At 33.0% G+C, this 72,089-nt stretch overlaps 2 protein-coding genes across 3 annotated transcripts; both read right to left on the bottom strand.

Moving 5' to 3' along the window:
- Positions 1-13,670: 13,670 nt before the first annotated feature.
- Positions 13,671-34,715, bottom strand: LOC127735761 (uncharacterized). 2 transcript variants are annotated; one of them, XM_052246058.1, is made up of 3 exons: positions 34,205-34,715; positions 30,916-32,058; positions 13,671-13,820 (listed from the first exon to the last, which is right to left on the bottom strand). In XM_052246058.1, the coding sequence occupies exon 2, from the start codon at positions 31,696-31,698 to the stop codon at positions 31,021-31,023; it is 678 nt and encodes a 225-aa protein (XP_052102018.1). In that variant the 5' UTR covers positions 31,699-32,058; positions 34,205-34,715; the 3' UTR covers positions 13,671-13,820; positions 30,916-31,020. The 2 variants fall into 2 exon arrangements, with proteins under 2 accessions (XP_052102018.1, XP_052102019.1); XM_052246059.1 differs by lacking the exons at positions 30,916-32,058; positions 34,205-34,715 and adding an exon at positions 17,774-18,693.
- Positions 34,716-53,170: 18,455 nt separating this feature from the next.
- Positions 53,171-65,800, bottom strand: LOC127733717 (uncharacterized). The gene is made up of 2 exons (XM_052243032.1): positions 65,286-65,800; positions 53,171-53,477 (listed from the first exon to the last, which is right to left on the bottom strand). Exons 1-2 carry the CDS (start codon positions 65,798-65,800, stop codon positions 53,171-53,173), a joined length of 822 nt encoding a protein of 273 aa, XP_052098992.1.
- Between the last annotated feature and the right edge of the window lie 6,289 nt (positions 65,801-72,089).

Genomic DNA, 72,089 nt, shown 5'->3' on the forward strand with positions numbered 1-72,089 from the left:
GTTACTGCGGACTCTTACATTGTTTGAGCTTATTCTTGTACGAAATGTGCATGAAATATTTACCAATGCACGAAAAGCAAAGGCTAGAAATAGCATTGCAATAGGTCTTCTACAGAACCTCTTCCGAAGGAGGTGGTATGATAAGAGCCATTACATGGCCCTCATAATTCCAAAGATTTAATAATCAAACAAGATTTTCAAAATTTTATTAATCTTATTGAAAGACGAAGTGTTATATATAGATGGAGACATCCGTGAATTAATGCAATGTTAACGTATTATCATTCGAAATATGCACGCACTATTTGAAATCTAAGCAAAGGGACTAACATTCAGACAGAAAAGATAATCATTATATATAGGTCCATCTTTAATTCCGCTAACGGACTTTCTTATCGTGAGGTTGAAATAAATCTGAGAAAATATAATCGTTCGGTTATGCCGGTATAAATGTCAATTTAGATATTTTCCAAATCTAAATTTAATGTACGTTTTACGAAACGAAAGTAGATCATGTGTTTATATATATGATACGTAATGTTAATTTTACGGGTGTTTGGATTGAACATTCGTAATCCGTGGCTGCTATTTTCCCTGTGTAAACATGAACAGTTTGATACACATGTTGATAGATGAAATTAACCAGGAAACTATACATCAATTAATACATTTTTGAGTTAGAACATATAAGAATTCGAATATCCCCTTAAAAATCCTTCTCTGCATATCAAAAATACTAGAACACACCCGCGAAATCGCAGGCATTTAGAGTGTGGTTGAAAGTATGTAAACTGTAGTAGGATGAATTTTTGTAAAAGATTTTATGACTGGAGAATTTCAGGAAAAGTATCAAAAGTCATAGGTACTGCGACAGGACAATATTTTCTAGCCCGCTCCCTTTTTTCCAAAGTCCGTTATTTTTGTGTTTTCTGTTAATATCAATTATTTTCGCGTTTTCTGTATGCTATGAACATACATAATTGTTTATCATAAATAAAGTGTATTTGCTTTACTATCAATTCCAACTTTATCATCCACGGCGGTCACTGATATATTACATAGAGAGTCTCTGTATTTTATAGTAGTATGATCATAGTATACATGCAGATAAACGCGAAAATGATCATAGTATACATGCAGATAAACGCGAAAATGATCATAGTATACATGCAGATAAACGCGAAAATGATCATAGTATACATGCAGATAAACGCGAAAATAATTGTCCTGTCCCCGAGTACTTATGAAAATTATGTCTATGACTTAAACGTCCGTCCGATGACGGAAACAATATCCGGACGCCTTTATTTTCGTTTTTCTCCCAAAATAACCCAAACTGAATAATCATTAGAATAGATGACAAATGCGACTATGCATGGTACCTATAGGACACAGAGGCATGATGATTAATTTGTTGTGGAAGGAAGAGAAGCGACACACCCGCGAAATTGCTGGTATTTAGAGCTTGGTTGAAAGTATGTAAACTGTTGTAGGATGATGAATTTTTGTAAAAGATTTTATGTCTGGAGAATTTCAGAAAAGGTATCAAACTGAGTCATATAGGCACTTGGAGACAGGACAATTATTTTAAGCCCTCTCCCTTTTTTCCAAAGTCCGTTATTTTTTTGCTCTCTGTTAAATTCCATGATTTTCGCGTTTCTGTATACTATGAACATACATATATAATAAATAAAGTGTATTTGCTATTAACTATCAATTCCAAGTTTCTTCTCCACGGCGATCACTGATATATTATATAGAGAGTCTCTATATATTATAGGATTATAATCATAGTATACATGCTGAATAACGCGAAAACAATTGTCCTGTCCCCGAGTAAGAAAATTATGTTTAAAGAGGGGAGTAAAGGGGGGAGTGTATCTGCACTGAAGAACGCGAAATAAAATTGCCATTTCACGATGAGCGAACAATTAAAAATTTCTTGCACGTTGATCTTTTTATCGATTTCAAGAAACACGGTGAATAACGAACCTTTTTCACGGCTGCACGTGAAATAAAAAGTGGCAAAACACGTTGCATGAAAATAACCCTTTACCCCCTCTTTTAAGGTTTAAAATCGGAAGTCTTGGGTATGACTTAAAAGTCGGTCTGATGACGGAAACAATATCCGGACGCCTTTTTCTTCGTTTTTCTCCCAAAATAACCCAAACTGAATAATCATAAGAATGGATGACAAATGCGACTATGCATGATACCTATAGGACACAGAGGCATGATGATTAATTTATTGGGGAAGGAAGAGAAGCGACACACAAAATGAGGTCTTCTCGTTTAATAGTATAGATTTCCCGAAGAACATTTGGCGTTTGTTTGTATCCCACCCAGACTATCAAAAACCAACATGCAGACAAATTAAAGCAAAGCACAACTGTGACCTTACATCATGTAATGATTATGAATTATTCAGACTTATCAGTGAACTAGTACACATTTTTGTTTAGAGGCCAGCTGAAGCACGCCTCCGAGTGCGTGATTTTCTCGCTGTATTGAAGACAACAATCTGCTCTACACAATGACAAAAACAATTGTTCTTTAATGCAATCGGAAACACAGATCCTATTGAATCTTGCAGTCGATATTAGGTTAAACACTTTTTTTTTGCTAAGTTTAAGCAAAATGGATGCGCCACAAGTCAATCATACTTATTTAGTCATATGACAGTCGGTAATAGGTTGTGTAGAAGCAATGGTTGATGAACAGCATGGAATTATAGAAAATATCAAGGAGAACTGGTAATGGTATAATAAGTATAACGGTTTTTGAAGAAAAAGCTTACAGGGATAGTAGACAGAAAACAATCAACTTCTATAAAGATACTCGTGAATTAAATGCTATAGCGGTCCCCTTTTTAATAAAGATAAGGAAGTGTGGTATGACTGCCACATGTTAACATGTAGCTGATGGTCGGCCAATTTCATTACGGCAAATTGGCTTTTGGGTGTAAGAGGGTGGAGCTGTTAGGATACAACTTTAACAGAATTACCATGCTAATCAAAAAAGGTGAAAGAAAGGAATAAAAGATACTTCTCAAATAGAAGAAATCAATGTGTGAAGTGAGTGTTAGCTATTGAAAAAAAACCTAACTGAGTCACATTCGAAAGAATTCATATTTTGATTCAATGTTACAATTTGTATTCAGATTTCATACTCAGTATAACATTAGCATTTTGGAATGTGACGATAAAATTGATTTGTTTGAAGTGAGTCAGATGATTTTTAAAAGATTCATGCATTTGGCATGCCATTAACAAGAAAGAAATACTCTATGTTATTTACTTAAGAAAATGTTTAAAGTGTAGAGTTTTTTTTCTCATTTCATTAAATGTAACTCATTTACTCAGCGAACTTCTTAATTCAATTACATGAAAAGAGTTTACGACAAAATCATTACTATTTGAGATTTAATAAACAATATGTTTCATACATTATAAAGAAAAGGAAATAATTTATTTCAAACAACTTTAATCAATTCTAACGGTTGAAATCAAATTCTGCATATATTTTTGACAAAGTTTGAAAATTTAACAGTAAACCGAATTTATAAAGAAATTAGACTTTGATAAAATAATTTTGAAAAAAATAAATGAAATTCTGCATATTTGTTTTTAAATAGTAAATACCGTTTGAAAATGTAGATCGTAAACGGAATTTAAATAAAGAAATCACGCTTAATTAAAATAATTAAAAACAAAATTTGCATATTTTTTTTTGACAAAGTTAGTTAGCTTTCGTTTGAAAATGTTAACAGTAAACGGAATCTAATTAAAGAAGTCAGAATTCAATAAAAAATAATAAGTGAGACTTCTTCACAAAGAAATCTAAAAACAAAAATTTCTCATATCAGAATAAAAGAAACGGAAGTTTTTTTCAGGTGAAATATTGATATAATATCATAAAATTATCCAGCGAGGAACATTTTGAGAGAAAGCTATTTGAACTATTGTTTGGATTACATAATAATAGGCTCATAATATAAAGGTCCTCGAATATTTAAGCTATTATAAACACTTGTTTAATCATCAACGGGCACTTTTCAATCAGAAATTACGATATTATGTGGACAACAGAGACGGAGTTGATTCAGACATCTAGGATTGGAAAATAATGCAATTTTAGACATGAAACCCGTCAAAAAAACTTCGCCTCACTATAGAAAGCACGCTACCCTGGGCGAAAATGTTATCGCACCCCTAATTACCTCAAATCCGTAATCCGCGTCTAGAAATAATGAATTGCTTCTTAGAATAGAAACGCAGACGACACAGTTCAAAGGTTCAATTTTGTTTTTCCTTTAAACGTTTATAAAATGTATGATTTTGGTAGAGCATATCACTTAAATGAGCAATATTTATCACTGATATTTTGAAGTAAGTTCTTGCGGACTAAGTACTATGTCTTCAGCAAAACAGTTGTTGGCATGATTGGATTCAAGGATGAAAACAAAAAGATATATAGTTTACATTGAAGAAACGCGTATGCATGCTAACATCCTCGTAAAAGTTCTCTGAAATCTAATCATAATAGCAGTTTGATAATACATGTTGTATGTTAATGGTTTTATTGTCTAATAACAGTTTTCAACTGATTTGATTGTTTTCTGTCACATTCGAAATAATTATATTAGAACAATATCTTTATTCGTCGTTAAAACGAAGACAATGTATTATGACAGGTGGCATCTGTGATTCTATCTGCTCCTCCCATTACATGACACCCCCGCTGAGAAGAATTTCGTCCTCTTGTCAACAGTTATTCAATGGCAATTAATTGTCATATTAAAGAGCGACAGAAGAAAACCACGACTGAGGATGAAGACGCATATGTCGCCCCATTTCTTTCCCACAAGAGAGTTAATTAAATTGTTTTCTTCCCCACAATTACTTTTTCAAGGATTATTAACTACCGTGATAATTGTCAATTAAATACATCTAAAAAACAACAAACGATTGTCGTTACGAGTTACAGCATCACTGTTGTATAAATTGTCCCATTATTTACGCTAAATTGATTTAAATGTGGTTGCAAGTATAACAACTTACTTTATGATGTGGCATTTGAATCTTAATATTACTAGTTCTCTTGTTGTTATATTAATAGAATATATTTTATTTTAGAATTTGTCTTAAGTTTTGATGGAAAGTCTATTTCTTGTGGCATGGTTTTATATCCCCTAACTACTATTTAAATATATTTTTGTAATTTTTCACCATTTACCTTAATAATATTTGCAGAATGTATACATGCATAACATAGATGTCTACTATATTACGTCATGACTACATTATGTTGATAATCATCACTTTATGCAGTGGTCATAACACTATATGCAGTGGTCACAACATTATATGCAGTCGTGACAACATTATATGCAGTTGTCGGGACATTATATGCAGTGGTCACATCATTATATGCAGTCGTGACAACATTATATGCAGTTGTCGGAACATTATATGCAGTGGTTACCATATTATATGCAGTGGTCAGAACATTATATTCAGTCGTTACAATATTATAAACAGTTGTCGGAACATTATATGCAGTAGTCACAACATTATACTTGTTTAGTTGATGAAAGTGATGAATGTAGTTCGAATTCGGTTAACCTCGTAAATTTTATCGGAAATTATCGAATCCGGTCATTATTGGTAATGTAACGCAAACAAAATGAAACAGTTATTGAAGTAATGTGATTTAGGCAATTCAATTGAAAACTTAATCAGAGAAACAATAACAACTGCTATTGTCTAAATTGGACAGACACAATTTTATCAATTTAGAGGTAGTCCATTCCGAAGAAATGATTAAACTACGAGTTGCATGAATTAATTATAGTTCTATTCGTCATAAGAAATACGCATGACATAATGTAAGTAAAAATAATGGAATACTAGTAATAATAATGAAACATCAAATGACATTTGTATACTATATGCCTCGAGTTCATTTTTTATTGAACAACAATAGTTAGGTGCCATTTTATAGTCGGTATTCAGTTTAAATTGCATAAATTCATTTTGAATAAAATAGTCAGCTGTCTATAAGACCTAAACCCCATATCCCGCTTATATATGTCACGAGACAGCCATTATTTGAATTCGATTTTCAGAATTATGCCTTTTACATCATTTAATATCTAACATACATGAAAAATGCAGTTTAAATCATTTCATTGTAGGTGTTTATCATAACTTTACATCAATTATATCCAACTTTTGCAAGTTTTTTTAGCACGTAGAGCAGTTTGTCTTCTAATTATGGACAGCAGCCTTCACCAAAGAAATATATAATATATAGATATACGAAAGCACCGATCGTATTTTACATCTTCAGATAAACATCGTTTTAGGTTATAGTTGATTCTCATATCAAAATATAAACTTTTATTTGTAAAGTTTACCCTTTTCCCGACCCAGTTTAATATGTCTATTCATAGTTATCATCTCTTTATCATCTCTTCGCCAAACGGATACAGGGTTTACTCCGTTTGTCCGTCTCTCACGGTTAAGTTTTGCGTTTGGGTCTAGATCGAAACAAACTGCGAGTTAAAGAGGAATTATTTACTATTACTGTTCACATCTTGGATAATAACGAATGTCCATGAAAAAAATGGATCACCTCAACCAACATTTTACACATATACAATTCTGTTTAAGTTTTGCATTATCATACAGAATCTAAGCAACTACAAGTCATATAGGAATGATATCTTTTCAGTGCACATATCTTTTATAATAACAAAGGACCCTGAAAAAAAGTTGGTAAACTCGATTTATATTTTACGCATGAATGATTGTGATTAAATTTTGTGTTAAGGTCCAGATGAAAGCAACTACAAGTGATAGAGGAATACTATTTGTTACTGCGCACTTCTTCGATATTAATGAAGGTCCGCACACAAAAATTGATCACCTCAACATACAGGCGCTAGGCTAGCTTTTAATTATATATACTCTACAACAAAAGAAACTCGTCACTCGTTATTATGTCTCTTAAATGAGAACTATTGTTTTACTGTGAATTATTCTCGTTTCTGTTATTGGTGTTCTTATCCTTCTCATATTCTCATATACAAGCTTGTCGAAACTTCTTGGATTTTTATATATTGCATAGTGCGAATTATATTTATAACAAAGATTTTCTTTTATAGAATAGTTAATTTGCATGAAAAATGCTGTACTTTTCCTTTTTAAAATAATATTGCAAATTTTATATGTTTTAGTTAAATTTTATTTCCAATGACTTCGCTGACCAACATAAATTAATTTGTTTCCAAAATACAATAATACATAGTTTACTTTTTTATATTTTTGGTTCATCTTGCGAAATACTCGGTTATGATATATCTAAATTGCAGTCCCGATTAATCTGAAGATGTTTATTTTGGTTTAAATGTTCAGAAATGCACAATTATATATGTTTTTAAATACTAATACATTAATCTATGATGATACTGATCATTGGAATAAGATTAAAAGACATTAAAATCCCCCTGGCGTGGAATAAATTCGGAGTAAATTGGTCCTACTTCTTAATTTTCTTATTTTCAGTTCAGAGTTTTATATATTGTATAGACAGCTGTCTATTGTTGCCGACTGTATGACTCCAATGTTGTACGTTTATCTTTGTCGTTGGGTTGTGTCATTGACGTGTATCCACATCTCTTTTTTTATATGAATATGAAAGGAACGAGACACGGTAAGTAGATTAAGTGGACGTGTTTCATGTACGCATGATATTACTGTCCGTAGAATCATAGACCTGTTGTCATTTATCCATGTTGGGGTGTTTTTTTTTTTAGTTCATTCTTTGCGACGGGATGATTTATCCTTTGTTGTTCTTTTACATGAGTCATTATGATATGTATAAAAAGTTAAAAAAAATAGTACATTCGGACAACATTATACGAAAACATAACCACCACTTCAGAGAAAATTTAAAAAAATCTAAATGGGAACGAATGATCAAATCATTATAGACAACGAAAAGACTGAGGAGACTTCGAGTAATAGTTTTGTTGTACAGTCATAACATCACATTGGACGTCGATTATATATAGAGGGTTAATATATCAAACCTTGATTTGAGGAACGAATGTCGATTATATATAGAGGGTTAATATATTAAACCTTGATTTGAGGAACGGACGTCGTTTATATATAGAGGGTTAATATATTAAACCTTGATTTGAGGATCGGACGTCGATAAGTAGGTTCCCGGTGGACGTCGATCTGAGTCTTACATATATATGAAAAATGGCACTGAATATCGACTACAGCGGCATATAGCTATTGGTTGTTCAATAAGAAATGAACTCGAGGCATAAAGTATACAAATGCTTCATTATTATTATTCATTATTTTTACTTACATTATGCCATGCGTATTTCTTGTGCCGAATAGAACTATAATCAATGCATGCAACTCTTAGTTTCATCATTTCCTTGGAATTAACTACCCCTAAAAGGATAAAATAATGTGTGTCCAATTTACAAACAATAGCAGTTGTTATTGTTTCTCTGATAAAGTTAAATCGAATTGCTTAAATTACATGACTTCAAAAACTGTTTCATTTTGTTTGCAGGACACTATCAATTATGACCGGATTCGGCAAGTTCCGATTAAATTTACGAAGTTAACCGAATTGGTACCACCACCATCACTTTCATCAATCATCGTCATCACTATCACTGATCATCACCTTCACCAAAAAAACACGTATAATGTTGTGACTACTGCATATAATGTTCCGACAACTGAATATAATGTTGTCACGACTGCACACAATGTTGTGACCACTGCATAGTATGTTGTGACCACTGCATAGTATGTTGTGACCACTGCATATAATGTTCCGACAACTGAATATAATGTTGTCACGACTGCACACAATGTTGTGACCACTGCATACTATGTTGTAACCACTGCATATAATGTTCCGACAACTGCATATAATGTTGTCACGACTACACACAATGTTATGACCACTGCATAGTATGTTGTGACCACTGCATATAATGTTCCGACAACTAATATAATGTTGTCACGACTGCACACAATGTTGTAACCACTGCATAGTTTGTTGTAACCACTGCATATAATGTTCCGACAACTGCATATAATGTTGTCACGACTGCACACAATGTTGTGACCACTGCATAGTATGTTGTAACCACTGCATAATAACGTTCCGACAACTAATATAATGTTGTCACGACTGCATATAATATTGTGACCACTGTATATAATGTTCTGACAACTGCAAATAATGTTATCACGACATCATATGATGGTGTGACCACTCTATATAATGTTGTTACCGCTGCATATAATGCTGTCACGACTGCATATAGTGCTGTGACCACTGCATATAATGATGCTCATCAACATAAGGCAGTTATGGCGTTCCATATATTCTACATCCAGTCAATGACATTATAATGTAATTTAATAAATTTTTACGTTAACATTCGTATATAAAATACCAAAGGACTAGCAGTGTTATAGAAATATTGTCAGCTGAACATGTCCCAACCGGAAGTGAAACATATGCTGATGTTTGTGTGGAATGCATAAATACACAGCCACGTCCGCCGGTCGGAATGCAGGTGTTGAATCTGATGTCTCGAGTGGGGGAGAGCTCCACGTAATCTGCACGTTTATGATCCCTTGCGACAACTGTTTAAGGTTCCGTAATTTGCATGTCACAGGGCTTTATTTATCCCACCCATAATCATCATCAATATATTTACATACTGATGTTTCTTTTTTAAAAGTTGTTTGCAAGAGTTTTTAGGTTTTTTCGACTAATATATAGGGTAATAATAAAGCATTATGCAGAGTTAATCACTTACAACTTTACACAAAAAAGGGTGACAGCAAAAATCTCTAGCTGGATATGTTCTAAGTTGAAATTTATTTGGAAAAGTGATCATAATCCATTGTATGGAGATCCATGAGAATTTCCGAAGGTAATATACTTCTCACTGGACATGTTCTAAGTTACATGCCCCCTTTTGAATTTAATCTGGTTTGATCATTAACAATTATCATCGAGAACTTGAGAATCACCCGTAGGTCATATGTATGGTTTTCAATTCATTTAATGAATTGAATACTTATTCAATGTGTAAATAATGATGTTTGTTAAACTTAAGTTGATAATGCAGTTCTGCATGAAAAGTTATTTGTAGAGAATAATACAAAGTGATGCTTGCGCCAGTGCCAATTTCTCTCTATGATTCCAATATACTATCTTTTATTATCTAGACATCAGCGAGTCTGATTACAATTACAGGTATAGCTCAAGAGTTAAGGAATTAATCATAATAGATTTAGGTGTTTAAAATTGATGAATTCTTAAACTTATTTTGTGTTTATATTTCTAAAGTTAATCTAATTTTAAATTAAAAATACATTTCGCTTTAGACATCTTCTTTTAGAAAATTACTTGCACATTTACATACATATTTAAATATGTTTGTAATCTTAACTCATTTAAATTTGTATTTTCAGGTGTGCTTATCTGATCTATGCCAGATAAATAAACTGTAAAGCAAATATCTTGGATAAAATATATACTAGTATAAATGCTTTTTAGAAGAAAATGCTAAGAATAATATACATTCTTTTGATCGAATAACGGTTTTTGAATGCATCTGTTTCACTCTCCCTATTTTGAGAATTGATAACGTATAAGTTGGAACCATGGGGACAAACTAATACGCTTGCTTGCTTAACGTTCAGTGACAAGTATTTTATGCATATTCAGGCCGAAAACAACTTATCTATTAATACAATTGGTAGCTTCAGAAGACCTCAGAGGGTCGTTGCAAGGCTTCTTTAACGCTTAAGGGCATACGATACAGTTTTGATCCCGTAATGAAATTTTGATGAAAATTTGCATATAGGCTATTTTTTACCTGATTAAATCAAATATGCAATAAAAAATATACCACCATGTGCTACTTTTTGAGTAAATTGAGGTTGAAATTTCAGATATTTCCTCAAAATTCGGATTTGTGGACGTATTTTTCCTTTCGACAGAAATACATAACTTTTTTGTTTTAAAAGATAAACACAAGCTGTTTTTTGTTAAATCATTTGTAATTTCTGTTTTATATAAATGTTTTATAAATTTGTACATTTATTTTTACAAATAACTCATATTTATTAAATGTTCATGAATGTAGAAAAAAACGTCATTTTTTTGCTGTATATTTATCAAATTTAAAATAATTGCACTATTGACTTTTTCATGAAAATTGGTACACATAATCTTCATACGAAATCAAACAAAATGTCATTTTAAAAAAGAAGGGTCCATGAACTTGTTTTCAAGTTAAATCAGTTTGAATGATAAAAATCAGTCGAAAACTGCATCTTTTCCCGATAAGTCACAGTTTGACGTCGCGAAAATAACAATTTACGTTAGCAACGTCATTACTTCCCCTGTAACTGTATCGTATGCCCTTAACGTATACCGAGCGCCTTACACTCCCCTACACCATTTAATTTAACATCCCTTTTCCGACCGGACGTAGCTGCGTATTTATAACATCGCACACAGCCAAACGGACGCCCCACCATATTAGCAAGGGTTTCACTGCCGGAAAGGGGAAGTCCAAAGATAAACACATTTATCTTTAAACCACTTTTATATACACATCCAACCGTAAGTTCAAACTAATATGACTCCATAACTATATTGTAGGTATAGAGCACTAAACAAATCCTAAAACTCGAAGTTGTCAAAAGCCAACGACATTAGTAGACAGAACAAGGTAATTATATAACACTCCTTAGCAACAGAAATAGATAGCTATCAAGACAATGTGAGTGAACAATATATCAAAGTATGTGTGCGAGTGTGTTTGGGAATTCTCTTACTGAATATGCTGACATTGCAAGTCCACTGCAAATGCGTCATTATGAACAAAAGTAAATGCTTATTCTTGAAGTTCTGCCGTTTCTTTTTACTGATTCCGTATTTATTCTTTCCTAAAAAGTTACCTAAGCAATCTTTATCTAACCACATAGCTGAGACAGTTACCAATAGAGCATAGTGTTACCCCGAGAAAAACTTGTAAACAGACAAATACGAAGCCGAGGTTGACAATGTTTTCTTTTCGAGGGAAAACAAAGTTAGTTCTCTCGTTTAAACTTTTTTTTACATTTGTCATTTCTGGGCCTTTTATAGCTGACTATGCGGTATGGGTTTTAGTCATTGTTGAAGGCCGTACGGTGACCTATAATTGTTAATTTCTGTGTCATTTGGTCTCGTGTGGAGAGTTGTCTTATTGGCAATCATATTACCACATCTTCTTATTGCTATATTATCTATCATCCTCTAATCTATTCGTTATTACATTTAATCTTTTAAATTATTTTCTTGAGTAGAAATACCAATACGGAACACATTTTACATTATTGCTATAATTAAACTTTTCGGTCGCTGACCTTCTTCGGTTTCCTTATTATCCTTCTTACCTATATGATAGACACGTCATTTTTCACTATCATTAATATGTTAGTTTGGCCAGTTTGTTATTGCTTAATGCAAGAAGAAAAACATTAAAATGTGTAACCCGCTGAGCTCATAGAAGAGCAGATTTTACCATCTTATTAACCAATAAAAAACTAGCATTACAAACTTCAATAGTTATTAATAATCACTGGACAAGCGGATCCTGCTTCTTTTTTTGAAATCGGAAGTCGTGGCGAATTCAGGGAGAGGTCGTACAGGGGGTACGACCCATTATGATTTGAAAAATATATCATTTTTAACATTAATCAAATCTTCCAAAATATTGTTAGTTTTCGAGATTCACGACCTCCCCATTCAAGAATCCTGGGTCAGCTCCTTGGAAGTACGATATCTAACTACTAGTAGGTAGCAATTAAAGATAGATGGATGAATTGCTGTTTTACGTCTAGTGGCAAATTAAATGCATATACTCAGGACGATACATAGCGTGATATGAATATGAATCCTGCTTTGTACTAGACCGACTGAGCCGGATTTCAAACGTGCTAGTTCACAAGGTAACAGTCCGCAGGAAGACATGTCACCATTGTGAATTGTGACTTGGATGGAGAGTTGTCTCATTGGCACTCATACCACATCTTCTTATTTCTATCTACTGACCAGTCTTTGCTCTTACTCATTAATGCCGCGTGCTTAGCAGAAAAGAAGCAAACACCAATTTTACAGTACTTGGTTTGTCCCGCTCGCCGTTTCTTTACAAAACTGATCATTCCGAGCATAAGCTTGTTTTTAATTAAGAAATTTCTGCTCATAAACCACTTACTTAACTGAAGTATGAGTGACGGGAATTACCCTTTCTGAATTCGATAATTTGAACAAATGTGTGAAATGATGCTGTAACTCTCATTTCTACACACGGTTACCATTAACAAATTGATTTAATTAAGGTTTGATTTTAATCTTGTTTGTTTGTTTCTCTTGCTTTTTTGTTTTTGGTGTGTTTTTTATTTTGTGTTTTTTTAGTGTTTTATTCTTCTGTGAAATAAAAAATGGACTAAAGATTCATATTTTGACGTAGATAAAAGCATCAGATTTAGATAGTACATCAAGGTCATCATGTTCCTAGATTAACTGGATCAAGCTTATAAAACTATACTAAAACGAGATCTGCGAAGTATGCTTTATTTATATCTAGATATCTAGAGATAACATATATCAGATGCCATATGAAATTGGTCCAAAGTAAAGTAGAGCACTTCAAATCTTCGTTACCAACAGTTAAAATCCTATCATGCAAGCTGCAGCGTGAAGAGCAACTGAAAAAGAAAATAAAACATAATTTGGTGTATAAAAACAATATAAGACCTTGAATAGTATATATTTTCAACCATTTACTTATTTCTAAGAAGAATCAATAAGCAGTACACCCGTTTACCAGTTTTCTTGTGCCTACAATTTGTCTCTTAACAACAACAATAATGATATTTGTAATAACAAAATGTATTATGCTTAATATATCCGACATGTACCTATATCAAAATTCGAGTCTTAAGCAATATAAAAAGTGTTGGTAATTTTGGAGCTTTGCGTGTTTGGACAATGTCTTTTTCTGTATTTTTTATTGTGTTTTATTGTGTTGTATGTCACTAATTAAATCCATTTATATTTTTAATTCTGAAATCCCAACTGGCCAGTCAAAATGTAATGGATGGTATTGGATTCAATTACAATGATGATTTATTGTCAAATGTTGTTCATTTTTATCAAGATTTTTTTTTTCAACATTCCGTTTCTGTACTTTACTTAGAGATGTACTCTGTGTGGGTTTTCACAGAATGCTCATCAGTCAATAAATGTCAGATTGCATAAATTGCTTTGATAGTTTCCTCTGCAGCGAAACAAAACATGCAACAGGGAAAATCAGACATTGGAAGAGTGACAAAGAAAAAGAAATTTCAGGAATTTTCGTTTAACTTAATTAAAGAATGATTAACTGGAGTGCAGTAATCGTTTGATGATAGGAGAGAGAGATAATAAGTGCTTCTAAACAACAATAACTATTAGATGTATGTAACACACAGTTATTGTATTACTCATAGAACAATTATTTTATGTTAAAACTTGAAATATCATTTCCCCACATTTTGTTCATTGGATTATGAAAAAAGGTCTGCATAAGTGTACATAATGATACTGTGCTTCTCATTTTTGTTTTCCTGAATGCCAGTATAATCCATGCAAGTGTAAAATTTGACATGATATCTTACTTCACACTATAAATCGGCCGTTCTATCCGAATCTATTTTTATCTAAACTATCATGAAAAAATGAAGATTGTAGTTATACAGTTTTTTTTCTCTTAAAAACCTCTAATTAGATTTCGTATGTCCAGGTAAACCAGTAAATGAACTTTGATTTTCAAAACCGTTTTACAGAAGATATGGCTTTATTTTATTGTACAATAAATATCATAAGAATCGTTGAAAATTATATAAATGCAAAGTACCGAATATCCTATTTTCTGCATATTTAAACTAAAATATCAGTTGCGAATCACAATATGAAGTCTTTTGTCGAGTCAGCAGAGCGAACTAGCTAAAAGAGGCGTCATATTGTGCTGAGCACCTTAAATATTATGTTATCAATATGATAAAAATCTGATAATCGATTATCTGATCGAATTTTGTGAGTTTTTCACTGTAGAAACAGTATACATTTGTTTGTTTAACAAGCAAACCGGAAGAAGACTTGATAAAATAGTGTTTTAACTTCAAACATGACGTCGGTGATGAGTACGGGTCAACACTATTTACAGGCCGGGTCATATATATTTGTATATTTGGAGTCACAAAGTTGTAATAAGCAATTTTTTAAGAGCTCAGTGGACAGAGTTATACAGGCACAGGGAAGACCCTGATATTCTATATGCTTACTTTTGAATTCTCGTGACCCCTTCATTCATAGGATTTTAGAAAACAAATTATATCACTGAAAAACTAAGCTAATCCGACCATCCTTGTCCAGCCATGTTTGCCTAAACCTTAAATTGTCATCTTCGGTTTTTATAAATCGAAATATGCGTAATGACAGCTAAATGATATTTTTATTTTAGACGGTTTAGCTATTTGTTCAATTCAATTAATAAATCAGTGGATAATCTGGACAAAGTTTGTTTCCATTGTTTCAAAGGTTTCAGAAAAGATTATGTTTGAAAGTGTTTACGACGGACGACGAAAACCAAGTGGTGAATGGTTTGAGCGAGCTAAAGGAATGATAGATAACATCATACAATATATAATAATTCATGGCCGATGGTTAACCCTTTTCAAACATAAAAACCTAAGAGTTGACGCCAAAAATATCCAAACAAACACTGCTTTTATCAGATAGACATGTACATGAAAGATTTCCACCAATAGTTACATACCATTTCTTATTATATAATCTCAAGTTTAATCATTATTAAACAGCAAGGCGTCAGGGAAAAAAATGAACTCAAATAAAAGCAATCATTTTATGATTTTAAGATGAGCACTTAATGTCCTAAATGTGTTTATATCATATTTTAATGCAAACAGCTGCAAAGATGCTATTCAGCAATTAAGTGGTTAATTTACTTTTAATAAATCTTCTAAAATCGTAATGAAGAAATTTCTGCAAAAATTTATCGTCAACAAATTGATAGCGATTAAAACCCTTTCTGTTATCTTCGAAACATCAGTATAGAATTTTTCTCCATAAATCAATACAGGTTGCAACCCTTCGCTTCAAATTATAATTGAAAATGTTGATGTAATTAAATTGGCTTCTTATTTTACCTTTACTGAAAAGCAAAATCAAATTATAAATCAGTAGATGCCATGACGTGTTCATTAGTTCAAAATTAATTGGTTACAAGCGTAAAACAGATATTATTTAGAATATTTAAGCCAAAATAAACATGCAAAATATGCATCCTATGGTAAACTTTTCCAGTTTTTATGGAAATGTATTCAACAATTGTAAGTGTATATTCTTAAAGTGAACATGACAAAAGGTACAATTAGATAAGAAGATACTAAAGGGCATAAGTCGTACCATATATCATAAGCCGAAGAAGGCCAGACCATGGCGAAACGAGAAAAGACGAAACGACAAACAACAGTCCACAAAACGATACACAGAAAACAAAATATTCAAATATCATAGATGATAACATGGGTTTATGACTAGGGTGACTGATTTTTCTAATTGACTTGTGTCCTAAATAAGATTTTCTGATAAAAGGTTAACAAGCTATCATCGCACGAAGTAACGCTCGGGAAATATAAGGTTCCAATGACTGGCACAATGCCAAATCAAATAAATAAAAACCTCAGCATGAAAGGTATTTTCAGAGTCAAAACAGTAAAGTCAGTGTATCGTTTGATCCAGATAGAGGATAACTAACAATACAAAGTAAAAATGTATATTGACTTTTATATGATGGATGCAAGGATTATTGTACTCCTAAAATTATATTGACCTCGAACTTTAACCTTGATAAATATGATATTCTTGGCTTAACAACTCCTTAATAATTCCGTTTCATTAAAAATTCGTCAATTGTAAATCACATTACGCAGATGCAATGTTTTATTGTAATCCTCGCTTTGATTGGCGGACAACCATATCGTAGCGTTACTAAAGGGATTTTTTCAGTCCCACTTAAACGCAACACCCATGACTCCAGGCGCTCTTCATGGCAGCATTCCAACAATAAGTAGAAATAATTTTTTTTATAAATTTCACTCGTCCCCTTCTTTAATTCGATCCGCGCTTCTTACTATATATATGTGCTTTAGTCAAATACATGTAATCTAAAATAAACAATGGCATTCAATTCTTTAATGAAAATGATTTGCAAGCAATTGTGGGAAAAATCTTGCCGTCTTTAATAAAACAACCGTTTAATGTTACATGTACTTTCAAAGTACAGTGGGGATTGAGATTTTAAAACGTGACCCGGATATGCCTCCATATGTAAAACGAGAAGAATCAAACTGTATTTTCAAAACACATTTAATTGTATTGAAAAGTACATTCTTTCGATTGAAATTGAATTCGGGTTCAAATGCTCGAAGTACATAGTGTTTCTTATGATGAATATATTCATTATAATAAAAAAAAAGTTTTCGCGAAAAAAATTTACTACAACTATTTTTCTTTTATATTTACTTTTTTTTTTACTAATGACAAGTCCGAAATCGTTTTAAAAATTGAGGTATAAAATAGAATAAACTATACTTACTTTGTTTTTTTTTCCAAGAACAGAAGTTGCGGTTAATAGAACAGAGATCCAAACATTGCTAAAGCTTTAAAATAATGTTCAAAGTCACAGTTTCTAAACTATATGTATACAGAGTCATGCAAGTCATTATTAAAGTAGATATTCCAACAATGTGGAATATTTACTCTCCTCTGCTCCTTGGAAATTTGCCGAAAGTGTTACTTTAGTGTTTTTTCCACGGTATTTATCTAAGTCAAATTTTGCTGTCCACATACCATGTCCCCGATCTTCAAAATGGTGCCACTCTCCCTCAGCTACAACGGCTACTGCTTTTGCATTCGGAACTTTGACCTGCCAGTTTATATTTGTCAACTTACTGTTGGTGTGTAGGACTCTTGGCTCTTCAATAAAGCATCCATCCTTCCATTGAGCGTACTGCTTTGGGAACGGATAGACAGGCTGGAGGGCTCTGGTACAATTAATCAAATAGTTGTAGACGTTCGGAAGGGATTTGCTGGGATCGGCGGCTGGTAAACAGTACAATTGAAGCTTGTAATAATCGGACTCCGGCATGTGAACGAGAAAATGCACCACATTTTCTCTCGTTTGCGCAAACACAAACTTAGACAAGTCCTTGTCATTACGACAATTGATAAGTTGGGTGGTAAATTTGACGTGAGTTTTGGCTTTTATTTTAATTTCCAAGTGATTATCCCGAGCAGTAATTTCCGGTTCCGGGTGTGACAAGGTTTCAAGTCCAAGCTCGGAAAATTTCTCCTGTGGACCAAGGTATCCTTCCGGAAGTTCCGGCTTTTTATCCATTTTTGTATCAAGCAATTGAGCTGCTAGCTGTATACACCCTTTTGTTCGTCTGCCTGCACCGAGTGAGAAATCAGCAATGCAGGCCTATATAGGTGTCGCCACAGTCAGAGTGGTAACCAATAGTTATTTGTGTTAGTTATGATTTTATCGTATATTTCGGCTGGAATTTTCCTAGCAATGGAGAAGCTAAATTTAGATGATAGATAGAGCTATGTCGGTAACAATCACCATCATCAAATCAAAATAATAGTAGAACGTTAACACGAATATAGAAGATTGATTCTACTGATAGAACAACCCTCTTCAAAGGAAAGTTATAATTGTCGATGGCTTGTTTTCTTACTTCTTTTTTAATTGCATTTTAGTGTAGGAAGAAGTGCACGTCTTGGTTTAGTAAATACCGAGGAAAATGTTTTTATTATTTGTGTTGCATAAGACTGCAAATAAAATAGTAAATTATTTACATTAAAGTATTCAATGTTTTAGCGAAAATATGTAAAAAAGATTTAACCGGATCAATCAATTTGTTTAAGTAACAGTTCATAAGAAGATCTCCAGATGTAGCTTAGACTGACTTGCTGTACTGCCGTATACTTTCCCCCTAAATGCAACGGGGATATTTTGATATATACATTGTGAATATGCCTTTATAGAGCAGAGCATCTGATTCATACCCAATAGTGCGAGATCTCGTGTCAAATAAGTTCTCTTTCTTTTTTAGGTGTTCCGGGGTCTATTTAATTGCCCGAATTACATTTTCTCTCGGTCATTTTTTCTCGTGTTTGGGGAACATAGTCATTCATTAGCCATTCCCATCCTTTCATCTCAGCGTTTAGGGTTCTGCATTGTTAATTATCGGTCGTTACATATATAATCGTTTCTATATATTTGTCTTCGTTTTTATTGGATATATATTTACCATTTTTACATTCCATTTGTTCTTGGTTTTTCGAAGAATGTTTTCCCAAAATTTGACATATGTTTATGCGGTTTGAAATGGATTTTTGGGTCATATATTTTCTTGTGATTCGTACATAATATCTTCTATTTGTTCTTCTTCCAATTTAAACATATCTTTTCTGACATTTGCATCTGTGGATTTTTCCGAGTTGGTGCTGTATATTGACGTATCGTATCTATTATTTATTTCTTTATGGAGTTAGTAGTTTTTATTTTCATAACCATTTTTGTCATCAATTTTATTAATATTTTAGTATGGATTTCCCTTATTTTTGTCACGCTTGCGATATTTATGTCGCGAAAGCGAGACATAGCGATCATAGATTCCGTCGTCGGCGTCGGCGGCGTCAATACTTATATATATATGTTCAGTCTGTGGTTAAAGTTTTTTTATACATCAATTACTTTGTCAAACCTTCATGGAATTTTATGAAATTTCGACAGAAGCTTGTTTATGACCAAAAGACAGTATACAGAGCAAATTTTGAAAATATTTATTTTCATTTTTCAGTATTTTCTAATAAATGGACTTAGTTTTTTTTTACAGTCAACATTCATATTTAGAATGAGGTTAAATTTTTTCAGTCAACAATAACTTTGTCAAACCTTCATGGAATTTTATGAAATTTGGAAAGAAGCTTGTTAATGACCAAAATACAGTATCCAGAGCAAAATTTTGAAAATATTTATTTTCATTTTTTCAGTGTTTTACTGATAAATGGACTTAGTTTTTTTTTTACAATTATCAAGTAGATACAATCTGGGGTTAAAGTTTTTCAATTAATTTGTCAAACCTTCATAGAATTTTATGAGACTTTGCCAGAAGCTTTTTTATGATTCAGAGATGATGTCTGAAGCAAACTTTTGAAAATATTATTTTTTTTCATTTTTGTATTTTTCTGTAAGATACACTTTTACACTGACAGCATCAATCGCAGACGAGACACAGGGTTCCGCTAACCCTTACGAATTTTTACATAGAAGAAGACAAAACTTGTCCATCTTTTAGGTAAAAAGATAAATATTAAATTTTCTCAGTAGGTAACGAGATAGAAGTTAAGACAGATAATATATATACAGGCGAAAGAACAGAAATTCCATAGCTTCAGTATACCGCGAATTTTGTAAAATAGCGGAAATGTAACCATGAAATTGAATAGTACTTTTATTGTTTATCTGATATGTACAAATGTAAAGTATTTGATCGGTACAGCAATGTTTTGACATTATAGCCAGTAATCGTTCCAGTAAATAAATTGTATATGAAATCATACATGTATATAATAATATGATATTTACGAGTCTGTCGTCACTGAAAATTGAAAATATTACAATGAGTAAAAAAAAACAACTTATGCATGTATCCTACATTTGCATAAATCTTATTCAAAAGAAAGTACATTTGCCCTAAATCGCATTTAAAATGAAATATAAAATTGTGAGAGATATGTGTTTTGAATGAAGTTATATAATTTCAACGTGCATTTAAAATGAAGCTTCCATCACGATATAAGAACAAAGGAATTACAAGAAAATCCATTACTAAAGAATGTTTAAATTGCATTTTATGAAGAAATTGCAAGTCTTTTAAAGATTGTTGTAAAGTAGCAAACTGAAATAGCTAAGGAGGTAAAGATGCTAAAAAATTTTTAGTTGGGGATCAACATTTTACATGAAATAGCAAAAACAAGAAATTACAGGTCTAAATCCTATCATTTTTCAGAGTAGGAGTTATAGATAATCGCGTCATTGTAGAATGTGAGTGCAGGGGTTTTATGAGATTGTCGACATTCTACCATCACAACTTATAATGACGTCATCAATTAGGTAGTATATGGTAGGACAATAAGTATGTGTGTACTTTGAATATGTCATACAAGTTTACGTGTACTGATATTACAAAACGGAATAGCTGAATTCATAAAAATCTATTTAAATGCTTATGTACACACAAGCTCATCATACTACACAAGAGATATTTTGATTGTCTGTGGGTTGGTTTACGTCCAGTGGCAAATATTTCATTCATATTCAGGACCTAAACAAATTAACAATGAATGTCATTGGTAGGTTCAGTAAAGTGGATCGACAGGGATGAATGGCTAGAATTTCGACTGCCACTGAAAAATGAGGGTATTTGGATAGGGACAGACATTTTACCTTGCATCAGGCCACTTGCGGGCCCTTTAAAGAGTTGTCGAAATGGCTCTTTGGCGTACTCTCTCTCAAAAAAAGTCCGGACCCAATGTTCACATCGGACGTGGCTGTGTATTTATACAACCAACAAAGCAAAAAAGACGACCCACCTTAGCAATGGTTTTACTGACAGGAGGCGAGAATTCAAAGGGATGGCTATATTTTTATACCCAGTCAACCCTGAGGATTTCAAAAGAAACAGAAGATACTGCTCTGTTTTATTTTTTTTTACCTGTGAAAACCCATGAAAAGGAAATCCATGTTTGAGGACAGAGAGCACTTAAGCGGAAATGATTTCACGATCACAAGTTTGTAACGACAAGAAAAAGTTATCATGCGAACACACCAGTCCTTATACCTTAGATTTTCAAAAATTTCAAGTCGATTGTCAAACGACATAAAAAAAAATTTAAATTCCGCGAAACCCTGTGTGTAGCCTGAGATTTTTTTGCTGTCAGTATAGTTGACTATCCATTTTATCGGTTAGATACAGAAAAATATATTTTAAAAATCTCATTTTCCCTTTAGATTCGATTTCTTTATAGCTTCAGTTCAATTTTCATAACATTCCAAAAACGGTTAGACAAAGTGATTGATGCCTAAAAATAATAATTCCAGACGGTATGCAAATGTTAACTGCAAAACATTAAGTTCATCTATCAGTAATATACTGAAAAATTAAGAAAACAAACATATTTTCAAAATTTTGCTTCAGACATTATCTCTTAATAAACTGAAAGTCGTCCTGGACATGTATGAAATATTTGCCACTGGACGTTAAGCAACCATCAATCAATTAATCATAAGATAAGCTTCTGTCAAAGTTTTATAAAATATAAGAAGGTTTGATAAAGGTTTGGTATCTACAGTATAATTACAAGTTATATCAACCTATTCGTTTATTGTGTTTTAAATATAAAATATTATCCTACGCACTGTTGTAAATTTGACAAATGTCATGGATAGCACGTACAGTCATGGCTGTTGCTTTCTATTGGGAATTAAAACATCACTTAAAAAACGAGTTTAAGTCCACCAATCAAAGTGCTGAAAAATTATTTATGAAACATCTATGTAATGTAATTATTTCACAGTATGTGACAATCTTCATATAATTTGAATAATACAATTTCTGACTCAACTTTATTCTATAACAAGAAATGATTGTAACAGAATGCTGTTACGAAGTCTACCAAACAAAGTTCCCATAACTATAAACCCCTAAGGACTTCTTCCTATTATCCATTCATTTTTTTTTAATCCTTTTGTGTAAATTAGGGAAAAAAATGTTCAAGGTCAAAGGTCAAGGTCATAAGTGACCATTGACCTTTTGACCTATAAGTAGGCCATATGCTCTGATGGTCATTTCTGAAGACCCCATGTGTCTATCACTAACTGTTCTCAAGTAATAATCATTTGAAAATATGAAAAAATCAAATCTAATAGTATTCTATAGTAAACACCTGCCTCTTTGGCCCTCAAAGTACCCCTTTATAGACACCAATGCACAAACAAAACCCTGATTGCACCACTAGACATGTTAGTCTAGCATATTGTGAAATCCTCTCAGTAAATCTGACTAGCGGTTTTGGAGAACTGCTGCGAACAAGTTCAAATTCGAAGCGGCGGAAGAAGAAGGAGGAGAAGAAGTGGGAAGAATAATAATAATAAAAAGAAGATTCGAGCAAAACCAATAAGTCTCCAAACTTTGGGAGACTTAATTAAAACAATAGATCGATTTGCAACAGCATCATACTAGTCAGAGTAATAAAGCTAAATAACAATGCAAGACGATTAATGTATAAGAACAATGACAACACAACAAAAAACAAAAACAACACCAACAGCAAAAACATCTAATAACACAAAAACATGAATGATAAATAAGTCCTTTCCACAACCAGAAGTTCGCAAGGTTTTTTCTATCATATATATAACACCAGAGTTACAGTAATAACTAGGAATTTCAAATAATACAGTCATCTTTATCAAACAATATTTTAAGCATAATAACTGTTATCTCTAACGGGGGCAAAGCATCCGTAGTTTTTCAGGTGACGTTAGATATTTTATAGTTCAAAAAGAAATGTTTGAGGCTAGTTGAACCGATCTCATGCGACAAAGATAAATATTTAATTTCTGCGATTTTTAAGGTTTCTGTTGCTAGTTTTCAATCATTTTACGACCACTACAAGAGTGATAAGGAATGCATGAAAAAAAAAAAACATCAAAGATACCAGACGTATAATTTGGTACGCCTTACACGCGTTTCGTCTACATAAGACTTACAGTGGCGCTCGGATCAAAACAGTTGCAAGGCCAAACTAAATTCAAACTTGAAAAGCATTAAAAACAGAAAATTTCCGAAAACATTGTGCCATATACAACTAAGGCCATCTATATTCGTATCTTGCGGAAGAAAAACCTTAGTGTTTCGAATTTAATATTTAATAAACAGTAAATTTACAGCAAATGAACAGATCAATGATATTTCATGTCACCACACAAGTGCTGACTTAGATGAATTACAATACTATTTAAACGGAGGGAAAACATTAAGATGTTTTAACGAACTTAACGTAATAAGATGCACACATTTTTCATGGTAAAAGGTAGACAACTCTAATGTATTTTTTCAATTGACCATTACCAGCTCATCTGTACGTATATATCATAATCATATAAGTATGATACGTAAATATAATATTTAAGTCGCCTATTAGAGAGAAACACCCAATAGACATTGCAGAATGTACAACATACAATATGCAATAACAATTGACACTATACATACAAGAATTCTTTAAAAGGAAGTCTCTTTATAGAATTTCAAGTTTAGATTTTGTTTGGGAATTCCAATTTTGCTCTATTGTAGTATAGTGAATCGGACTTTATCAAAATACCACTTAACTTATGATTTCTTTTGCAATGTTCTAAAAAAATATATTTAAGGTTTTATTATAATTTGATTTTACAAATTGTGACAGTGTGTCTGATTTCAATATTGTTTATTATCTTTGAAACCCTAACTTTCTTTTTCTTTTTTTTTAAACGTTCAGTTAAGGATCATAAAACAACATAAAAAGACTTTTTTATATTACTTTTGTGTTTGTGTTTGTTTTTCTTTTTTCCAGACCATCTAAAATCCTTCTAACATGAGGACTATGCTGTATAGGTTTTGCTCATTGTTGAAGGCAGTACGGTGACCTATATATTTCTATTTCATTTGGTCTCTGGTGGAGAGTTGTCTTATTGACAATCATACCACACATTCTTATTTTTATACAAAAAAAAGAAAATCATTACTTTGCCATAAGAAAGAGCAGCACGACAACGGTATATCGCTTCTGCAGATGGAATAAGAACAGGTCAAGTGCAGCTTTTAAATTATTCAAAACACCACGAAAATTTTTTAAAGATACAACGGGAGAATTGAATTATAAGTAGAGGACATACCACACAAAAGAACCATATAAACAAACCAACTTCACTAAACAATACACAGAAACGTTTGATTGAACCATGGACAAACATAGGTGAACTCGAGTACTTCAGAAGTGTAAGCAGTTCCTACTGAAGCCAGCCATATAGTTTTAGAAGTGTAAGCAGTTCCTACTGAAGCCAGCCATATAGTTTCAGAAGTGTAAGAAAATCCTACTGAAGCCAGCCATATAGTTTTAGAAGTGTAAGCAGTTCCTACTGAAGCCAGCCATATAGTTTCAGAAGTGTAAGAAAATCCTACTGAAGCCAGCCATATAGTTTTAGAAGTGTAAGCAGTTCCTACTGAAGCCAGCCATATAGTTTCAGAAGTGTAAACAGTTCCTACTGAAGCCAGCCATATAGTTTCAGAAGTGTAAGAAGTTCCTACTGAAGCCAGCCATATAGTTTTAGAAGTGTCAGCAGTTCCTACTGAAGCCAGCCATATAGTTTCAGAAGTGTAAGCAGTTCCTACTGAAGCCAGCCATATAGTTTCAGAAGTGTGAGAAGCTCCTACTGAAGCCAGACATATAGTTTCAGAAGTGTAAGCAGTTCCTACTGAAGCCAGCCATATAGTTTCAGAAGTGTAAGCAGTTCCTACTGAAGCCAGCCATATAGTTTCAGAAGTGTAAGCAGTTCCTACTGAAGCCAGCCATATAGTTTCAGAAGTGTAAGCAGTTCCTACTGAAGCCAGCCATATAGTTTCAGAAGTGTAAGCAGTTCCTACTGAAGCCAGACATATAGTTTCAGAATTGTAAGCAGTTCCTACTGAAACCAGACATACAGTTTCAGAAGTGTAAGCAGTTCCTACTGAAGCCAGACATATAGTTTCAGAAGTGTAAGCAGTTCCTACTGAAGCTAGCCATACAGTTTCAGAAGTGTAAGCAGTTCCTACTGAAGCCAGACATATAGTTTCAGAAGTGTAAGTAGTTCCTACTGAAGCCAGACATATAGTTTCAGAATTGTAAGCAGTTCCTACTGAAGCCAGCCATATAGTTTCAGAAGTGTAAGCAGTTCCTACCGAAGCAAGCCATATAGTTTATTTGGAAATTAAGCCAATAGTAGTTTACCGATGTTGAAATCTCATAAATCGACCAAGAAAACAAACAAACAAACAAACAAACAAACAAACAAACAAACAAACAAACAAACAAACAAACAAACAAATAAACAAACAAAAAACTGAGGGAAAACCATTAGAGCTATTTTCCTAATTTTTGCTTGTAGTTTAAAGGTTTGGTTGGCTTGTTTGCTTTGCTTGTATAAATGTTTGCTCAAGCATTGTAGTTAAGATTGACATCTGCAATCAATAGATAGGCGGGGCTTAAGCTTGTATACATTATACTCTGCATTATACTTAACAGCCAATAACATTTAAGTATAAGTATTAGTATAATGTATACAAATTGAAGCCCCACCTATCTATTGATTGCATATGTCAATCTTAATTACAATGTTTGAGCAAACATTTATACAAACCAAAGCAAGCAAGCTAACCAAACCTTTAAACTACAAGCATTAGGAAAATAGTTCTAAATGGTGTTTTTGTTGTATACAAAGTATATTTGACATTTTTATACAAACAAAGCAAGCAAGCCAACCAAACCTTTAAACTACAAGCATTAGGAAAATAGCTCTAACTCCAAAGGAACGACAAAATATATGACATGTAAACAAATACTGGGTTTAACTTTTCCATGTACAGTCAGTGTCGTCTCAAAATTTTGAAATCAGTATGGATATTAATTGCGAGATGGGAAAATCTGAATGTTATGTATGTGACGTAGTTTTTTTTCAAATAGTCACCAGTTTAAAGATTGCATATATCGTATTTATTTATCTCGCAAAATTATTGATTCAAAAGCCACTACAAAAGTACGTAATGACACCATTTTCCTACAGTGAATCTGTGTCGGTTATATATTTTAAGCATATCACATTTTTTTCGCTTTTTATGTTGTAAGTAACAGGGACTCCTTTATAACCTGGAAACTCTGTCAAGTTAACTTTATTGGTGTTTGGTTTCAATATTTGTTGTCATCCGCAGCTAAGTAATAAATAGCGTGTAATATGGGATGCTTAAACGAAAAGTCGATTCTTGAATCTTGGTAGGATAAAACGGTATACTATATAGTTGCCAAGCTATTGTTTTAAGTTGCAATTGGACCCATAAAAGCAAATTCTATAAATACAAGTATAAATAAGAATGAAATTTTCCCAAAATATGAATGTTGTACGCTGATGTCAGTTCAAATATTATAAGTTTCGTTACCAATCGAAGATATCAGATTTATAATTTAGTATGCCAATCTCGCGTATAGACTACAAAAGACTCATCAGTGGCGCTTGTATAAAAAATTACAGTATCAATAATATTTCATACCAGCCCAAGAACCATATATACCTACTGGTTATAGGCGATTATTGGTGTAAAAACACCAGTCGAAATCGTAGTTATAAATTCATACACATGTTTTATTTTTAAATTAGTATGCAATATTTTCAATTGATTTAAACAAACAAAAGAGGCAGACGTAACCAGAGGGACAATCAAAAGTCGAAGAAAATAAGACACTACCAGGGCAAAAAAGAAAAACCACGAAAGAAAAAAAAAATAATAAACACTTATACACTTTTGTTTCACATTATTCTGCTAATACCCCATAAAAATATTCTTAAAATTTCTAAGCCGATTTATATAAACCCACGATTGGTGAACTTATTTTACAACAAATATGTGGTTCGCTTGATATCAATTAATCCAATTACAATCTCAAATTTTCTCTCTTTCCTTTGATATCCCTATTTTGAAATTACGTAACATGAAAAGTGCATAATTATATATACCAAAAATAGATTGACACACAACTTTAATGAAAAAAACAAGTGTCTTGAAAACAAACAGAAAAATACACAATAAATCTCGTTTCCTAACTTTGTGTTTGGTTTTTATTTTTTTTTATTTTTTTGAGAAAAAAACACAGTAGAACATGAAAATGTAAAAATTGATAAGTACATTCGTTTTCCTGCCAAATCAGTATCATAATGTAGAACAAGATTTGCAATTGTTATTGCATCGAAAGATATAATTATGACCGACAGATATATTAATTATGAGTACTTGTGCTACAGTCTATACGCACGCTCTGAAGAGGAAATTTTACACATTGTGAAGTATACATTGTTAGTCGATTAAACATTGATACATTCACGTAAGAACGCGGCATCGAAAAGGATCGCATGTTCTGAAGAAAGTGCTTTGTAAGTGGGAGTTCCACATACCAAAAACAACAATCTTATTACTTGTATATCGGAATTTCTTTTCAAATGATGTCACTATCGTGAGAAATAGTTCTCTGTCAAACCGCCGACACAAAAAACTGCAAAGATAATTTAATTAATTCATTTTACATGACTGCAAACATTAGTTAAACATGTTAAATCAGTTGTTTTTATCAACTGATTTAAATTAGAAACTCATTATAGAGTATGACCCTCTTCCATATGAAGCACAAGGGCATATATGATATTGTTGTTGGGAAGAGGGTGGACCACTCGTGTCCAAAAGTACATTTAAAATGTTCAAAAAGTCCGATAAGGTGGTAAAATCATTAAGATAACGACAAAAGATAAAAACTAAACACCTAGTAGGGTTGACCATGGGCATTTTATTGAAAGTATATTGCAGTTGCTTTATTTTCAATAGGCGACAATAGTACAGACTTCGGGAAGTTTGTTTTTGAACGAAACTATGTTAGAAATAAAGGACAAGATATTCGGCCATATTCATTTAAAGCTAAAACCAAAGGGTCCCCGTTGCTTTTCTTTATACAACAAACTTTTAGGTATCTGTGGACCTGGTTGTCTGTCCATTCTACATTTGAAATTACATGTCTCGTCGCAGTTCAGAAAAGACGCCTTAGATCCTTTAGGGCAAAGAAAAATGTATCATCTTTTCGCCTTTGGTATATCCCTCTTATGGGTGTAATTTGTGCTTTTAAAGTTAATTATCATGTGTTCACAACGGTCAATCAGGATTAGACCCTCCCTTAATTCTGAATATCATGTTATCGTCACTCCTATGGCTGAGCCCATTAACTTAATGGTGTATTGAACCCTGTCGAGCACGTGCAGTCATGTATGTTGCGTTTTATTGGGACATACAATTTCATTTGAAAACACCACGTGATTGTTGTCGTCTGCCAATCAAGATAATGGAATCTATGTTATTCAATTATGAATATATAAATAAATACGATGATATAATCTTGACACCATCAGGAATTGATTGACCGATACGATGTGTCGGTGTCTCAACTCACTAACGACATGTTTTCGCGGTCTCAGATTATAAGATACCAGATTAGTGGTTTGAAATTAAACCGATTATGTCCTATCTCCGATTGTGAATTCGCATGCCATGGTAAGCTGATTCATGCAAAAAACGCTTACCCTGTCGATGCCACCGGTCTCGCTCCTTTTGGAGTTCCTTCAGTGTTTCGTTTTTTTACTTTGATTGGTCTTTTCCTAATCGATTTACACAATTTGAACGTTGGTAAACTACTGTTGCCTTAATTTACGACTCGTAACTATATATAAATGCAAAAATCTAAAACTGGGCTGTTTTGGCAGTTTTGCATTAAACGTAAGAAGTGTAAACCCTAAAGGAAATATATAAGACTTAATTGAAAATAAATAGAAATACTGATAGCTGGTCCAGCTAGTCGACTCTTTCTTGTACTTGCTCCTGAAGCCAAATGATCATAGCCGCTCAAAGAGAAAAGAATGAAAAATCTAGCACAATCCCTTATTTTACTTTCAGGTATTCTGATGATGTCCTGTAACTAAAAGAATCCTTTCTTTACATGCCAACTTGAAATTAAGGAGACCAGAAGGTTTGATTCATATCTATAACATTTTCTTGTAATTGATGCATATAGTTTAAACCTGAACATATTATCACACAGACTAATCCATCATGGTTATGAGAAAGGACGACTAAAAAGTGGCGTAGGAGTAGACTAAAAAAGTTTGGAGGGCGGCAAACTTTTCACTCTAAAATTGATGTCGCATTTGTTAGAATTCTGTATTATATTACTTTAGCTTACAGTTATCATATAGATACCTGAAATTATCTCTAAGTATTCTATATCCAAAGGTGTTAAGAGATATGCACAGAACCTCCTTTTTCCCTGGGTAGCTGCCGGATAACTCCCCGGTATCCTATTTAAGATACCTGGGTTTATGTTAATTGAGCATACTTTACTGATTTCCTGTAATAGTCAGCTTGTTTGTTATCGTCTGCCAGTTACATTTTCAATTTTCAAATGAGATAAAGACATTCCAATGAAATAAGCTAATTCATATGCCAAAACCATGAAAGATACAAGTGGTTTGCGAAGTTTTTCTATTTCCAGCGTCTTACATATGCAAACATAAATTTGAAATGATATATAGTACCGTTGTGCATATCTTTAGACTTGTATATATGTACGAGATATATTCTTTATGAGAAATCACAACAACAACAAATAGCAATATAAGCAATTACAAATTGTATATGGCATGCTCAAATCATATATATGCTCTAACAAATAAGGATTCTAAGTAAATGCAGTTTTATATGATGTCTATCCACATTTTCTTTGCTATATACCAGAACAAGCAGCGACAGCAAACATAATTTGTAAATTTTTAAACATACTTACTTTTAAATACCAATTAAAAGTTGTTATTGGAAATCCAGAAGCCCCTTTTATTGTAAAAGCATTCAAGTATTGTCAAGTTAATGTCAAATTTAAAGCAAATCACATTTAAATGGTGAACTCGAGCATAGTAGAAAATTTACTCTCCTCATCTCCTTGAAAATTGGCTGAAAGTTTTACTTTAGAATTTGACCCTCGGTATTTATCCAAGCTAAATTTTGCTACCCAGACAGGACCTCCCCGGTTTTCAAAATGGAACCACTCTTCATCAACAACGACGGCTACTCCATTGGCATGGGGTACATTGACGCGCCAGTTGATGTTCGTCAGATTGCTGTTGGAGTGCAAGACTAGTGGCTCATGTAGAAAGCATCCGTCCTTCCATTGAGCATAGTGCTTTGGAAACGGATGGACCGTCTGGGCTGCGGTTGTACAACGAATCAGATAGTTGAATACGTTTGGAAGAGATTTACTTTCATCGGCTGATGGCAGTGCATACAACTGAAGTTTATAATAGCCTGTTTCTGGCATATGAACCAATACATGGATTATGCCTTCTTTCATCTGAGCAAAGACATATTCTGAATATTCCTTTTCAGAGATGCAGTGGATAAGTTGGTATGTAAATTTGATATGTGTCATCGACGACCCTATTTCAATTTTCAAATGATTATCCCGTGCAATAATCTCTGGATTCGGATGTGTCATGGATTTAAGTCCAAGTTCATTCCATTTTTCCTGGGGCCCAAGGTAGCCTTCGGGGATTTCTGGCTTTCTTCCGGCCATTTTGTTACTTGAACGTACTTAGTCTATCTTTAGGTTGTCTTCCAAGTAAGAAAAAGTCAAATAACAATCCAGAAATATGTATGCGACGACACAGCTAGTGGTAACCAATAGCCTGTTATGTTAGCAACGATTCTATCGTAATTTTCTGCAAGTTTCGTTCTAGCATGGAAAAAGCTAAACTAAGATGATAGATAGAAGCTTGTCAGAAACAATCTAAAATTATACCACATACGTATTTATTGGTTTCTTGTTTGTGGGAGATATATGTTCTTTTACTTGATGCTTTATCTATTGTTGTCTTCTAATCGTCATTAATTAATATCCTGTAGGAGACGTGAAGTTCATTAAATATTCAATTTCCTATGTTGATAAATAAAAGTAAAACGTAAATACACTGAATTCAGCTTGTATAATTTATTATTAGATATTTCTTATAATACTTGGTTTTTATGTTTCTTACATTTAGCGAGTTAATGTAGTTGTTTATGTATGTTTACATCATCATCGCAAACAATTATTTCCTTATCAAATACAATAATTGAATTACATCTAGGTATTGAAGTACAAAACAATCTGAATATCTTCGCATCTTTTAAAATATAACCATTCTGAATCACAGTAGTTCAGCCCAGTTTATAAGTGGTTTCGTATGTGTTTCTTCATCAATAGACTTTCGTTTTATGTATCGTTCATTTTTTGTGTTTTCATCTTTTATTTTAGCATTTGTGCATGTTGACTGTTCTTTAATTATGATTTTAGTCCTCGATTCGTTAATCATTTACGCCTTTCTTTGTTTTCATAACTCTTGATATTGAAATTCGGGATTATCACGGAGACATTATACAATTTTAGCTTTGATTTATACATCCTTATTGAAATTCATTCAACTAATCTTTCTTATGCGCGATTTAATTGATAAAAGGGTAAAGTTATTACCATGGCTGCCACGTCCGGTCTGTGTTTTTGTTTGATGTTTTTTCTGCTTTGTGTCGATCTGATGAGTTAAACCTTTTTCAACTGATTTTTATAGTTTGTTCTTATGTTGTGCTGTTACACTACTGTCCCAGGTTAGGGAGAGGTATGAGCGCTTACAAACATGTTTAACCCCGCCACATTCTGTGTGAGCCTGTCCCAGGTCAGGAGCCTGTAGTTCAGTGGTTATCGTTGGTTCATGTCTGTCATTTTTGTTTTTCGTAAATTGTTTTGTTATAGATTAGGCCGTTAGTTTTCTCAATTGAAATATTTCATATTTTTCATCGGGGCCTTTTATAGACCACTATACCTTATGGGTTTCGCTCATTGTTGAAGGCCGTACTGTTGCCTATAATTGCTTACACCCACTTTATTTGAACTTTAGCGGATACTTGTCTCATTGGCCATCATACCACATCTACTTGATTTTAATATAAAATCTTTTGGTAATTTCTAAAAAGATATTTTGGTAGTTTCTATTTAATTGACATCATAACAAACTTTACATATTTTTTCTGACATTTATCAAGATTAGAGTCACTGCTGTATGTTATTGATGTATACGTCATAAAAATATAAAGATACTTAACAATAATGGGACTAGTTTACACTTGAATCGAATTTTCGATTTTCATGTGAAAGCGGCTTGGCACGAGGTTGACATTTCTTCTCTGTTTTATTAATATAACACATCATTTTAAATGCCTAAAACACCTAAAATGTTTTTTCTTCTTTAAATAATCATTCAATAAACGTGAGTACAACGTAAATTAGTCGAATATTCTTGTGGACGATACATATAATATGATTTTTAAAGATATACTATCAATAATTGTAATTTATTTTAGTTTTTTTTTTAATTCAGGTTATGACTGATTTATACAGTTTCTTCTTAAAAGTTTTGCTGTTATTCTACTGTCCCGGGTTAAGGGTGGACCGAGAGCTCACACTTAATTATAAAGTTAAAAGGATTAACCTCACTATATTCTTTGCCTTTCTTAAGCCAGGAGCATGTTATTCAGTCGTTGACATTGGTTGCTGTCTGTCATACTTGTTTATCGTTTTTGTTTTGTCCTAAATTAGGCCTTTAGTTCTCTCATTTGAATTGTTTCACATTTTTTCATGTCGATATATCTTTTATATTTGACTATACGATATAATGTTTGTTCATTGATGAAGGCTATAGTCCCGTACAATGACATAGAGTTGCTAACATTCATGTCATTTGGACTCTCTCGGACAATCTTTTCATTGGCAATGATTCCATCTCCATATGTTTATATTTATGGCCTAGTTTTGAAATAAAAAACCACTACTTGAGATGTTAAAAACTTCCGTTTCTCTATGATGGCTTAGAATGAGTAAAATATGATGCAAATGTTGTTCTGATATTGCATAAAGTTTCAAACACATTAACCTTTGTGAGGTTTTTGGTCTCTCGTAATTAACAATTATCAGTAATTACAGCAAATACATTAAAAAATATCTGAATTTCATAATTTAAATGAAAATTTAAAATTAGAGTTTAACTTACCATCGTAAATTATCACTTCTTCGGAAATTTGAAATGTGTTGCTCTGACTCTGTGATCTCATTTTGCAGACATTAATCGTTCCGATGATTGGTTCATAATTGCAGAGTTCCAATTCATGAACACTTTATTCACATTGTAATAAGTATGGTACACAAATGCATATACAATTTTGCAATAAATATTATAATACCGATTTCCATGCGAACGAGAATTGTCTCTAAGTCAAGCTTCACTAGGTACTCTGGAGACAAAACAAGTGGCACCAACCCGACATGTCATATAGCAACAATATCATGTATACAAGGAATTCGCAGTCTAATTTTGTGTTCAAAAAGCAAGTTAGTTTTGAAATTCATTTACACTAAAAAATGTAAACAGCACTTTATAATTGCATGCGTCCGACGCGATTTTCTGAATTTACCTCATTGCCGAATATTTTAAAAAGACAATGATGTAGAAGAACCGAAACAGGGTTCTTTTCTGAAAGACTTTAATAATTAGAACTTTACATTAATTCTATCAATCAAGATTGTAACTAATTTCTTTTCACAAAATAGATTGAAGTTTGCGCAAAATCGTGTTGAAAAACAATTTTATGACGTAGGTTTTCTGATATTCTTGTAGGTTAAATGGTAAATATTAGATCTTAAGGTGGCTCGGGTGTCTTCCTCCATCTTGGATTTCGAAGAAGCAGATAACGTTGGTCTAGATATTTCATGAAATGTGTAAATTTTGAGATTAGTATGTAATTTATTTTAAAGACTTTTGATGTAAATATAGAAAATTGTGTGTTATATCATAATTACGGCTGTAATTTCTCAAAAACACCTTATTTGTGTTTGATTAGATTTTTTTTTTTAATTTGCCAAATAAGGGGAGATAACTCAGATAAAGTAATTTTTATAATAGAAAGTGTTGTGAATTAACCTATTTTGATATGTAGCAAGAAAACAAGTTCGGTGACCCCATTTTTTCTTTTTCTTATCTGAAAGCATCTTATAAGAGCTATCTTCTCACATTTTATCTTAAAGTTCTATCAAGTAGTTTTCTTTTTATCACACAAAATTTGATTTTCCATGCATAATCTATACAAAATCTGACAATTTTGCACAACCTCTAGCGTGAAAAAAAGTTCGGTGACCCATACTTTTTGTTATATTTTTGAAAAAAGCATGATAAAAACTTCATTTTAACAAATTATCAAAAAATTCTATCAATTTTAATTAAGACGCCCTAGCCACCTTAAGCAGACAGTAATTTTATATCGGCAGATTAAATACTTTAATCTATATGTAGCTTTCATCAAATTTTCATTCACCTCTGTGATACCGATAGTATTGTATTACTGTGATATATATGTGAAATTACAATATGTTGTTAATAAGTTTAGATGGGAGATAACCTAAAACATTATTCTTTTGAATATAGAAGACTTTTCGAAAGAAAAATTGATTAACTCCCATGGAAACTTCCTAAAAACGTATTGTAATTTCACTGAATATGAAATGTTTTGATTCAAATGATGTCTGATGCTTATGAATAAAGAAGACTTTTCGAAAGAAAAATTGTATAAAAGCTTAGTTTGGACATTTTTATAGCAATTCAAAATTACTACCTATCACCTTTAGCATGACAATAACAATAAAATTTCTATACAAACTGTTAGACTGATTTTTCATAATATCATTGAAGTGGAATTTAAGTCTTGTAGTAGTCCGAGATTACTCTGACGCCCAACGGCTGTTTTTGACTTGATTGTGGTTTTCTATAGCAGTTTGTTCAAATTTCTGACCAGTTGAGCAGTTTGGTTTTATAAAACAAATAGCAATTTGGTCAGAATTTTTAATAAGTTGCAATAGATGGAGAGCAACACTAACAGTCAAGTCACAGTAAATGCTTCTTCAGATATGATTTTTACATTGCGTTTTTGTACAATTTGTTAATCCACTACAAATTACCTTAATTCTATAATACAGGGTAAATGATATCACATTCTAATTCTGGAACTAAAATCTAAATTTGTTTTTAATAAACACTTTTTGAGATCTATAAACATTTGGTTGGTTACTTAAAATAAACAAGTCTCATTAAACGTGATATCTGTTATTACTGATTCTTTTTATTGATTTTCTTATAAATAACAATTTTTGCCTTTTCATGATAATGATTTAATTTGATTTATCATGAATTCAAACAAATATCGAATATAGCCATCCTGTATTTTTTCAGATTTCAATCATTTTCTTATCAAAGCGCGATAAGCATGAAATTAGATAAGAACTGAAATACTTCCTAACGTTAGCTGAGGGTCGAAGTAGTAATTAGTGAATAATCTAAAAACTCGATAACATATGATAGTTATTATGGCTTAACTATTTATATATAGATATAAGAAGATGTGGTATGAGTGCCAATGAGACAACTTTCCATCTAAGTCACAATTTATAAAAGTAAACCATTATAGGTCAAAGTACGGTCTTCAACACGGAGCCTTGGCTCACACCGCACAGCAAGCTATAAAGGGCCCCAAAAATTACTAGTGAAAAACTATTCAAACGGGAAAACCAACGGTCTAATCTATATAAAATAGGAGAAACGAGAAACACTCATGAACCACATCAACAAACGACAACTACTGAACATCAGATTCCTGACTTAGGACAGGTGCAAACAATTGCAGCGGGTTTAAACGTTTTAATGGTACCAAACCTTCACCCTTATCTGAAACAATAGTGTAACATCACACTATAAAATATCAATTGAAATGGCTTAACTCAATCAAAAGACATATTAACACAAGTGAACATACACTGAACGAATAAATTTGATCTATGATACAATGTAAATACAAAATCAATAAAATAAGGGATGAAATATAGTCAGCTTATATTTAGTTTCCTTTGAAATTTCGGATTTTTTTTTATCTGGTTATGTTTCAGGTGTAGTAATATTATTATTAAGAAATGTTTCATTGCCATTATTGCAAAGAATTATAGACTAAGCACCATTCATAAGACATATTCAATCCTACAAATACTGAACAATTAGAAAAACTGAGTAAATTGATTAAAATTATTAATAAGGAAGTATGTCCTCCTAGTTAACCTATTTAACTTACATGTAGTATTTCACACATGCATGTAGTTTGTCCATTTATGTATTTATATATATGTACCATTCTTTGTAACTTTGTATTTAGTTTATGAGAATAAAAGATTCAGAAGAACAAATACCTTTTTAGTGACATGGTTTGCCAACAACCCCGATTGCCAAGACCTTAAAAAAAGAACACAATGTAGTTTTAAAAAGATAGAACATCTTCCATCTCTATATTCTATACATTAAGCCAACAAGGCTTCGGCTTGGTTATTTTTGAACTTAAAACTTTATATATGCGCTTAAATCAAAACATTTTGTAGGCCAAATAAATTACTAAAAAGAGCATTAAGCCCAAAGTTTCAAAAAAAGTTATGCGAGAAGTGGCTAAGTCCATCTATGCCTGGGGTAGAAACATTCTAGTGTTTTGAATGATATTTACGTTTAATGAACAGTAAATTCACAGAAAATTAGTTTAAAAAAAGATCAAAGCTGACTACTGGGATTGTGATGAAACGTTCACCAGTAATGGCATCGACCCAGTGGTTTTTAAAAACTCATCAGAGATGAATATACGCTTGACACGTTTCGTCTACATAAGACTAGTTATCCTTTTCTAATTTGTATGTATCAAGGTATAAGTTTGACAACTGTGTTATTTTTGAAATATCATTCCAATTCAATTTAAAGCTGTCATTTCCAAAGCAATATTTCAAGGAATTGACCTTTTTTTGCTCGTGGTTTTGCTCTATAAAGAAATTGATAAGGGTTATGGTGTCGTTTTACTATTTTTTTAAAAAATCTTTACATCTAGATAGTTGGGTTAAAAATTACGAAGATACCAAGTGGGCAATATCAATCATATGTAGAATTAGCCTAATATTAACTTAGTGACCAGAACTTCGGTACTAGCATGAAATTCGGATATTGTTCTATTTGAATTTTCTGTAATAAGTACCCGTCTTTGTAAAAATCATGCAGAGGGTGATTCATGACATGTCACAGAAGTAATTTTTTTGGCCCTATATCATAAGAACTTTGGTAGATACGTAAAATTCTATCTTTATTTTCCCTGTATATTGCCAGTTGCCATGGTAACCATCAAAACAACATTTTGCCTGAATATGTGAAAAAAGACCCTTTTGAAAATTTAAAATAAGGGAATTTAAAGTCCCATGGAAATTAAGTTAATCAATAAAAACAATATGTATATTTACAGTATTGACAAACAAAGCCCCAAACTATACAAAAACGTTAAAATTTTGAATTTACTACATAGTTTGTTTCCATAGCAACCATTTAAAAATGTGTTAAAATACGAAAATGAAAAATTTCAAAAACTCCTAAATTTTAAATCTGTTTATCTCCCAAGACCAACAATACCATGACATTTCATTGACAAATTTTGATATATTCATAAAATAAAAAGAAAGTCGTGTGTTTTATTTTTCTTTAAAAAAATAATTTTTGTCAAAAATTGTCAATTTTCACCAAAATTCAGATTGCCAAAGAGATGATTAATCAAACATTTTGAACTTAAAAGGCTAAATCATTCCATTTATATGTGCATTTCTGACACAAATTTAGTAATTATAAATGAGAATATATTATTGATAGAGATATGTTGGTAGAGAATGAAACTTTTCACTCTGGGCATGGTGCCCCCCCCCCCCCTTTTTTTTGAAGAAAAATCGTTTTTTCAATTATAAAATTTATCAAAAATTAAATGAAAGATGGTATTAAATTCTGAACATTTTGAGCATTGAAGCATGAAATTTCTTCAAGGGTTAGGCCAATGATAGTACCTCCTTCCCCATTTTTAGATATTAGATTTTTTTCAGAAACGGGGAATGTGTCAAAGAGACAACAATCCAACCAAACAACAGAAAAACAGCCGAAAGGCTGATGACTGAATGAAGGATTGCTGCGCCCTTAAATACATGAAATACACTTGTTTTGCGCAAATTAAAATTTTTAAATGCTATTTCATGGTCTTGAAAATTAGCCTCTGTCTAAGTTTTATTTCAGTCTATGTCAAAAAAACTTAGTCTCAGACTGTCTTTAAATTTTAACTCTAAACAAGAGGCTCTCAAGAGCGTGAGTCGATCACCTGTAATTTTTTGGTTAAATCTTTAATCAATGATTATTTATGCTTTTCAATATATATCAATGAGTGGCTTAAAAATTCCATTTAAATGTTCTTTGTATCCGTCATATTTTCTTAAAAAGCAAAAAAATGCATTTTACCCCTATGTTCCATTTTAGCCATAGTGGCTATGTTTCTTGAATTACAAGGAAATAAAATACAAAATTTATACTAAATACTCCCAAGTTTGGCTGAAATTGATTCAGCAGTTTCAGGAGAAGATTTTTTAAAGTAAGCAAACTAGATGAACAAATTGTGAAAAAAATTCTTTAAAGGGCAACAACTCCTTAAGGGGTCAATTGACAATTTTGGTCATTAAACTTATTTGAAGATCTTACTTTGCTGAACTTTTTTGCTGTTTACAGTTTATCTTTGTCATTAATAATATTCAAGATAATAACCAAAAACTGCAAAATTTCCATATAATTATCAATTTAGTGGCAGCAACCCAACAATGTGTTGTTAGATTCATCTGAAAATTTTAGGGCTGATAGAACTTGACCTAATGAACATGTTTACCTACATCAGATTTGCTCTAAATGCTTTAGTGTTTGAGATATAAGCCAAAAACTGCATTTTACACCTCTGTTCTATTTTAAGGGAGGCCATGTTTTTTGACAAAAAAGAAAATAAAACACAAACTTTATTCTAGATATCCTAAGGATCATTCAGCTTAAGTTTGGCTGGAATTGGTTCAGTGGATTCAGAGGAGATGTTTGAAATAGTAAACACCGGACGGACGACGACGGACGCCAAGTGATTGAACGGTGAACTAAAAGACTACGTCCGTTCTATCAGAAATATACTGAAAATGAAAAATAAACAACTTGTACCCTCGAGAGCGCTAACAAGGCCACTTTCCATAAATTTAATATTTTTAAGGGTAATAACTCTTAAAAAGTCGATTGGTCACAAATATATAACTTGTTTGAGATGTTGCTTATATTAACCTAAAGTATTAGTTTCGTAAAAATCTGACAAGATTTGTATATGTGAGAGCACTGCAAGGACCGGACAGACAGACTCACGGACAGCCAGATGGACACACGGACAGCCAGATGGACACAAGGACGGAGGGCAATCAAAATTTTAAGCAGATCATGTTTAAGTTTAAAATTTTAAGTTCTAATATTGATTATTATTTTTTTGGCAAAAAAGACTATTTTTTAAAATAACAAAAATAAAATCTTTTGTCTTAAATCAGTGGTTTTGATAAGAAATTAACACTCTGTAAAAATTCGACCAATTGGACAGTTATTAAGTTTGGTACAGTGTTCCAATTTCATTATATATGGAAAGTTTAATACATTGCCTTGTATCGTTTCTTTTGTTGACTAGTATACTATTGCGCAGAGTTATATTATGTACACATAATGGCTGTTACTATTTATCTCCCATGTAATTCGACATGTATCGAAACCTTTATGCAAACACTTATTTGTCACTATCTCGATTTAACTGTGTCAAAAATTGAAATTGAAGAAGAACTACAGAACCATTCTTTCTATTCTAATATTAAATGAATCTAACTTATGCAAAAGAGCTTGAAATAAATGCGGAATGTGTCCATTGGACACAGATGATGCTCCCGCTTGCATATAATAAAAGTTATAAACGGACATAACTGAAGAACGGTAAAAGTGACACTAACCAAATGTGTACTTTATGTAAGTTTTGTGGCCATAAGTATTGTGTAAAAGTTTCATAACATTTGGTTGTTGCAAACTAAAGAAAGAAAAAAGAAACGAAAAATTCAGCAACTTTTTCCCTTTGTAAAGAGCTATGGCTCTAGAACAGTAAAAGTGACACCACCAAAATTCAAACTTGATCTGTATTTGGTGGTTTTAAGCATTGTGTATAATTTAAATAACATTTGGTAAAGACAAACTAAAGTTAGAGAACGGAAACGAAAAATACAGCAATACTTCTATTTGTAAAAAGGCATAACTCTAGAACGGTTAAAGTGACACCACCAAAATTCAAACTTGGTCTGTGTTTTGTGGTAATAAGCAATGTGATTAAGTTTCATAACATTTGGTTGAGACAAACTAAAGTTAGAGAACAGAAACCAACTTTGGGACGTACTATGGTAAACCTTAATGCCCCCTCCGCCACGACAGGGGCATACAAATGTGTAAATATAACAATTGATAAAATTGAGCAAAATTCCATGAATGATCTTTGCACATGGTGGTCCTAAGGTTTTGAGAATTAAAACAGTATATACTAGTTAGGACCAGCAAATTTTCCTCAAGGCCCACAAGGAGAATATGTTTTGAGAACTATAAAGATGCGATAACTCTGCCTTATACAAATAATAATTCAGTTAGGTTATTTAAAAAAAAAATTGATAGACAAGCTGTCCTTTTCCATCATATACCATACAAACATTGACAAAGTCTTGCACAGTTTAAGATAGATCGTTGGTATATATTTCCTCAGATAGAACACGTAGAATTCGTATGCCCCCACCGTAGCGAAGGGGGCATTAGGTTGTACCCTTGTTCGTAAGTACGTCCGTTCTAAGAGTTATACATCTTTACAAATGGAAAAATTGCTGTCTTTTTTGTTTCCGTTCACTAACTTAAGTTAGCCACAACCAAATGATTTGAGACTTATACACAATGCTTATTACCATAAAATACAGATCTAGTTTGAATTTTATTGGTGTCACTTGTACTGTTAATGAGTTATGCCCCTTTGAAAATGGAAAAATTGCTGAATTTTCCGTTTCCGTTCTCTCTCTTTCGTCTGTCTGACATAGTTCATCTTACCCTGACCTCATTTTCTTAGAACATTGATAATGTTAAGTTAATATGATACTTGTATTAAAATCTTTATATAACAGAGTTTTAAAAGTAATTCATTGATAAATATAACCAACCAGACATTTCAGGGTGAGCATTCTTGTTTAGCAGATCTTAGTCAAGAGCATTTTTTTTTTAAATTGTTCATTAAGATTTGTTTTACAGACAATCATGTTATGCTCATTGTTGAAGGCTGTAGGATGACCTGTGGTTGTTCATTTCTATGTCATTTGGTCTCTTGCGGAGAGTTGTCTCATTGGCAATTACAACACATCCTCTCATTTTTATACACAGACTTAAATGTTTTTGGAGTTCAATATTATTCTTTTTCACTAACAGCATCAATCTCAGGCACGACAACGGGTTATGCGTATTACCATTTTTTTCAAACTTCTGAGAAATCTTACATATAACTATAGAAGTAATGTTATGCTTAAATTCTTAAAATGCTTAGTTCACAAGTAAACACAATAAGATTCCACATTTTTTTTCAACAAATTTTATAATTTTGAAAAAACGATTTTTTTTCCAAAAAAAAGGGGGGGTGCACCATACCCAGAGTGATGAGTTTTCGTTTTGTACAAGTATATCTTCATTAATCCTATATTCTAGTTTAAAATTAACAAATGTGTGTCAGAATTGCACGTACAATGGAATATTTTAGCTTTTTAAGTTCAAAATGTTTGATTATTCATCTGTTTGGTAATCTGAATTTTGGTGAAAATTGACAATTTTTGACTAAAATTATTTTTTTAAAGAAAAAAAAAACACACGACTTTCTTTTTATTTTATGGATATATAGAAGACAGGTACATAAAATGTCGAAATCATTTTAGATTAAGAAATATATCTTCCTCAACTATAGCTATCGTGACTCCTTGTCAGGGTTTGGCTTTACTTTTGGTCCTTTTTGATTTTGCCAGCTCTTCAACGTTTGTCTTAGGATTTGGAATTTCAAACGTTCTGGCTTCGAGCATCATTGAAGAGACATTAATTGTTGAAATCATCTGATGCAATAAAATTAGTTATGTTAATGTTATCCCACAAATACAAATTCCGCAGCAAGACACGCAAATCGCACGGACCTTTGCAGCTACTTTAAGAAGATTATCTTTACTATTGAGAACCACGTTTTCGGGAGCTCCCATGTTACCGGCAACTATTTATCAAGAATTTCATCCTAGTTGCGGCTTGGATTTTGTGACATAACAATGGAAATAGAATGTGTGTGTAATTTGCTTAGTATGGTCAAAGTCAACCTCTATATCAGGTATTTTACAAAAATGCTATGATAAAGTTATATTCCTCTTTTTATTTTTTGTACTTTAAATTCCTGCATCTATTTATTATTGACATTGTACAAGTTCGTGTTTTTGTAACATTGAGAAGTACAGCAGCTATCATGATTTTATACTATGTCCTTGCTTTCATTCACTGAGAGATTTCCTTGAGAATTTACTGTATTGTATATCTCCCCATACTATCTTTCCATTTTTCACTCACCGCACACCCACCCTCTGTTTCATTTATTTATACAACCTACCGCTCTCTCGTTTATTCCCCTCGCATTCGCCATGTTCTCCCACGCAATCTAACTCATAGTCTCTCTCCATCACTCATTCATAATTTGTCACTTGTTTACTCTTACCCATTCTCTTTCTCCTTGAGCAAGTGTGATGATGGAGGATCTAAACCATATTTTAATTTGAGTTAATTTATAGTGCATATGATTTTATTCGTTGCCGTTTTAAAGACAGCTTTTTGTGTGTGCTCCAACGCTGGAGGGAGAGAAAGTTGAATAGAAGAAGGAAGTAGAAGGAAAATTCTAAACCGATGGTATTAGGTGTCAGGCTACCAATTCAAAATTTCTTTATATTCAACCAAATATTCACAGTTCTCGAAATATTTTACCATAAGGATATTGAATTATATATGTATCAACTTTCTAAATGTCAATTTTCAGCCAATGTTTAAAGTCTCGTAGTGGTATAGGATGTTCTCTACTACTAAAAATAACATGTTGTGTTACTGAAAATCTTCTTCAGAATATTATTGGCCACATCTACCCTAAAATTGTGTCCAAATTCATACACAAGTAAATTTGTTCTCAAATTAATCAAAATATATTTTCAATCAAACTTATATTCATATTACCTCCTTATCTAGTTTAAGAAAGAAAAAAAAAACAACATCAAAAGCACTATTTTTTGTCAGAGTAAATTTGAGTTGGTGAATTGTTGACTTGACACCTTGACGGAAGGATATACAGAAAGGATTTTGGTTTCCGTATTATTCCAAAACTAACTAAAAATAAATTATCATTAGGGAAGATAATAAAATTACAGTTTGCATACTACCTTTGGTGTAAAGAGACATTTTGATTGATTTTTGTCTCGAATACGGATTAGCGACACACAAAAACGGGTTTCCTTATTTAGTATTATAGATTCAAACACAACATTTTCTAGTAAGAAAATGAAAATAACACTTTATAAATTCTTACGTCTGAAGCGCTTTTTTTTATTTACCTTCATCAGGAACACTCCAAGCCGAATATATGAAAGCCAAGGATGTATGAGAACCGAAACAGTTAAAGAGCTGTATGACCAAAAAGGACCTTAAACTAATGGCCAAATCTATCTAAGGTCAACTTTGCGTGAGGGAGTTGAAACCTTAGTTTCTTTATAATTTCTAAATTTATCAACGGGCAATTTTAGAAAGGTTTGTTATAAATCATGTCAGTACCGAAGTACTGACTACTGAGCTGATGATACCCTCGGGGACTGATAGTTCACTAGCAGAGGTATCGACCCAGTGCTGAAAAAATTAAAACAACACGACATAAATTTCATGCGTCCGAAGCGCTTTTCTGGATTTACCTTCATCAGGAACGCTCAAAGCCGAATATTTGAAGGCCAAGGATGTATAAGAACCGAAACAGTTGGAGCTATATGACCATAAATTACCTATAACTAATAGCTAAATTCATCTCAGGTCGGCTTTGCCAGAGGGAGTTGAAACCTAAGTTTCTTTATAATTTATAAATTTATCAACGGACAATTTTAGAAAGTTATCCAGAATATTGATTGAGTCAGTATTCAATTAAGTAATAAAGGCAATATTCATACAGACAATATTTTAGATTAGTTCACAAAATATTGCATACATTTTCATAATTTAAATAAATGATATATAAATTGTTTCTAAATGAGTTTCTTGTGTTTCTTATTTGGTGGTTGTTTTTGTTTCCTCACTGGCCATGGTATAATGCAAACGAAAGAATCGCGTGGTAGAAAATAATCCATTCGATGTCCAAGTAACCAATGGTAAGCATAAGGCAGTGTCATTTTTTTTTACTAGTATCCATGTCTGGCAAGGGTCACATAGAATAGGAGATAATAATGAAGTACCATTTGTTTTTAATATAACGACTTGGGTTACCATATTCAACAACTAAGTCTGTTATTTCCTTCTTCAAACCATGTATACGATATCCATATATAGATTTGATCGGTTAAACAAATAATGTGGAGATAAGACAACTTAATTGTACAAATATACGACTACCAATGAAATAAGAGCAGAATATTCTGAACGATATGGGAGTTTAAGTTGATGATGAATTGTGTATAAACCCCTGTTGTAGAATTCATGCAAATCCGCGAACCTTCAAATCAATGACTATAAAAAAGAAGATGTGGTATGATTGCCAATGAGACAACTCTCCACAAGAGACCAAATGACACAGAAATTAACAACTATAGGTCACCGTACGGCCTTCAACAATGAGCAAAGCCCATACCGCACAGTCAGCTATAAAAGGCTCCGAAATGACAATGTAAAACAATTCAAACGAGAAAACTAACGGCCTAATTTATGTACAAAAAATGAACGAAAAACAAATATGTAACACATAAACAAACGACAACCACTGAATTACAGGCTCCTGACTTGGGACAGGCACATACATAAAGAATGTGGCGGGGTTAAACATGTTAGCGGGATCTCAACCCTCCCCCTAACCTGAGACAGTGGTGTAACAGTGCAACATAAGAACGAACTATAAAAATCAGTTGAAAGAGGCTTAACTCATCAGATGGATAAAAATACAAATACTACAAATACAAGTGGACGTGGCCGGGTACTTGTACATCCAAACAACAAAAAGACACTAATTACAGATCTGAGAGTACTCGCAGTTACTGATAGCTAGTTCAAAGCCACTAACAACTAATAAAAAAATCATGCATCTAAGACTAAATCATCAATCCGTACACATCCAACATCCAATGGATTTAGTGTAAAGACGTCATAAACAGTCAGAGAAAAAAATGACCTTGTGCAATGCCAAGATACAGGTATCGACAGATTGTAGATCCATGAATGTGTATATGCATATAACAATAATATTTAGTTTGCTTTTAATTTACTGATAACAAAATCAATATTAGTACCAATAAAAACAATATTTAATGATCTAATTACAGTGTTGAATTGGTAACCTTTTAGAATAAGTTTATTTAAAAGATCGATAAGTTTACCAGGATCGTTTCTAAATTTCCGGGCACGGTAAACAATATTGCCGTAAAAATGAGGATGTGCAATCCCGTTTGAAATAAGTTTTCTACAGGTACAACCAAACTTCAAAACCAAATCTGTATATCTGTGGAAGAATTTAGTAAAGGTTTTAAGTAATTTATGGTAACGAAATCCCTGGCTTAATAATTTACCTGTAATACATAAATTACGTTCGTTAAAATCAAAAACGTCACAACAGACACGGGCATAGCGAACGAGTTGTGAAATATAAACACCGTAAGATGGTGCCAAAGGAACATCACCATCCAAAAAGGGAAAATTAACAATAGGGAACGAAAAATCGTCCCTTTTGTCGTAAATTTTAGTGTGAGTTTCCCGTGTAAAACCAAAATATCTAAATCTAGGAAAGGACAGTTGTTACCGTTTAAATTTGATTTATTTAAAGTAAGTTCCTTTGGGTAAATTTCGGCAGTATATTGAGAAAATTCTTGATTATTTAACGAAAAAATATCATCAAGATAACGGTAAGTGTTGTTGAATTTATCAATTAAATGCAATTTAGACGGGTCTTTACTGAGTTTAGTCATAAACTGTGATTCATAACAGTATAAAAACAAGTCTGCTATTAAAGGGGCGCAATTAGTGCCCATAGGAATACCTACAACCTGTCGATAAACTTTGCTGCCGAAACGTACATAAATATTATCAAGGAGAAAATTAACAGCTTCAATCATCTCATCACACCTCCAGTAAGTATATCTGGCATATTTACCTTTCTCATTAGAGAAGAAGGCTTTAAATGAGTTGCAGCAAATATATTTGCATTCAGATTTACCAAACGACCATTTCATTAAATAGTCAAATTTTTGTTTGATAAGATTGTGTGGAAGTGTAGTGTAAAGAGTAGAAAAGTCAAAACTGTCAACAGAATCAAAAGGACCATCAAAAGCACGTAATTTATCTAAAACATCCAAAGAATTTTTTACACTCCAAAAATAGTTAACTCCACTATTTTCATATATTTTATTACAATAGTTTATGAAAAGCTCCTTGATAGTAGTTAAGGAACTTGTTAAAAGCACTGAAAGATTAGTTGTAGAACACTTACTAGAGGCCGAGATGAAACGATATTTTACTGGTTTTTTGTGCCCATAGGAATACCTACAACCTGTCGATAAACTTTGCTGCCGAAACGTACATAAATATTATCAAGGAGAAAATTAACAGCTTCAATCATCTCATCACACCTCCAGTAAGTATATCTGGCATATTAACCTTTCTCACGTTTATTTTGTGCATTTGACAATTTCTTCAGACTAATTCATTACTACAGAAAAAAATAAATAGTCCAGTAATTCCATATACATTTTACTTCTCTTTGTTAAAATTCATTTATATAATTTGTTTTGAATGACTTCAACTTTCTTCTTGTGGACTTTCCATTTTTATGTAAGATCTGTATGCGTACTGCACCTGTCCTAAGTCAGGAGAACCTGTTGTTCAGTGGTTGTCGTTTGTTGATGTGGTTCTTAAGTGTTTCTCGTTTCTCGTTTTTATATAGATAAGACCGTTGGTTTTCCTGTTTGAATTGTTTTATACTAGTCATTTTTGGCCCTTTCTAGCATGCTGTTCGGTGTGAGCCAAGGCTCCGTGTTGAAGGCCGTACTTCGACCTATAATTGTTTACTTTTTACACATTGTGACTTGGATGGAGAGTTGTCTCATTGGCACTCATACCACATCTTCTTATTTCTATGAATAGCTTTTCTTTCAGTTGGAGCAAGTGTTTCTTATCCCGGTTTCTTTAATAGTGTTAACCGTTTCTACTTACAAGGAATTTAATGCATCAATGGTTCTCAATAATAAAACTGAAATCGATATAACTGCCACACTGCATCATGACTTCACATGAACAACCCGACGAGTGAAACTAGTGGTAATGGTACTGTTTACTTTTCCCGAGCATCTGGGGTTTTATCGGACTTATAACAAATGAATCGTGTATCATGCGATGTTTTTCAGTTTCGATTTTACAATAATTTAATTTTGGATGTACAACGCGTCTTCTGATTGGCTGACGTTGTTTTGTTTATCAGCTCATAGACATAATTTAGTCATGTGACCGTGACGTCCTCAACGTTTTTTCATGGTTTACTACGGTTTAAAATGGAATTTAGAATTAAATTATAAGAAATGACTGTAATATTTTTTCTGTCTATTCGAAATAACATCAAAAATGTGGTGCACACTGAATAACCAGCTACTGTAATAATAACATTTTCTTACTTTTTTACGAAAAAAATGTGGTGATAACCGCAAGCCGTTCTCGTCAAAAATGTGTTTTTCGACAAATGTTCTAACAGATTTAAAAAAGCCTCTAAAACTATTTGTCAATCAAATTATCTACTTTCAATTATATCTGATTATTGAATGTCGATAGATTATTAAATTGCCATGAAGGAATTTTTCTAAAGGTAAAATCATCGGTTGAGATGCTCGAGAGAAGATTACAAATTGATTTGGTTAACGTAAATGAACTGGAAAATAAATGAAAACTGTGTTGAATTAAAAATCAAACCTTTTCTCCAATATCAAAGTTAATTAAAATGATAATTTTGTCTGCATGTCGCAAATGAAGACTTTATACTAAAGGTGAATATGTTCGTATGACATTAAGTGATACATAAAACACACAAAGAGAACACGTTGTTATTTTTATAATTTTTGGGTTTAATTTGTTTTCAATTGCATTATACGTGATTGACGGAGAGCTCGAAATCCATAAATCGTTGTTGAAAATGTGCAACAGTTTACGAATCACCTGTCATCACCCCAGTTTTTGGTGGGGTTCGTGTTGCTCAGTCTTTAGTTTTCTATGTTGTGTTTTGTGTACTGTTGTTTGTTTGTTGGTCTTTTTCTTTTTTTGCCATGGCATTGTCAGTTTATTTTCGACTTATGAGTTTGAATGTCCCTTCGGTATCTTTCGCCTCTCTTTGTCATGGCGTTGTCAGTTTGTTTTCGACTTATGAGTTTGAATGTCCCTTTGGTATCTTTCGCCTCTCTTTGTCATGGCGTTGTCAGTTTATTTTCGACTTATGAGTTTGAATGTCCCTTTGGTATCTTTCGCCTCTCTTTGTCATGGCGTTGTCAGTTTGTTTTCGACTTATGAGTTGAATGTCCCTTTGGTATCTTTCGCTTCTCTTCTGAATAAAGAATAGACGACCATTTTGATTGTGATAATTTAATTGTGAATTATAAATACTAAACTACTTATGCATTCAGAAAAGGAAAATAACTGAACTTTTTTCAACTTTATCATCTTTATTGTTATATTTTAAGATAATTAATTATGTATGTTAATTTCTAACCTATTTACTCCGAACTTCCCGGTGGGGATTTAACCTAACAAGCAGCTTAAACAGTAGCGCTGGTATTTGATAATAACAAGAATTCGATAAAGTACATGTGTTGTAAAATGTCCAAAGAGCTTAGTTTCCAATACAATACATCGTTGGGAGAATGAAAAAAAGTAATGATATCAACGAATTTCCATGACACTTTATAAAGAAATAAATAAAAGCAGGGTATGCTGAAGTAATCCATCACACAAAAAAAAAGCACAAAAAAAACACACAAAAAAAACCAGAGAATAAAATCTACCGAGTTCAATGCTTAAGTGCAATAGATTCGAAGAATTGAACAATTGAATTGTAAATAACCTAATAAGGAATTTACATAAAAACAGAGTGTGCTTGTGTTAGTCAGTAATCCATCATACAAAAAAAATCAGAAAAAAAAAAGATTCTACTGAGCTCAATGTTTATATGAAATAGATTCGAAGAATCGAATCATTATAATTGAATTGGAAATAACCTAGATGTTAAATGCAACTAAGTAAGAATTATGGATTTATTGACATTACGTCATATAAAAATAACCTGGTGATTTGAATTCCTTTAAACTTTCGTCGTTCAGCATTTCACGTCTGATGTTTTAAAAATTATAATGCAGAATATATCACCAACGATGTTTCCGTTTAATGCGATTTTTAAGTTTTTTATTGAAAGGGTACTGGAAAAATGTGTTAAAAAAATGACACCAAAATGTAATTACAACAAAAGTTGTAATCATTCACACTCCCGATAATGATGTTATGGGCAATGTTTACAAAATAAATTTAAACAAGAAGAAAATCAACGCAACATCGAAATATGCAGTTTGATTATAAGAGTATTTATAAAAAACAGTCTGTACTGCTACACGACACGGAGATGCAAGTTGCAGATATCTGGAACATCATATAAGTAATGCTTTGTATGCAATGCTGTTACTCAGTAGCTTCACTTTTTCGAAAAGAATATATATTCTGTGATAAAATTTCATTAAAGTCATATGAAACTTCAAATTTAAAAAAAAAGTTGAAAATGTTTTATATACTTGAATGGCTAAGTTTTACTATAAAACAAGTGTACGCAAACTTTCTTGTAAAAGAAAATCCTTTATATTCTCAAAATATTCATAAATGTACTGCTATTGAATTAGTGTCTTCCCGTACACATTAATTCGCCGATATTTTTTCGTACGCCGTGACATTAACTACGAGACATCTCGTTAGAACTTCGGACACCGCACAGCGCAAGAGCGAGTAGAAAACCATGAGGAACTTGAAGAATGTAAAGAAATATACCGTATTGCGTCGTGAAATGGTGTCGGTGATTGCCGGTACCATATACAAAACAAAAGAGAGAGAAGATTAACAAGGCAAATATAGCAAAACAACGACGTTGATAGTAGTACCATGCTATGTATGATATTCCAAACAAAATGATCGATCCGAAATACTTATACATTTGATGGATTATTTTAACATTTAAACCAAATTTACAAATATCGGGATAAGGATTATATACGGTTTACGGTTGAGGTATTGCATAGCGTATTATTTTATATGGCTAACATTGACAACATAACAGAATAAAATAAAAAAAATATCAATTTTAAAGATATTTCTGCAGAACTCAACAAAGAGGTTATCGATTACAAATTCTAGCATTTTTACAATATCTTCTGAATACGTTTTATTTCAATCAGCGTGGTTTCTGATAAAGAAACTCTTTAATCTTCCTAAAACCTGATAAACATATTTTTTTTTCTCTGCTCTAATTGTAGAAACAATGATGCAATACAGTTATTTATATGCGATGTTAAGTTTATAACGAGAATTTAAATATAAAGTGTTGAAAAGTATAAAAGGGTTGGCACTCATACCACATCTTCTTATTTATATTTGAATATACCACTTTGAAAATAAAGACATGCATGCTTGACACATTCTGATTTACACCTATAGAAGATAACACTTTGCCAAAGTAATTTGGTATCCAGGTTAGATGTTTTAATAGTTTAAATGTTGTAATAGTTTTAAAGTACTTTGTGTTGAAGAAGGCTAACTGGAACACTTGGTAAACCCATCGATACACTTTTGTCCAAAAGGAGAGTTGTGCTGTTTTTTTATATCCAGTATATGGGTAGGAAACTTTGCCGAAAAAAAAAAAGATAAGACAAATTCCCGAGTATCTCTTTCTCAGGTAAAGTTGTTAAGAATAAGATTTGAATTAAAACAGTATTCATGCTCTATCCTTAAACCAAAAATGCATATAACCGGTAATTATTTTTCTTCAAGAAACATTTTTGCAGCAAGTTGTTTGAAAAGTAATGTGTATTGAAATTAAAAAAATTAAATATAACAAACAAACAAATGTTTGTGCCTTTCAATTTTCTATACGCTAGTACGTACAGTTAATCGTTTACAATACTGTATTTTGAAGTTCTTGCACTAATTCCTAAGCTTACAAAACAATGCATTGATTTTTGTTTTCTCTGAAACACTAAACATATTTGAAAGAATGTCTAGAATTCTTGTAACTATTAATCAATATTTTCACACGACTCTTCGGAAAAGATAATTTGACAATGTTTTTAGTGTGCATCATCTGCTAACTGCAAAATCTGCAGTAACTTTACTTTATTGACAAGTAGTTTATGTCCGCTTTATGTAATGGCTTACAAACAAACATGAACAAACAAATAAAAAAATGCATATTATCCTTATAGTTATCATATTCATGTAATAAAGATATGTATATATATTCAAATATATTTTTTTCAAGGATTAACTGCCCTCACCTAAGTAACTTTAAAAAAAACCTAATTTGTTGTCAAGCTGTTTTGTTTTAGGATTAAGAGTTTGTTTAAATTTTTGTACATGTATACGATAAATTTTCTATGAAAAAAACTTTTCTTATAAAAAAAGAAAGGGAACTCGTATTCTAGGACGTTAAAATGAACAACAGATATACTGTAACAGCTTCAATTCGAGTTAAATTTTTGAGGTAATTGTTGCCACAGACTCACTTATATCTGATTTCCTCAAGGCCTTTTTTCTCTTCCGTCTTTTAATAATAATGAAAACTATTCCATTTAGAACTCCGCCAAAATTATTGAAGAAAATTGCTAAGTATAGGATAACTTCTGGGACCTTTCCAAGCAAAGCAGTGATGGAGTAGGCAGCCAAGGAAAACCACTGAACGAAGAAAACTGCAACAAAAAGTGACATATTTTTTGCTGCATTGTGTATGCTTTTAATGGATTGAGCCGATTCGCCAAGGACATTAGCTAATTCCTTGCTATCTTTGTAAATCTTGATCCACGTAGCGACATACAGGGTGCTGTTTACTGCGACGACGACAAAGGTAAGCACTGTGAGGTAGTATACATATAGATCTGTACCTTTAATGGCGTCAAAGTGGCAACTGAAATGTAATTCAAATAACTTTAATATGGATTATCTATTGAAGAATAGAAATAATACAATATTGATATCATGTGTATTTAACAGGCTTAAATGTAAAATTTTTAAAATTGTCTTACTTCACTTAGAAAAATTGAGAAATGAGCGCTATTGAAACGTTCCTGAATGATATAACCTACTAGTATTCGAATTTTAAAGAGTCTTTGATATAATTTTTTTCACACACATTATCAACAATTATCAATTATGTGAAATGTTTTTAAGTAAAATTGAGAATGGAAATGGGGAATGTGTCAAAGAGACAACAACCCGACCATAGAACAGACAACAGCAGAAGGTCACCAACAGGTCTTCAATGCAGCGAGAAATTCCCGCACCCGGAGGCGTCCCTCAGCTGGCCCCTAAACAAATATATATACTAGTTCAGTGATAATGAACGCCATACTAAACTCCAAATTGTACACAAGAAACTAAAATTAAAAATAATACAAGACTAACAAAGGCTAGAGGCTCCTGACTTGGGACAGGCGCAAAAATGCGGCGGGGTTAAACATGTTTATGAGATCTCAACCCTCCCCCTATACCTCTAGCCAATGTAGAAAAGTAAACGCATAACAATACGCACATTAAAATTCAGTTCAAGAGAAGTCCGAGTCTGATGTCAGAAGATGTAACCAAAGAAAATAAACAAAATGACAATAATACATAAATAACAACAGACTACTAGCAGTTAACTGACATGCCAGCTCCAGACTTCAATTAAACTGATTGAAAGATTATGTCTTCATCATATGAATATCAGGCACAATCCTTCCCGTTAGGGGTTTAGTATCATACCATCATAACATATATGAGAAGAACATAACCCGTGTCATGCCAACAACTGGTTTTTAAATAAATGTGTTTAGTGCCGATGCAAAGACCCTATAAGTGAATCAATATTAACGCCAAAATATGCAATCTTTAATGACCTGACAACAGGTCACATATTGCTGATGAAGACAATAATACAAATTTCACATGTTTTTGAAAGATTTTGCATCGAAGGACATCACTAACCAAATTAATTAACTACTAGTATACTCGAAGGACAATATAATGCATATAACTCTACATCCAGCAAACAGTTACTGTTGTTTAAGGATGTCCTTCATATATATTTTTCTGGGTAGATATTTTAAACGTGCGAAAATCTGTCAAAATTGCTGTTTTTTTTTCATGATTCCTTATTTATCATAATTCTGATTGTTATATCGCCATACGTATATATATATGTTACATTCTGTAATGGTATATCTATTGTAATTATGTATATTCATTCTATAAGCTGTATTGCTCTTGAATAAAATATTGATTATTATAATTTGATAACATGTTCAAAATATACCAAAATGCTGATAAAAACCTTAAAGTACAAATAAATCGTGCGTGGTGAAATCGGTACAACACTTTAATAATTTACTGGTTTGATAGACAAAAGAGATGGAAAGGAAGGGATATGGTGTACTTATTCCAATCTGATTTAAATACAGATCCTTTGACCACGCTTTGATAACAAGGCTGACTATGGCATGGTATTGGTTGCAAAAATTTGATATTTTTTCATTTAAATGCAATATTTCTTATTTAATTGGTATATTTCTTCATTTAAATGCAATATTTTTTTATTTGAATGGTATATTTTTTCATTTAAATGCAATATTTTTTATTCAGATGGTATAATTTTTCATTCAAATGGTATAATTTTTCATTCAAATGGTATAATTTTCGTTCAAATGCAATATTTTTTATTCAATTGGTATAAAATGTCATTTGAATGCAATATTTTTTTATTCAATTGGTATAGTAGTTTTTTTATTTATATGCAATAATTGCATTATGGGAAATTCTTTGACGTCATAAGGTCAAATTTGCAACAACGTTTTTGATTGGTCGGTAATTGTTTGGATTTCTCCCCTTTCTTTCTAAACTTGAGTGACCAAGAATTAGAAAACGCGTCAGAATATCGCCTCTCTAACTAAATTTGGCGTTCGTGCGAGTTTGTGCACTGGCTGTTAATGCCAATAATGGCCGGGACGAGCAAAAAACGCGAGTGACAAGTAATAATAATTAATTTGACACACAACTTGTTCATTGATAGAAAAAGATGCCTGCATGCATGGCAAAAACACCTCCAATGAAAACCTTTTCTGAAGAAACTCTCCTACAGTCTACACATTGAAATAAAAAAAAATACATAGCTAGCCCCCTCCCCCTTTTAAGTCCAGGTACATGTAATCATGACGTTCTTTAGTGCTATATCATTTTTTACTTTTCTTGATCCTCAGAGACGTTGCAGGAAGGCACACATGAAAAAAGAATAAAAAGCATCCAGGACGTCGACGTTACACTTATTTGGACTAAGCCCCCTCTTTTTTACTACATGTAGAAAAAAAAATCACCTAATTACGACAGCAGAACCAGAAACCCACAAGTAGAGACATAAGCTGTTATACTCTGGAACTAATTCTTTAATAAAGACAATTCAGGATAAATTGGAACCAGTTACTAACCCATGTTACAACAATAGTCCTATGACATAGGACTTCACTATAGGAGGCATGAACTTCATATTTAATACTATCTATAATATGTGCTCTCATGTCTTATGCTGCAAATCATTCTACATTTAGGATTCGTTGCTAAGTTTTTTTTTACTGTTCTCGTCTCCGAATCCCTTAAATAGATTTTTTTTTCAAGCCCCACAGTAGTTCAATAATTACTATATGTCTTTGCATAAATAAGTATGCAGGGCATATTTCAAAACATATTTTATCTTCAGGACTTTTAAATGATTTACTTTTACAATAACTGCATTTGGAAGGGGGTATACAAGTTTATTTTGTGACACATTATATAATATAATTAGGTATCCAACAAATTATATGATTGTACGTTTAGCTATTATCTAGACCCGTATAAAATGTATATAATTAGACACATTTAACAGGGGCGGATCCAAAACCTCGGTGTCTAGAGGGGGGGAGTAGGTTCAAATTTAGATATTTGTATAGAGATGTATATATGCGACTATTGGCAGTAATGGTTATGGTGTGTGTGTGAGGGTAGGGGTTTCAGATCAAAGATCGTTTCTATAATTCTATATCTTTTAGTTTTTACCATTTCACTCTATTCTTTATCCTTTGATCTCTATTATATTTGTCCTAAACATGCGTGACATATTTGCCACTGGACATAAGGCAACCAAAAGTCAGTCAACGTATTCTGTATATTTCATCATTTCTTTATTATGTTATCTATAGGTTTGGTCCCGCCCTTATCTATTTTTTGGCACATTAGGGACAACATCAAAAGTTCAATGAAGGATAAAAAAAACTTAATTCATATAGTTTTTTTCACTAACCCCCTACCCCCCCCCCCCCCCCCCCCCCCCCTCTTAACTTAATTTGGGAAAAATTGATTGACCAATAAGGATATATATAAAATCGATGTTAATTAAACAAAACTTGCAGCAATTTTGACACCCTCCCCCCCCCCACCCCCCCCCCCCCAAAAAAACAAAAAAACTATTTGAATTCAGTTTTTTATCCTTCATTGATTTTCTGATGTCGTCCCTTATCCTCTCTATGTAAACCCAATTCATGTCCTGATAAATGGTGACTAATGCATAGCATCATATGTGGTTATTAAAACAAGAAACATATTCATATTATAATAATTAATGTATGCTAGGACTTATAGATAGATGTCATTAGTCCCAGGTCATGTAATAAAGTAGGTCTTATAAAAATACAATAGCATTTTAATTTTGATGATTATATATATGTTTATATATTTAATGATGCCATTTTTTTGGAAAAAAGGGTAGGGGCAAGGCGTTTTTAAAACATATCAATGGGGCGCGTTTTTTTTTTGTTCTTCGGAAGTGAGCCAGAAGAAGTCCATTTCTGTTTTTTTTTTTTGCATTGGGAAGATCTTCTGGCTCTCTTCCACCTCTTCTTTTTTGATAGGTTGACGGCAGAGGCACATAACAAACATGGCGTCGTTTAGTCTAAATGAAATTAATAAATTTATGAATGCAGATATATTAGAATGTGAGCTGTTTTATAAACGTTTTTATGGTATGACAGCCTTAGTAGGACATCCCTGTAGGACGATAAGCTGGATAAATAGAAGAACTACACGGACAATAACAGTTAAGGGACGATTATTTGATATTCTAGGGAAGGGATTTTGATTGATTGGTGTTTAACGCTACTTTCAACACTATTGGGCTATTCCGTGGTGGTCAGTTTAAATTTATAGATAAGGGATGGGTAAGGGAAGAGAGGGCATTATTATTCATTTCAATCTGTCGCTAATCATGCCTATTATTCAGCTCTTACCATGCAACCATATTCATATATGAAATCCTTCTGTCCCCCACCCCAACAAATAAATAAATATCAAATGGTTTTCCTCTTATTTAACACAAGTTTAAATTGATTGATTGTTTGTTGCTAATTTTAACGCCCAGTGAAAATTATTTCATGCTTGTTCAGGAAAACACGAATTTAGAAGTCACGTATATAATATAAATATGAAGAGATGGAATATGATTGCTAATAAGGCAACTATCCACCGGAGTTCAAATATGAGGTGGATGTAAGCAATTATAGATAAGATAAGATAAGATAAGAAAAATTTATTTTAAGTTGGGTTACATGACATACTACAAACATAAGCTCTGTAGAGCTTTTTGCCGTCATGTAGACAAATGCTTTTTGTAGACAATCGTAAGGCCTTCAACAATGACAAAAACCTGATACTGTAAAGTCGTCTATAAAAGGCCCGACATGAAAAGTGTGAACAATTCAAACGAAAAAACTAACAGCCTAATTATACATAACAAAACAATTTACAAAATATCAAATATGAGTCGAGACAGGAACCAACGACAACCACCAAATTACAGGCTCCATCCCTGGGACAGGCCGCGTGAAATAAAGAATATGGCAGGGTGGATATAAAAACGAAGATGTGGTATGATTGCAAATGAGACAACTCTCCACAAGAGATCAAATGACACAGAAATCAACAGCTATAAGTCACCGTACGGCCTTCGACAATAAGCAAAGCCTACACCGCATAGTCAGCTATAAAAGGCCCCGAAATCAAAAATGTAAAACAATTCAATCGAGAAAACTAACGGCCGAATTAATGTACAAAAAAATGAACGAAACACAAATATGTATAACAAAGCAACAAACGACAACCACTGAATTACAGGCTCCTGACTTGGGACAAGCACATGCATACAGAATGTGGCGGGGTTAAACATGTTAGCGGGATCCCAATCCTCCCCCAATCTGGGACAGCGGTGTAACAGTACAACACCATGTTTGTGAGCAACCCATCCCGAAGCTGGGACAGTGGTGTAACAGTACAATAAAATAACAACCTGCACAAATCAGCAAATTAACTCAAAAGATCGGTACGAGACACACAAAAAAACTAACATTAAGACAATAGACACAAAGCACCGACATAAGAGTATTTGCAATTACTGGAAGTTTGCTCAAACCTAATTACAACTGGTACTGAAATAAATCTTGTTCTCCCAGACTGAGTTATCAATCAGTACACAACGCGCGGCAAAGGATTTATCAAAAAAAAGAAAACAGTCTGAGAAACGTCTGGTTTACGTTGTATATAGATATAAGAAGATGTGGTATGAGTGCCGATGAGACAACTCTCCATCCAACTCCATTTGTAAATGTAAACCATTAAAGGTCAACGTACGGTCTTCCACACGAAGCCTTGGCTCAAACCGAACAGCAAGCTATAAAGGGCCCCCAAAAAATTAGTAGTATAAAACCATTCAAACGGGAAAACCAACGGTGTCTAATCTATTTAAAAAAAAACGATATTATACAATTATAGCCTTTGTAGGAGGTCGATACAAGGATATATTGACCTGAAAGAAGTATATTGACTGAGGACGAAGTCCGAGGTCGATATACTTCTTTGGGTCGATATATCCTGTATTGACCTCATAAATAGGCTATAATTGTTATATTATTAATTTTCGACCATGTTTGTATCAAAATCGTCATTTGATTTTGTTGTAATTTTATAGATATCATATTGTCTCCTAGACAATAACAACAGATTAGTTGTTATTTCATTTACTTTTTTGATGTTTTTTTTTTACATCTAATGTATTTGAAGATTTTTTTTCTTAAATAATCGATCATAGATATTTTTTAATAAAACTTTTAACAATATCATTAAATTCATTACATGACGTCACAAAGTATATCGGTTTTTAGATATTCTTAAAATAACCGTGCAATATGCTTTTTGCTGTGCAATATGCTTTTTGCTATCCGCCGTTTTCTCTCTACCTTCGAAAATATAGTTTAACATGTGACTATCCCTGAACGAATCAAATTAGTTAAAATATACGAATTAATAATATACTTGCATATAAATCCATATACAATGAAACGGTTTTCGAAAAGTGGACCGAACGTTTTGACCATCGAAATTTTGCAATAGAAATACTAGTTATGACCACAAGATTTTAACACCTAGTGCAGGACTCGCACGAACGTTAGATTTAGTTAGAGGGGCGATATTCTGACGCGTTTTTTAATTCTTGGTCACCATGTTTAGAAAGAAAGGGGAGAAATCCAAACAATTTCCGACCAATCACAAACGTTGTTGCAAATTTGACCTTATGACGTCAAAGAATTTCCCATAATGCAATTATTGCATATAAATAAAAAAACTACTATATCAATTGAATAAAAAATATTGCATTCAAATGACATTTTATACCAATTGAATAAAAACTATTGCATTTGAATGAAAATTATACCATTTGAATGAAAAATTATACCATTTGAATGAAAAATTATACCATTTAAATGAAAAAATATACCATTCAAATAAAAAAATATTGCATTTAAATGAAGAAATATACCAATAAAATAGAAATATTGCATTTAAATGAAAAATATCAAATTTTTGCAACCAATACCATGCCATAGCTGACAAAGCTTTCTTTGTTCTACTTTCTGTTTAAGAAACCTTTAAGGTAATGATACACATCTTCAAAAATATGAAGGATGAAATTTCATTGTCTGATGTACTTATTACAAGAATAAAAAGTAGAACGTAGTGTTCCTTGTAAGCGAAGCGTTGACACATAACCTGAATTTCAATCAGATTGTACATATTCATGACACAAAATCCCTACATTCTATTGACAAAGCCTAAAGCAAATGAACAGTGCGTGTATTACTGTCCTTCTGATTAAAGTCACACTGAAGCATTCTAAACGGGGTTAAAGCTTACACCTTATTGTAAACGTTAGAGGTTAATCTTTGAGGACTGTCATCCAAAAGTATGTTGGTTCTATAGGAAAACAATCACGCCAAAGATTAATTATTCTGGGTACCAACGAACCTATAGAACATTATTGCTTTATTATATTTGATCTTTTAATCAAAAGCAATATGTATTCCGTTGTTATTTATCATCATATATATAAACACTGTATTAATTTCTTGACCTTATAAAACATTGTCAGATAGTTGGGCTACTTCGTAGCGAAATGCAGATGCGTTCAAGTTTCGATCTGATGAGAACAATCAACCTCCATCACCCCAACTCAAAAAAGAAACGAATAAAATACAACAAAACCGTACTGAATTGGATTTTCCCCTCAGTCATACAACTGTTCTTATTTAATTGTTTTATCTATTGCAAATTTAAAGTTCATTTGTAATAAAAATGGCATTGTATCTAACAAACGTTGGTTGCAACTCCTTATTGCAATGTCGAGTATTCTCATCAACACCCAATGTTTAGTACTTGTTGGATTAAAATAAAATTGAAAATGGAAATGGGGAATGTGTCAAAGAGACAACAACCCGACCAAAGAGCAGAAAACACCCGTAGGCCACCAATGGGTCTTCAAAGACTACATTTATACCGTTATTTTTTGGTTAATAAAAAACTCATCATAGATATCATGCTTATAAGTTTGTGCGGCAGACGCGTACGTCTACAGAAGACTGATCAGTAACGCGCGAATAAAAAAAGTTAAAAAGCCAAATATAAGTTACGAATTTGAGGAGCACCGAGAACCTGAAATTCCGAAAAAGTTTGTTAAAAAGAATTTTGTGTTGCATAATATTTATTGCCATCCTGTCTTGTGCAAAGTTATTTATTTTCATTTCTTACTAGGCCATGATGCAAATGCAATAAAAATAAAAGCCGTTATACCAGAAACACTATAGCATCTTTTCATATCTAGCGAATATTAGCATGTTTATGAAAAAAATTCAGTATGTACTAATATTATCATGCCTCTTTGCCTGAAGTGCTTCTTGTAATTCTTAGGTCAGGTCTTCAGTAAACTCGCGTCTTATTTAGAGAAAATTTTGTCATATATCAAAGGAAAAAATTCAAAATAGTCAGCGCCTTTTTGTTGTTTCAATCTTGACACAAAAATCTGCAAGAACATGGTTTTTTATACATTTTTAAGCATTATTTTCCGTGTCTGAAACAAAAAAGAAAGTGCAATTTCTCTCTCTATTTATCTCTCTCTCGGGCGGCTGAATGTCAAATATAAGTCTTGTGAGTCTCTTTTTAGAGTGATAGACGTACCACAAGGAAGATATGCATTTCGAATGTAAAGTACAAGAAAAAGCACTTTAGAAAATACAAAATAGTTTAAGGATGTTCGCTACTCTGTTTCAAAATAACAAGCTTTTTAAAAGACTGTTATAAATTGATAGTATATAAATAAAGGAACTATAAAAGCAGAAAAAAATGAAGGGTCCGTGTGCTTGTTTTCGAGATATAAGCCATTGAAAATTTGGCGGGAAATGATTCTCTCTAGATTTTTCATACTTTTAACATTGGCCGCTTTTTTGTTTAAAAAACTGAAAAATTAACAAGGATTGTATAAGATTTTTAAATATGGCTTTTTAAACTATATGTTATAAAATTATGAAAAGAAAAGTAGGGGTCAGTGGGCAAATTTTTTTAATGGCAATACATGGATAAAACCAGAGGATTCCGAAAATCTGGCAGAAATTCAAAAACAAGAGGAGCAAACATCCTTAAAAACGTAAACTTTGCTGCATGTTTTAAATGTTAGAACATTCTATATATCGAGGATGCTTACTTGCACATGCATTGTAATACTATCAATATTATAGCAATTAATGTAACGAAAGAAATATGATCAATGATGTTGTAAGAATAAACTGATAGCAGAGTTTGCCACTCAGCATGCTAATCGTGTTCTCTTAGAGTGACGATGCTTTCTAGTATTGTCAAGATTTTAGGAATTATTATTAGCAGTTGGTATTGGTTCTATTCAAAAGAGTTTGATCTATTTATAAATGAAATTGCCAATTATAAAGATGTATTATTTTGGCTCGAAAGAAAAGTTGCTTAAACGGATTAATGGAAGCACTAAAGTTCAAAATTTATGAATATTTGTAAAATTAAACATCTTTTTATGGCGTATGTTAATACGTGACACAGAACGTGAATTTTTCATTCAGTTCATCTTAAACAGTTTTTACTTTAATGAGGATGGTATTTTACCTTTGTCCAACTGTGCGCATGATGAATGTGTGTGTTTTTCGGATAAATTGGGTAAAGTAAGAAATTCCGTCTTAAATGATTTGTATTTGTTTATTGGAAAAAGGGGGACCGTATTCGAAAATATTCTTTAAACTGAATAACTAAGCTCCATTTGATTACATATGGAATTTCTACATGTTTTCGAAGTTTCGGATAATATTTCTATAGGCTAATTTTCTTCCTCTTGCATCATACGGGTATATAGGTCACCCTTGTTGAAAGGAATCCTTATTTTTTTTAAGCAAATCAGAAAAAAATAGCCATTCTAATATTAACTATAACATATCTTCCACTGGTAGAGGTATTATAATAAACAAGTGGAAATAACATAATTACACAGAACAAGTTTTGATGCATTAAATCGAACATTTTGACAAATAATGTATCGTAAGTGATGCTCTAAATCAAATTAGGTAGGATTGCAAAACCTAAAACAAATGTTTAGGAGTAAATACACCGAATAAAATAAATAAAAAAGTATAGCCGAGTCGCACCTGGGACTATTATACTAACAGTCCCAGGTCTCACTAAGGTAATGGATTTGAGATATCCATGAAAGAAATGAAACTTTTAAGTTAATTTGCAAAATAAAATTTTGAAAGGGCGCCTCAAGTGGTAATTAATTTACCGGTAAATAGAATTATGGGGATTAACTCCTCTTTTAATTTTGTATTATAAAACTTTCTATGCTGGTCGGTTAAATATCATGCATGTTACTTTATTTACGAGCCTTTCTGCTAATAAATAAAAAGTTGTTTTTTCATCTCAATAGAAAATGAAAGGATATGGAGTAAATGTACATGGGACAAAATCACACACAATACATAGAAAACATAGAAAATTATCAATGAACAGGGCTTTTATTCCTGTTCATCAAACAAACAATTACTAGAGATTTTCAAATTACCATACAAATACATATTCACAAGTTCCTGATAATATTCACATCAAACACAGAAAAGGATAAAAAATACTTGAACATGAGTAAATTAGTGCAAAAATTAATGAAATCCTCCCATAAACAGGAAACATTATCAGCTTTATATGAAAAGTTATCCATACACCTTAAATTTTCCTTTAAGGAAAATCCTTTTTTTCTAAAATAAATCATGACAATAACTTAGAATTTCCTGTTTATCTATTCATAATGTCAGAAGTTCATTACTACTACTTCTGATAATGTATAATGACACTTGATGAATATACGATATTACATAAATAAGGTCGTTAGTTTTCTCGTTTGAATTGTTTTACATTGTCATTTCGGGGCCTTTTTTAGCTGACTGTGCGGTATGGGCTTTGCTCATTGTTGAAGGCCGTACGGTGACCTATAGTTGTTAATTTCTGTGTCATTTGGTCTCTTGTGGAGAGTTGTCTCATTGGCAATCATACAACATCTTCTTTTTTATAATTAATGCTTTTTTTTTACATCACTTAAATAGACAGTTCGAGAATAGCGGGCGTTACTTACACACGCTGTTGATGGCTTTATGGCAAATTTCAACAAACCCCTTTTATGCCATATATACATGTAGTCTGTGTAGGTTGTTTCGGACAGACATTTATCTTTTATATTTATTTTTTGTCCATTCATAAATACGCCACTTTGTTTATCATCAAAAGCCATATATTTCTATTCGATAGAGATAGTTTTAACTAAGATATGTTCCACCAATTATAGCCACAATTCCGTCCTCACCGAATGCGACTTGTCGCCACATTGTTGCTTGCAATGAGGAACGCGACGGGTGCCACTTGCCGCCGATGAGAAACGCGACGGGTGCCACTTGCAATGAGGAACGCGACGGGTGCAACTTGCAATGAGGAACGCGACGGGTGCCACTAATGGACCAGGAATTATTTAATCTTTTTTTTTTTGGTCTTTTCGTCGTTTTTCGTTTTGGTGATTTACATGTCTATTTTTATTCGACTTATGTTTTTGAATTGCCTCGAAGGTATTTTCTACCTCTTTTTTGAAAATGTTTCGACTGTTCTAGCTCTAAAAGTTAGAGAATAATATAAAATGTATACTTACAAAGCTCCTGTTGGACCAAGCTTTCCAAGGATGGCCGCAACCAAATAAACAACGAAGGGAACACCAAAAGTATACGAAAGCAGCCTCCAATCACATCTTCCAAAACTCATATCTTTGCTGAGGTATATCATACCAAAAGCGTTAATTGCAACAATGTTAACCATCAGCATCTGAGCGGAAATAAACTCACCGATAACGAAAGCATAACAAATACAAAGAGCACGTGGTCTTACGTGATCCCTTGTAATGAAAATATGCAAATGGTCCAAGGAATGTCCGAGATTAAAAAGTCCGTCACATAATGCCATATAAACAACGAAACGTTCGCTTTTTGTCCAGTCGAAAAATCGTTGTCTTGAAGAACGGAATGAGAGCGTGATTACAACCACAGAGAAGGCAAAACTAATTATTATACATGATAGGGCTGTTATATGCAAATAAGCAAAGTGATTATTGTCCAGGCCGTACACAGGCACGTCGTAACCATCTCTAGGAGCACGTGTTGTAATTGTCATGTTTGAATAAAGTTCCCCGAAATTCGACAAAAACTCAGGAAAACTTGATGTTGAAGCGTTTTCGGCCATTACTTAGATAGAAATTAAAGGCTAATTGAGCCGTTATTGATATAATAGTAAATCTACAATTATTAACAAGCTGGATATTAACAACTCTGAGCTAAAGTTTTAACAAGTTTTTATTTAAATAGTGATATCAAAAATCAATATTCGATAGGCGAACATATCAGCAATATCCTTAACTGGATATATCGAGGCTTATAGACTGTTAGCACTTGACGCAAATCAGTTCATATGTACAACTATTTGGTCAATATTAGGTCTTATACATGTAGGTGAAATTACAGAGGATAGGAAATTTTGAAACAATCCATACTAAAGTGCAGTAATATCTCCCGCTGGGCAAATTGTATTTAACAGCCACGGTTATTGTATTTTGTTCATTCATATGTTTCTTACTATTGTTTGATAATCTTGTAGTATCTTGGTATAATGCAGTTGTTATGTTTAAAAAGGGGATGGTAGTTGCTATATTATTGTTTGCTTAACAACCACTGGCAAACATTTCAATGCATATTATGGACGATAACAATTATAAAATAATTAAGATGGTCATGTTTTGAACATTTCGCTTTTCCTAACTGAAATGTCTATTTTCGTGATTGTTTTTGCTCAACTTTGGAAATATTTCATACATATCCAGACCGTGTCCACGTTTAGCCCTAGGTCTTAGTTTATATATCAAACTCAATTTTGTCAGTGTTTCCGACCTGAAAAGATCTATAAAATGTATTTCAATGAAAATTCTTTGACCATAAAATGCAAATATAAGTCCTGTTCTGATAGTATTATTTTACTCGAATTGATTTGCTCTAAAACTGGCTTGTTAGTTTTGTTTGAATTATTGGGTTGCTGTCACCGTTACGTTTTCACCTAAATCTCCTTATATATTACATAGAAAATGAATAAAAGGAGAACTGAGATATACCTATGCGCCAAAGAGACAACGACCCAACAACCAAAATAACCCAAAACAAATCTAGAGGGAAACATACAGTCTTCAACAATAGACATGTGTCTCAACAATGTAAAAATCCAAATCATCCCGAGTCTATAATCTAAATTAAACAGAATCAAGCAAAGATCTGCAATTAACAACCATATCTCCAAATAAGAGCAGCGAGATTCACAACATATAACTACAATTACGAACCAGGAAGTAAGACTTCAATCTTATACCAAATTAAACTAGACCCATTGAAAGATAGGCGAAGACAAAACAGACTGATTTTATTTTGAAAATGCACACACCATCTAGCCGAAGTACCAACAGAAAATCTTCAACAACCACAGATATCAACTAAGAACCAAGACGGACACTTTGAAATTCAGCTTCCTACCAAATTCAATAAAATATTGGAACCTTCTAACTCCGGGTAACATCACTAAGATGCAATTCGCGGAAGAACAAGCAAAGTTGTTCACAGAAATTGAGAGAGGGTACCAACTTGTTGTTAGTAAGTAACTAACCTTGACACACACGCGATGTAGTAATTATTCTGTAACATCGTTCCTCAAATTATATAGTTTGTTTGATTATTTTCACAATCAATTTATGTGTTCCTAGCCTAGGAGGACTATACATATTAAACATGTGTACAACATTTAATGATCGAAATTACTGGTACGGTTCTCTCTCTCACAAATATCTCTGACTAAACTGCAAGGTAATAACATTTTAGGACAAACGTCATCTTGGACACAATTCGTGGCGAACCACAGAGTGAATTACATTAATAACATTGTATTTGATGACTTCAGACCGCTCATCATATATTTGAACTCTTTATCCGTGATATACTGGAATTTAACTTTTATAATAGCAACTTTATTTTTGCGATCAATGGACTATGCTATTATTATATTTATATACATTTCGTACAGTATAACATTTATTCAACACATTATAAAAATAAAAATTGTATTTCATTTTGTATTTCAGCTTTGTACCATTTGTAAGATTGGTTCATTATTAATTTATCAGCAACTGATTGTCTTTTTTACTTGAGACCAATCGTCGGTTATACTTAATGATCAGGCCATTACAGTACAAAGTCAACTTGCCAGTTGTGTCTCACAGATTACGCCACTCCGCGTCAGTTCAACGGCTACAACCTTCCTGTTGTGCCCTACAAGAATTGACGTACAGTAAATTGACGACGACCTGTCTACACACATCCCGACCAGGAAATACCACGATGCTTCGTTCGAAGCTGTTACCTTGACACTGCGCTACACAGCTTGTCTGTCCCAGTCAGCAAGAAAAAGAAACGACGTGGGCCAACGTTGGCTACAGTTTATTCAAATCTTACCATCAATTAGTTGATTAAAAAACATGGATTCTGGATACGCAGAACGCCAGGACATCCCCGAGCGTCCAGAAAAAGAACCCCCAAGCAGGAGTGGAACATCAAGTGGATGCTGGACAGCCCGTAGAAAATCCGTCCAATGTTTCACACTTAGAGAAAAATCCTGAGACTAGGCGAATACGTAAACTCACGGGAAAAGTTCAGGGAGCATTCGCATAGAAACTTGACAAGTTCTGCCAGGAGATAGAGGCCAGATTTATAATTTCAGTTATTGGAAGTGGCCTAGAACGGGCTCCAGCAACTGCTCACAGTTCAGGAGGAACAAATGGTGCAATCCTGTACTATTTATCACAGACTCCCAGACGAGAACCCGATCCTTCTGAAGAATACTTAAAGACATGGATACATCTAACCTTTTTTTCAGATATTCGACTGTCCAAAGCGGACCTAGCAATGGAAACGCTGCACGAGCATCGCCTCGCCTGACAAAGTCTAAATCCACTAAAACGAAGACATCAAACGGTAAGAAAACCTTAAACAGCGGAAGCTCTAACGTTTCTGACATGTCAAGCCTAGCACAGAGGAAGCGTGCCAAGGCAGAGGCTGTTAAATCAAAAATAGCCTTTGCCGAAAAATAAGCCCTGGTCCTTAAACAGGAGGCAATATTAGAGGAACAGGCTCTGTTCAGACAAACTGAAATGAAAGCCGAAATGGAACAAGAAGCCATTTGAGCGGAACAAGAGGCCTTACGTAAAAAAGCTCAAATGGAACAGAAGGCCGCACAAAGAAAAGTTCAAATAGAACAAGAGCTGCATACCTGAAAACTCAAATGAAACAGGAGGCTGCACAAAGAAAAGCTCAACTAGAACTAGTGGTCATACGCAGGAAAGCTCAAATGGAACAAGAGGCTGCACGTGTAAGCCGGGGAAAAGCCAAGTTGAAGGCCAATTTGAACCTTCTCGAAGCACAAAGAGAAGCTGCAGCCGCAGATCTGTGAAAGGTAACTAGCATACGAAAACAGGGCGTTTCAGAGGAGATACCTGTTGCACACCAAAAACAGGGCGTTTCAGAGGAGGTCCCTGCTGCACACCAATATATCAACCCGACATCTCCTACGCAAGGACCTGCTGTTCTCCCGGTTAACAAACTTTAACGACCGGACTGAACCCTTTCACAGATGGAAATCCAGTTTTAAGAACATCATAGACGAGTTACACGTTTCATACTCGGAGCAGATATGTCTACTGACCAAGTGGCTAAGACCAGAGTATGCCAGACATTCCATTAGCATAAGGGCATCGAACGCCAACAACCCAACAAGAGGCATTCAAAGATTATGGCAGAGACTTTACGAGCGGTATGGTGCTCCAGAAATGTTGGAGGCATCTCTCATTAAAAAACTTGTCAACTTCCCAATATTGATTAGCAATATATTTTAGCATAAACAGAAAATTAGTATCACAAGGAAATTCCCAAGCTGGGATATTTGCTTGCTTATTTCGACTCTTCGTCCGGAATCAAACAATTGTGGCAAAATTGCCTTATTGACTCCAGATGAAGTGGATAACAAGGGCTTCAAGATATAAGTCCAAATACGACGTTTGCCTTTCCGCCTTTCACGGAAATATCTGCATTTATCAAAGAGATCAGCAAGATTAAGAACGATCCTGGATTCAGTTTTGAATCATACGTTACACCAATTGCAAAAGGTGCTGTACCAAGATTCACACCTCAGCCGTATTCTAAAATCAACGTCCATAAGACAGCTGTTGAACAGCAACTTAGAGACTGTAGTCAATAACAAGATATTTGTATCCGATACAAGACAAAGCATCCGTTGAACGAATGCCGAGCTTTCCGAGCCAAATCAATTGAGGAACGCAATGATCTGTTAAGACAAAACACTGTTTGCTACAAGTGCTGTGAGTCAACCACACACAGAAGTCGGAATTGAAATGCATATATCAGTTGTAACGAGTGTGGAAGTAAAAAACACACCACCGCAATATATATTACAAGGATTTAACCACACTCAAATTCTCAATCTAGTTCCTCCGGAACAATCTACGACGGGGAGCAGATAGAGTCAGCTGAAACTAAGTTAACCTCTGTGAGTTCAATCTGCACAGAGATCTGCAAGGATCAAAGTAGTGGAAAGTCTTGTGCCAAGATGTTAGCTGTGGATGTGTTTCACAAGGACAAGACGGACAAAACTATCCGGATGTACGTCATCATTGACGACCAAAGCAACCGGTCTCTTGCCTCGCCCGAATTCTTCAGTCTTTTTCACGTACGAGATAAACCGGAAAACTACACTCTAGCTACATGCTCCGCAGAGTAGCTACTTCCTGGAAAAGAGGTAGAGATTTCGTCATGAAGTTCGTACATGGTGACGTACAATTCCATCTGCCTACATTAATTGAATGTGATAATATTCCCAATAACTGGGACGAAATTCCGACACCTGAAGACACTTTTCATTATCCACACTTAAAGTTCTACTGCTTATTGGAAGAGACCTTATAGAGGCGTACCACGTCCTGGAACAGCGTATAGGACCACCCAGAGCTCCATTTGCCCATAAATTGAAACTGGGTTGGGTCATTATTGCAAATAAAGACGTTGATAAGCAAACTGTTTCGCTTGAAGTTAACACGAAGATAACTAACATCTTTCTTACGGAACCAGCACAATTTCTTTCCTCGAGACCGGAGATAGTCTTTAAGGACGAGAAAGAACTCGTTGGTCCAGATAACGACCGAAAATTCAATTCAATTGTCAAGGTTGCAAAAACGCATGCCATACAATTACCCGAGTGTTCCGGACTCAGCACCAAATCTGATGGATTCAAGAATTTCTCTAAATGAACAGCACTTGTGCCATCAAAGGCAAATTCTGTGGCTTCTATGGAGAGTTTTTCAGATGAAGCAAATTTCGTTCTGGAACCTGAAGTTCACGGAGAAGAAATAAATAACTTTCGCAACCTATTCCGAACCAAAGCCCGATTACAAACCTCAATCCGCCTTTGGAGAAGCAAGGACTACTCCGGAGTAGGAGGCTGTATCGTTAAATCTTGTATAAATCTTAGTGAAAAGGAACCAGTGATCCCATCTGGACATCATCATATAGCAACACCTTTTGTCAGACATTACTATGACAGAATCAAACATCGAACATCGAAGTTGCCACTTCACAGATAGAGCAACTAGATCCGCCAGATAGAACGTTAAGACAAAACGTTTCGTTTCTTTTCGTCTGATACACACAAATATGTGACATTCCGCAAAATGTCTAAGAACGTGTCATCGTTTACCCTATGTAGATCAAGGATTGTACTTCTGATAGAAGTTAAGTTACATATTATGAATTGATGTGAAAATAGCCATAAGTATATGAGATAACGCAATAAATCATGCGTGCGGATGGAGGGAAATAAGTACACATCAATGTACATGTTACAGTGACCTTCTCTCCACCGGAGTAATTCCTGATCAAGTTTAAGATAAAAACTGATAACTTTAAAGGATTAAAAGATATGGTATCAAAGAAATATTGAATAAATGAATATTCATCAAATATATAAAGTGACATGAAATTTGAATACTTTTATAGTTATATTAGTAAAGCTACTTAATATTTTAGCATGTCTAGATCAAATCAAACATAAAATAAACATTTAATTAAGTAAATACTAACTTATGCATGTAAACTAAACGAATCAAACCATTGAAATAACTTACATTACTATAAATAAACAAATTAAAACACTTAAAACATATTATAACCAAACTTCAACTGGCTTATCCCAAAAACAAGAAAATTCTTCCTCACCAGTAATTAAATGATCATAAGGATAGCTATCCAAACCAGACCGAAGTAAATTTTGAACTCTGTTGACTTACATCTACTGAATTGACACT

The sequence above is a fragment of the Mytilus californianus genome, unplaced genomic scaffold (assembly GCF_021869535.1).
Source record: "Mytilus californianus isolate M0D057914Y unplaced genomic scaffold, xbMytCali1.0.p SCAF_3, whole genome shotgun sequence".
Lineage (NCBI taxonomy): Eukaryota > Metazoa > Mollusca > Bivalvia > Mytilida > Mytilidae > Mytilus > Mytilus californianus.

What these genes read in the sequence shown, in the direction of transcription:
- LOC127735761 (XM_052246058.1), bottom strand. Translation starts at nt 31,698, where the DNA reads ATGGCCGGAAGAAAGCCAGAAATCCCCGAAGGCTACCTTGGGCCCCAG.
- LOC127733717 (XM_052243032.1), bottom strand. Translation starts at nt 65,800, where the DNA reads ATGACAATTACAACACGTGCTCCTAGAGATGGTTACGACGTGCCTGTG. An exon ending in CTTGGTCCAACAGGAGCTTT is followed by an intron (nt 53,478 to 65,285) that starts GTAAGTATACAT and finishes TTACAAAGATAG; the next exon opens with CAAGGAATTAGCTAATGTCC.